The sequence below is a fragment of the Mesoplodon bidens genome (assembly GCF_964165515.1).
Source record: "Mesoplodon bidens genome assembly, chromosome: 4".
NCBI lineage: Eukaryota > Metazoa > Chordata > Mammalia > Artiodactyla > Ziphiidae > Mesoplodon > Mesoplodon bidens.
In genome coordinates, this window is record NC_138160.1 from 172,838,064 (window position 1) to 172,908,945 (window position 70,882).

The window sequence follows — 70,882 nt, forward strand, 5'->3', positions numbered from 1 at the left end:
CCTGATGCCTACATAGCCTCTCTGCTCTAACCTCTGGAGGAGGTCAGTAGGGGTGGGAGGGAGGCCCCACTTGGGGATATGTAAGACAGGCTGCAGCGCAGGGGGCCAGCAGAGATGTCTGCGCTGGAATTTGAGGGGCAGGAGGACCCCCAGTGACTCAGGGGCTTTCCCTGGTGGTTCCTGCAGTGTGGCCAGGGAGGGGCTGGAGGCCAGGGAGCCAGCAGGAGGAGGCCACCAGGACCAGGCTGACCAGGGTGTGGAGCCACAGCACCCAGCAAGGTGGTGGGTAGGGGAGGGAGGAAGGGTGGGGCCCTCATGGGTCTGGGGGTGGGGAGACACAGATTGTGAGGGGGCATGCAACACTAGTCTCCACCTGGACCCGTTCTCTTGGGACTCACCCCTAGGTTTGAGGGGGCTGGTGTCTGTGCCTCTCTCTGGGGGCCCTTCTCCCCTTTCAATCCCCGGACAGAGGACAGCAGAAGGGAGGGACCCCACCTGGCCTGGGAGGCATCTAATGAATTCAGGGTTCCAAAAACCCTGGGAAAGGGAAAAGTTGGTCCCCGCCCATTCTGCGGTCTGGTGACAAGTTCCACAAGTTCCACAAACCTTAGTGGCTTAAACTGACTGTCCTTATATATGCCATCTTCTTGGGGGTTAGGACCTAGCGGCATCTTGGTGACATGTACTGGCATGAAGTCTTGCATGAGGTGCAGCCAGACAGCGGCAGTGCCTGGGTTTACACCACAGGCTTTGCAGGGGGTTAGAATTGCAACCCCCAAAATCACACCCATCCAGAATCTCCAAATGGGATCTTGTCTGGAAATGGTATCTTTGCAGTTGTAATTAGTTGAGAATCTTGAGATGAGATGACCCTGCATTAGGGTGGGCCCTGAGTCCAATGACAAGTGTCTTTATAAGGAGATTTGAGACACAGACAAGGGGAGATGGCCACGTGACAACAGAGGCAGAGATTAGGGTGATGCAGCCATAAGCCAAGAGATGCCTGGGGCATCAGGAGCTGGAAGAAGCAGGAAGGATCTGCCCCTAGAGCCTCTAGAGGGTGCACACTCTACCTACACATTGATCTCAGAGTTCTGGCCTCCAAACCTGGGAGAGAATAAATTTCTGTTTTTAGCCACCACGTTTGTGGAAATTTGTCATGGCCTCCCCAGGGCCTCATGTGGGCTGGTTCCTGGGGCTGAAAGGATGGGGGCCCCTTGGACACCCCTCTTTCCTTTCACCTGCCTGTCCGGGTGGTATCTGCACACATCAGCCTGAGGGTGGCCAACTTCTAGCAAGTGGCCACCTAACCTGCCCAGCTGGGTATGTGTCCCCCACTGGGCATGTGTCCTCTGCTGTGACCGCCACACCTTGAAGTGGTTCTGGGTCTTGGGGTCAGACCAGTCCCTTCCCAGGTGCCCCCTGTCCTGCAGCCCTCAGCAGGACTAGGGGAAGGACCGGAGGCAGTCCGTGCTGATACTGAAAGACACTCCCTCACCCTGCTTCCTTCACTCATCGCTCCCAAAGCCCCGTGTCTGGAGGAAGCCAGGTGTGGAGAATGTCAGCCCTGTAGCTGCAGTTATTGCAAAACTGCCCTGAAGAAAGATGGGCAGCTGTGGGGGCGGACTCATGTGCCTGCCTGCCACCGCCTCCCCCAGCCAGCTCCAGGCCCAGGCCCAGGCCCAGGTGTGGATTATCCTCAGAAGAAGGTGTCAGGATTCACAGAATCTCTCTAGGACTCATGAGTATCTTGCTTGCCATCCCATCGAGCAAGGCTAGGGAGCCTGGACAACAAGCAGATTGGGGTCTGGGTTATGGAGGGCTCAGGCACCCTGGTTCCTGGCACCTAGAAAGTGGCCCTGCTCAGAAGCTGCATGTGGTCCCTGTCCCCCTGAGTGAAGCTGAAAGCCCCCCATGCCCACGGCCTTCTGCCATCTGGCCCCTTCTCGTTCTAATTTGCAGGTATCAGGCAGCTCAGCTGTGCCCAGGGTCCTGTCCCGGGGCCTTTGCACTGACTGGTCCCTTCCAGGTGAGCTCGCTCCCTCCTTTCTCCCTCCTTCCGAGGAAGGAGGTGCTCCTCTGGACCCCCTGTCCTTGAAGCAGCACCCCCTGCTTCTCTCAGCCCTTCACTCCACTCTCCTCCATCGCACACGAACATACTTAATACATTTGTTTCATTGATTTTGTCTATCCTCCACCACCCAGCAGGGCCCTTGCAATGGACGCACCGTAGATGCTCAAAGATGGGAAGGAGAGCAGGGGGGCAGCCAGCAGGGGACAGTGGCTCAGAGAGGAGCTGCCTGATCTTGGGCCACACAGACTGGATAAGAGGTCACAGGCTCTGCAGGCACCATGCTGAGTCCCGCCTGGCCAAGGGCAGGCAGTGCTCTCTCCTGCCACCCGAGGTGTGCCATCATCCTCTGGAGCAAGATTGGAGCAAAGGCGGCCGGGTGGGGGCGCTCCTGCCTAGGCAACTGCTACCCTGGCTGGGAACCTTCTGTGCTTTAATTAAAACTCATCTCTCTGCCTGACCCCACTCTGCCATCACATTCTCCATTTAATTGGGGCCCTTCAGAGTGGCCAAGGTTAATTAAAAAGCCCAGCCAAAGGCATCACGGTGTCCCAGCATCTGCTGCCAGGGTCTGCCCGCGTGCACCCTGCCTCATACCCCAGAGGGCTGGCCTCACACCTGTCACCCCACCTTGGGGTGCAGCTCCATGATCCCCACTCTGGTCTCTCCAAGAGCGTGAAAACCCCTCAGGGATCCTGAGGCTCTGAAGTGGCTTGCTGTCCCCACCAAGTGAGGGCAGCCTGGCTCTGGGGACACCAGCCTGTTTGTGCCAGGTCCTGATTCCAGCCTGGGGGGCTGGGTGCTGCCTCTGGCTCCCAGGTCATGGTGGGCCGGCCCTGCCCTTTTCAGCACCCCATCTCTACCTGCAAGCCCAGCTGGGCACCTGCCCTGGAGAGCCCCCTTCTTGGGAGGGTGTCTCAAGCCTTTTCCTGCACAGGCTGCTACCTCCTACCACCCCTTGTTAGGACTCTCTGTGAAGGACAGTCCAGAGTCGCTCTGGAAGGCACCTGGCTCCCCAGGTGTGCTCAAGGGGGTGGGTGCCCTGTGAGGGAGGCCAGTGGGCAGTCGGAGACCTGCCAGATGAGAAGCCAGGGACATCAGGATCTGGGATCTGATCCTTCAAAGGCCTGGCTCTAGAGAGGGAGACATGGATAGGCCGAGGAAGGCGAGACCCTGACAAGAGCAGGCCTTGTTCTGCCATAGACGGGAATAAGGAAGGCCTGAGTGTCTCACCACTGCCCAGAGCCTGAACATCAGGGCAACAGACAGAGTCCAGGCCCAGAGGCCCAGCAGAGCTAGGTTGAGGGCTGGGGGAGCCTGAGCAGGTGGGCCAGGTGGTGTCAGGACGCCCAGCATTGCTTCTGGGCCTGGAGAGAAATTATTCCTCATAACTGAACAAGGAAAATATAAAAAGAACACCTGACACTGGGACAGACCCAGAGCTGGAGACTGCTGGTGGGCTTCCTGGTGGGCTTCCAGGGCAGGGGTGACCCAGTGTATGTCCTGCCTGTCCTCAATGTGCCATTGACTCTGAGAGGCTGGGACAAGGCCTGCCTCTTTCCCGGCCTCAGTTTCCCTGTTTGCAATGTGACCTGAGACCTGGAACACCTTTCCTCATGGCCACCTCCTGGAGACGCCGATATGGGAGCTGGGGTGAGGCTCCATGGTGGGCATGTGCACAGGGACCCCCCCCCCCCCCCCGGTATCGCTGCAGACACAGCTGATACTGATGCCACATGTTGTAAGGGTGGCCCATTGCAGGTGTCCCAACCACTCCCAAATGTCCTCCCAGATAAGGGGCATTCCCCTCAGGCATTCTGATAATCTGGCTTACTCAGACTGGCCTGCGTGAGGGCTGGAGCTGGGGAGGGTGGATCTGTTGGGAGCTGGGTCTAGAGCTGGGGAGATAGCTGAGCCCTAGGAGCTGGTCAGGGACCCTGCAGAGGCCTGTAGCCCTGGGGGTGGGCCAGCTTGGCATCAGATCCCCCCACCACCAACCCCCACATGCAACACATACACAGCTTCTCCTCTGCCTTGCATGGGCCCCTGAGGTGTGGCTGGCACTGACCTTCCATGTCCCCAGGGGACAGTGGTACAGGAACCACGAAGGTTATGGCAGTGAGGTGGTGAGAAGGCTGCCGCAGAGGCCAGGGGATGCTTGAGACTGGAGGGATGGAGACAAGGGCGAAGGAAGGTGAGAGTGAACTGTAGGTGGGACCAGAAGGTATGATATGAGGTCTCAGTTTTCCTTAAGGCTCTGTCCTGACTAACGTGCTGAATGCCCTTGGGCGAGTCATGTCTTGCCCAGGTCAGTTTCTCCATCCAGGGATTAGAGGTCTCCCTTTAGCTCAGAGTGGAACCCGTTTGTGATGGGTGCAGGCTGAGGCACTCCAAGTCCAACTCATGGGCACTGGGGAGCCATGGAAGTTTCTTGAGAAGAGGAGGGGGCTGGCTTGGGGATGTGCAACCCTTGTCCTCTGTTCCTGAGGTTCCTGTTCTCTGGCCCAGACCCGGAAGCTGAAAGCACACTCAGGGAAGAAGCACATGTGATCTATGGGGCTCCTTCCAAACTCCAAACATCGAACAGCCTTCCCCAGGGCTCCCGGCTTTGCCTCTCAGTAGGTTGCAGGCTGACAGGCTGGGCAAGCCAGTTGAGGTGAAATGAACCCCTGTAACCTATAGGCAGCACAGGGAGCTAAGGAGCCGGGGAGGGCTGTTGAGCCCTGCTGGAGATTCTGCATGGGCCTGCCTGCCTGCTTCTCTGCAGTCTGGTTGTTAGGCAAGGGGCAGACAGGATGGGAAGTTCCCCTTCTCTCCCAAGACCTTCCCATTGCTGTCCTGGAATTCCACCATTCAACCTCTTGCGTTAAGGCCTGGGCCTCCCCACATTCCTGTCTTTAGTTCTGCAGGTGGCCTCTGGGGTTGGGAGGGTGTGTGTGTGTACAGGGTCCTGACATCTGCCATAGGGACTTGGAGAAAGTTGAAGGAGATGGAAGCCTGAGAGGAGCTTGGACAGGAGCTGTGATTGGACACAGAGCCCTGGGGAATCTGAGGGAGCTGGTGAACCTTTGGAGCTCCCCTTGGAGGGTCCTCTCTTTCACAGAAACTCACCTCCTCCTAGAAGCCCTCCTGGATTAATGGCCATTCCTCAAGTGTTGGCCACCTCCAACCACACAAGTGCCCAGCTGGCAGGATTCTGGCCAGTGCTGGCCCACTGCCAGTAGGTGAACTAGCTGGCTCCTCACCTCAGGCCGGGATGCAGCATCAGGGGTTGCTGGAAGCAGGCCTGCCTCCTCCTTTAAGAGTGGAGGGAAGGCCCTCCCAGCGCTGGGCCTCCATGGGCAGGAGGGCGTGCCATCCCTACCAGCCCAGCACCTCCCTCCCAGCCTGCCGTGTTTGGGTGGACGACTCTTGGTCCTTATACCATAAACACCAATTTGCAGGGCCCTGAGAGCCAAATGACTGTTTACTGTGTGCTCCAGAGACTCAAATAAAAAAAGAGAGAGGGAGAGAGAAAGAGAAAGACGTGATTGAGGAGCCAGCCTGGATCTAAACATCAATTAGCACCTTCTGACTAGCTTCTGTCCCAGCTGCCAGGCCAGGCGGTGGTGGCTCCCAGGCTGGGGCCCTCCCCAGGGCTTCCCCAGTGCCCTGGGCACCCCCCCCCCACCTTGTCCTGGCATCTGTAGGGACGGACTTCTCAGTAGTATAGGATGCCTAAGGGGCCCAGACTGAGGATGTCAGAGCCATAGAAACAGCACCACATGCTCGCCTCCTCTTGGGAGCCCTCCCAGATGACCCAGAAGATATCGAAGGGGCCATCACCCAAATCTCTGGGTCCAAGGTGAGGGGTTAAGGGGGGGTGAGGGGTGTAGCAGGTGGGAGTGCCCTCTGTTAGCTGCTCCCTGTCCCCCTACTTTATGGTGGGAGAGGGAGGGAGAAAATGGGGTAGTTTTGCCTTCATAAACTCACACTGGGGAGAGAGACCTCACCCAGTAGGTCTCAGTTTACCTGTCAGTGCCTATGAACAGAAGGGCTGGCAGCACTCCCACCCCTGCAGGGATGCTCTCTCATTCCTCCAAGCCTCGGGCATCACCCCGGGAGGTTGTCCACAGGGACAACTTCAAGCCTCAAGTCCAGCTTCAGGCTGTTCAGTCCAGACTGAAGCTGGGCTTGAGGCTGGAGGCTGGAGGGCAGTGTGGGCGGGTAAGGTGTCCTGTTCCTGCTCAGGCCAGGAGGCCAAGGGGCTGCTGGAGAGGAAGCTGCTGACTGCCAGGATTCCTTGTCCTTTGGTGTCCCAACCAGAGGGTTTCACGAAGGGACACAGGTTTCTAACAGGGAAATGAGTCACAGGCAAGAGGGCCAAAGAGCTTGGGGAGGGACAGGGGGCTGGAGTGGGGGTAGGCCCCTGAAGGGGAGAGCTGAGGGACTGAGGCAACCCCAGGCCATCAGGCCAGACCCCAGGATGGGCTGTGTCATGTCCCTCAGACCAGACCCTCAGGACAGGGGCAAAGGCCTGGCCAGCAGGACCTTAAAGCCCATCCAGCCCAGGCTCTGCTGTAGGCAGTGTGGGCCATCACTGTGTGGGACCAGGGAACCTGGCCAGGGGTCCTCAGCCCTCTGTACCAGGCTTGGTGACCCAGAGCTGGCCCTGCACCTGTTGCTCTGGGGGTCCCAGCCCTGGATGTTCTGGCCCAGCATAGGGGTGGGGGGATGGGGTGCTTCAGAGCATTCTTGAAGTGTGTGGAAACTGAGGTCCTAGGACCCAGAAAGTGGGAGTATGGGGAGGAGGGGGGAGGGGAGGGCCTGTGGGGGCCCCAGGAGGAGGGGGCTGGCCACACACCCTCCAGGACTTCAAAGCTGCTGCCCTGGGGGTGTGAGGTTTGCAGGGGGCTGGGCCAAGGGGGGCCCTGGTGGGGTGAGGCCGTACTACCTCCGGGCCTTTAATATGGTTATTCCTCTCCTATCTCAACTACCTGTGAACAGGCCCACCAGGCCCATTTCCTCCTTCTTCAGGGCTGGCGGGAGGGGCTGTAAACTCCCTGGAGAGGTGCTTCTGAGGCCCAGGCAGGCTGCCCTGTGTTCTGCCCTCCCTCTGAGTTGAGGGTAAAGGGCAGGGGCTGAGGGGCTGGGCCAGGGTTCATGGGGACATGCTGATCTTGGCAGGTGAGGGGGGCCCGCTGGGCTCAAGAGGGGGCTCCGGATAGAACATCCCACGTCAGCAAAAGGCAGGAGCAGAGAGGCCCTGGGGAGCCCCCCTCATCCCACTTCCTCTGGCACTGGAGGGAAACTGAGGCCCCGGGTGGGGCTTGCTCCTGGCCAGCAGAGAGTTGAGGGTTTTGCCTCCTCATTCACACAGGCCCTTGTTAGCTCCCCTCGCCCATTTCCTGGGGCCTGTCCTGTGGATCTATGGGCCTCTTCTGGTGGGGTTCTGCCCCTCTCTGCCCTGGAGCTGTGGCGATGGGGAGTGGGAGCCTGGTGCCTCACCTGGTAGAGAGCTGAGACCAGGTAGGCAGAACCTACCTCTGCATCAGCCCCCGAGGTGGCTCCTTTCTTGTTTCTGGGTATCTGGGCTCTGTTCCCTTAGGAGGCCCGGCTCTGTCCCTGCTTCCTCTCTTGGCATCTCACCCTTGTGACCTTGTGGCTATGCCTCCACCCCCTGCCCAACCTGTTTCCCCTGCCCTTTCATCTGAGGAGCCCCTGGCGCCTGGTTCCCAACAGGTACCAATTAGGGCAACTCCTGCCCGTACCCTAACTTAGAGGTGCTGCACCATTTGTATTGTCTGTGCACTGTGGATGTGGCCCATAGGCAGCTTGAGTGGGGCACCTGTCATCCCCCACCTCCAGGGCCGAACCCCCGTGTGGAGTGTCTGACCTGGCTCTGTTGCCTGGTGGGCTGTGAGGGCTTGGGGGTCCTCCCTGCTGGTGACTCACACCCGTGGGTGAGATTGGCCACCTGCACTCCAGTCTCGGACACTGTCCTGTGCGCTTAATCACCGTCTCCCTCTTTATAGAGTGTCTGCCTGCAGTCTGTCTGGACCTAGCCAACCCCTTGGGGCCCCATTTGGGAATTGCTAGTGATCAGCTACAGTCCCAGAACAGTGGGTGACCTGGCCTGAAATGGGCCTGGTGGTGAGGGAGCAGTGAACCCCGAGCCAACAAAGCCGTGGGCTTGGGGTGGGACGTTGGTGTGCCAGCCCGGGAAGCTGATGCGTGATTTGGAGTGTGAAAGCAGGGGCTTTGGGGGTCCAGAGCCCTGTGTCTGTCTCTAGTCCCTTAGCCTCACTGGGCCTCTTCTGGCCCTGTCTTCAGTGGCTTGGAGCCTCCAGCAAAGACCACTGTGGCCAGTAAGGTGGTGGGGTTGGTGTTCCCTGAGTCCTGTCTTGAGGGATGAAGCCATGTTTCCTTCTCTCCTCCCTCCCTCCCTTGATGGGTTCCCACTCCATCCACCAGGCAGCTCCCCATACCTTACCACAGCTCTCTCCCAGTGCAGGGCTCTGTGTGGAGTGGACATTCTTGCCCACAATGGGTCTGCACAGCCCTGTCCAGGACTCCTGCCCAGCCAGCCATGACTCTCTGTTGGCAGAGGGTGGCCCTTCATTCCCTGCTCTCAGGAACACCATGTGGCCCTGATGTCTAGCCACGGAGCCAGCCGAATTGGACTTCCCTCCCTCTGCTCTCAGCAGGCACGGGCCTCCCAATTACGAGGCTTCTGTCTGTCCCCAGCCCCCTCCCTTCCAGCATATGGCTCATGCAGGGTGGCTATGCTGGGCCTGACCTTTGAGAGGGTGGGGCTAGGCCTCCTCCCCTCAGCTCCAGCATCGTCTCCCCCCGGCCCCACCCTGTCCTAGCCTGTCCCTCCACCCGTGCCTCCTCAGCTTTCTCCCTCCTTGTGGGTCTGGCTGGGTACCAGGGCAGGGTTCAGAAGTGGTGGTAGTGGTGGGGAAGGGGGCATGGAAGGACGCAGAGAGAAGCAAGGACCCTGCTCCGGGCCTGGAGAGATGAAGGTGTGGCCTTGAGAAAGCCACTCCTTCACCCCCTGGTTCCTGCAGCCTAAGTGTTCAGAGGCCCACCCAGCTCTGCATACCCCGAATACCCTGGATGGATGGATGCAGGCAATAGCCATGGAGGGACAACGTGAGGCTTCTGCCAACAGAATGCCTTGCTTGTCCTTGAGGCTCTCCCTGTCTGCCTTGGAAAGATCCCCACCCCACGGTTCTGAGCATTATGCCAGGATTTGGCCAACCATACATTGAGAGACTGCTAACCCCTGCCAAGACTTGCACTCCTGAGCTATTCCCTGTGGTGGAGGGGAGGCCAGGGGTCCAGTATCAGCTCTAGCCTCTGGCCTGAGGATGGACAGAAGCAGGAGGGAGCCCCTGGGAGTTCTTGGGTTCATGCAGCACCTCTCTGCCAGCGAGGGATGTCCCTCATGACCTCCCAACTGGATTCCAGCTGCATGAGCTGGACGTCTAAAGTGGCCTTTGCAGGAGGTAGAAGGAGACCAGGCCCAGAGAGAAGCGGCTGCCTGACTTCCAGGCTTCAGGCTGGTGAGCCTCAAACCGAGGGAACATGTTTGGCCTCCCAAATAGACTGGGCTCCTAGAATGCCCCCTGGTGAGCTGAGAAGGGGACCCCACACAGGGGCCATGTCCCCAAGCCCAGGGAGCATGGCCACGTAGCTGGTGCTCAAATGTCAACTGAATGAAGCATGTTGTGGATGTCTGGAGAAGTGGCTTTCAGCTGACTTGGTGGACGTCCTGCTGCACCACTGACTTGCATGGGGTCTCCCCCCTGGGGCTGCCATGGTCCCCTGCTCACTGCACTGTACACCCCCGGCAACAGGCAGGCCTCCTTTTCCCTTTCTCTGCACTTCCACTGGGGTCTTCTGCCCTGGTCTCTAGTCTACTCCGCCCCAGACTTCAAGACCACTGGCTGTTTCCTCCTTTCTTTGGAGTGGCCATCCTTCTTCCTGCCCCTGGAATTCTGGCTCTGGAGGCCATCGCAGAGGCCCCAAGAGTCTCTGAGCTAAGCATGCCCACCCCACCTCCCATCGTGGCCCCTCCCAGAGGGTCACGACCAATCCAGGCCCCATGCCTTGCTGACCCACCACCAAAAATCCAGCACAATCCACAGGTTTGTTTGGTTGTTTCTTCTTTTCGTTTTTGTTTTTTGTTTGTTTGTTTTTACTTTCCCCATAGTTTGAAACTCACAAGCTATGACTAAAATAATTTCTTTCATAGAAAGAAAAAGAAAACAACAATAACACATCTGTTTGTCTAGTTCCTATGTATGGTGGATATAGCAGCATTGAAATAAAATTAAAACCAAAAATGCAAAATTCAAGGCAGAGGAAGGTCATATCCCTAGCGAGCCGTGCAGCTTGTCCTCCCCACCCCCCACCCCAACTGTCTCTTCCCCCTGCCTGGAGGGTAGGGCCTCGGGGGGCTGGGCGACATTTCACAGTGGCAGAGGCTGAGGAGGAGAGGTCTTGGCATGTCAGCACCTGGCAGGAAGTCCCTGTGGGCATTGGTTGAGAGGTCCATCAGTCTCGCTCATTCCCAGACAGGATGGATGAGTCCGACGTGAGAAGGGCCAAGTCAAGCGGCCAACCAGAGGCTCCACAACAGTGGCCAGTGGCAGGTAGGTCTGGTGTACCATAGCCACAGCTATGGTCCGTCCTGGCTACGAGGGGCTGGGAAGGAGATCAGTCCTCTGGGGTCTTTGGGTCCTCTGTCTGCAGCACCAGTGTGGGATCATGCCTCGACTCCAAACCTCCCAAACAATCCAACCCAAAGTGAGCCTCTAAGGCAGGGTATGGAGCTGACTATGACCTGGACAGCAGTGCAGGCCAGTGGCTCCCTTCTTGCCTTCCCCTTACAAGGGGCTGTGAACGAGGGAGGTGGACAGAGGTGCTAGGCCAAGAGGGAGGCAACGGCAAGACTGGAACAGGAGGTTTTGCTCCTCTTCTGTGGATGCGATGGGGTGCAAGTGGGAATGTGAAGACACGGAGGAGGGAGAGCCAGGCACAGGAGCTTCTGTCTGCCGCACAGTAGAAGGCACAGCAGACCAGGCTGAGTGGCACCTTGCCGGGGCCTGGGTGACAGTAAGACGCCACTGGAAAGAAGGCCTGGGTGTCTGATGCTCAGCACAGGGCAGCCAGGCCAGAGCCAGGCCTCGTGTTCCAGGCCTTTTCTCAGCCTACGGCCGTCAGGCCCTGTCTCCTTCACCCAAGCCCAGGTGGTTCTTGCGGTTCTGCAGAGCAAAGGCTCTCCCTGATAGGGTTCCTGGTTGAGAGCGTTGGTAGGTATCAGACTGAGGGAGGAGGGCCACAGGCCTCCAGGCACCTGAATCGTGGTAGGATGGGCCTCAGACCTTAGCGGGAGGGGTAAGGGGACAAGATGCCCCCCGCAGGTTCTCCACAGCTCGTTCTGCCAGGAGATACTGCTCTACACGACGAGGTCAGGTGGAGGGAAACATGTGGTCTTCGGAGGAAGGTAATGGCAGGCTAAATCCCCACCCCTGGAGCCCCGCCCCCAGAGAGGACCCCGCCACCCTCCAGGAGCTCCATCCCAGAGCCCCGCCCCATCCATGGAGCAGTCCCCCCGCCGCCGCCGGGAGGACCCCCAGCCCGGTGCGGCGCTCGCTACTTGCAGGTGTGCACGTCGTAGATGCGCGCGCACTCCTGGCAGCTCACGTAGCAGCACCAGTGGAAAACGCAGTGGCACTTCTCCCGGCGCCGCTCGGTGCGCGCGTTGTGGCCGCGACCGCAGCACAGCAGGTCGCAGCCGTCTATGCCGTGCGAGCTCACGTTGCAGGTGCGGTCGCGCGTGCCGAAGGATCCCGTCTCGGGGTTGGGCTCACAGAAGTTGGGCGAGGCCTCGTAGTAGACCAGGTCGCGCTCTGTGGGCACCTTGAAGTAGGTGTAGCGTGGCCGCAGGGTCTCCACCCAGCCGCGCGACTCGCGGTGCTTCTCCACCACCATCTCCGAGGCGCTGTCATACTTGTCCTTGAGGAAGTCACCAATGGCACGGAAGTCGGGCTGCGACCACCAGCAGGTCTTCACCTCACAGCTGCCCGAGAGCCCATGGCACTTGCACTTGAGGTGCATGTGGCTGGCGATGGCCTGCAGGAGCGCACGAGCAGGGGCGTCAGGGCAGGCCCTCAGTCTCCCCACCTCCCCGTAGGGTGGCTGTACTCCTTGCCTGTAGTCCCCCTCCACTCACCTGGCAAACCCAGTCCCCCCACGTGCTCCATAAAGCTCCGGGGCTCCCAGGTGGAGCAGATGCCCCCTCCCAGCACCACCCTTCCGTGTGGTGCTGCAGTTTCTTGTGCCATGTGGCTCCCCTGGTAGACCCAAGATCCCCGGAGGGCAGGGCCTGGGAGGCCCCCTCCTGGGCTGGGTCCACTTCTAGGCCATCTATGTTGAGTGAAGGAAAGAAGGGACTGTAACGTGTGATACGTAAGTGCCGGGGTGTAGGAGGGAAGTCGTTCATTCTGACTGGGGAAACCCAAGACCTCCGTCTAGAGGAGATGTACATGGGCTGGGTGGCAAGGCTAGGGGCTGACCTGAGCACGGATAATGGTAGTGGCTTGAGCAGGGTACCTTCAGGGCTCAGGAAGCTGGTTTTATCGGATTGTAGGGGAGTTGCTGAGGATTGTGTGTGTTTCTCCTGTGGGCATCCCAACGTCAGGTTGTCTTCCCTTCTGTCTTTGGGGGAAGGAGTGGGGCTGGGGGTGAAAGGTCCTGTGGCATAATCAGAACTAAGGCTGAACTGGCCACTCTGATGGGCACTGGCCACATGTGACGTCCTGAGATGCGGCTGGTGGTCCAAATTGAGAAGTGCTGTTAAGTGCAAACCACGTGCTGGGTCATACTAAGTCCCCAGACTTCGTAAAGGAAGAGGATGTAAAATATCTCATTCAAAATTTTCCTATTGATTTTTGCATTATTGCAATAACATGTTGGCTATATTGGGTTAAATAAAATTCATTATTAAAACAGATTTCACCTGTTTCCTTTTAAAATGTGTCTACTAGAAATTGATAAATCTAAGGCTTCATGTGGGCTCTGTGTCCAGGTGCTGCCTCTACCCTGTCCCCCTCTGCCTGCTCTTTCTTCAACCCTTCCCTCTCACACTGGCACTTTTTTAGGAGCATCTGTAAATAACATTCCCCCACCGCAGTCCAGTTCTGTCTAATCGCCATTCTCTTCTCTTTTGTGACCAAGCTTTTCCAGAGAGGAGCTGCCACTTCCCATCTCTGCCTCCTCAGTCTCTTGTTTTAGTTTTACTTTTGATCAAAGTTATATATGCACATACTTTGAAAAGTCCAAGAGTTCCTAAGACCTATTCAGAAAAACAGGAGTTCGGTCCCCACACTCTCATTCACAGCACTTTCCTGACCACTTGAGGCAGCACCTTGTACCTCGACACCTCTGATAAGATGCTTGTCTTGCTACTTCTTGATCTTTCAGTGTTTGGCATTGTCGATGGGCCTCTCACCAGGGAGGTCCCATGGGACCTCACTCCACAACTCTGATGCACACTTTTCCCACCCCCCTTCCTACACTAAAATCTATAGCATAATTCCAGTTAGATCAAAATTTAGTGCTGACAGTATTGGGGCTGTGGTAAATGTCATACTTAGTTGAGCCACGTGCCATGATAGCTTTTCCTTTTCTACAAAACGTTTTGTTGTTGCTGTTTTTAATGTACTTATCACAGGTTCAGTCTCACTAACTCCTTTCGTTGTCTAAATATTCTCTTCAAGACTTTCAAACACACCAGCTGATCTATGGATTTCATCTTCTTGGAGACATCTTTTTCAAAGGCCTTCCGGTAAATTTTGTGAAATGTGTATGTCTGAAAACAAATCTTTTCTACTTAAAGTTGAAAAGATGATTTAGCTGGGTATAAAAGTCTTGGCTTAAAATATTTCCCCCTCTCAGGATTCTGAAAGCATTACTCTATTTTATTCTAGCTATCACTGTTGTTCTTAAAAACTCTGATGACATTTTGATTGCTAATCCTTTGCATGAAACCAAAGCGTTTTCTGGGAAGCTTGGAAGGCTTTTCTGTGTCATAGGCTGTGAATTTCACAGCGAATTTTGATGTGGGTCTTCCCTTTTCTTGTGCTAATCACTTATGGGACCTGTTTTGTCTGAACTTCTGCTCTTCAGCCCTGGGAACCTTCTTGTCTTATTTCTTTACCAAATTCCTCATCTTCATGTTCATCATTGTCTTTCTTGGACAGATCCTCCATATGTTCTATTCTTTCCTATTTTCCACCTCCTTGTCTTTTTTTCTCTACTTTGTGGGAAGGGTGTCTCAACTATCTTCTAACCTTTCTGTTGAGAGTTTTGTTTTTGCTGTCCTATTTTTAATCTCTAAGAGCTTCTTTTTTCCCCTGAATGTTCTTTTAAATTAACATCCTGTTCCAGTTTTATGGATTCAGCGTTTTATCTCTCTGGGGATACTGATGGTTTTTTGAAGTTTTCATCTCTCTTTATAATGTCTCTTTCCCATAAGTTTGGGTTTTTTTTTCTTTATTTTTGTCTTTACCTTTGTGGTTGCTGGAGGCCTTCCTCAGATGTTCAGTGATCCTTGGCTGCCTGCTCATATTTGAAAGTGGGGTGCCAAAAATCTTGTTGGAACCTCCTGTACATGGGAGGGACTCATCTACTTGGGCCCTCACTGTAGAGTTATCTGGCCACATTGCTTTTGGGGGAACCCCCACCTCAATATCTTCAAGTTTCTTCTCTTGGGTTGGTCTGATTCTCAGGGGAGGATCTTCCATTTTCCTGCCTAGAGCATAATCAAGCTTCACTGTGGCACTAGGATATTAGGAAGACAAATGTGTATGTAGACAGACTACTTTCACTTGGGTAGCCTCACCCTCAGCAGTCCAGACACCTTCTGCTTTACCCTTTTAAGGGAATAAGCCTCCAGACTTCTGCCATGGTGGTGGAGGGGTGCTGTCTGGATGCAAGAGGTTGGATAGAAGAGCTGGTATGTTAAAAAGTGCTTTTAAAATAGACTTTAAAATGAAAATGCAGCTCAGCATACACACTTTTTCCCCAGACCAGCAAATGACCAGTCTTTCTGTTTTCAGCTCCATATCTATCTCTACTTCTCAAGATATCTGATACTAGAAATTCCTTGGTTGATTCTCAGAGTTCTCTACTGGCTTAAGATTCAGCTTTCTTGAGTGTACTAAGATATTGAGTATTCATCTATCTGCTTTTTGTTTTAAAAATTCTGTTGCCATTGTCACCTTTTCTGTTTTCCATGTTCTCAATAGTTTACTTATGTATCTTAAAATTAATTCGTTGTCACTTTAGTGGAGTTCTAGGAAAATGCAGAGGAAAATATTTGTATTTTGTTTGTCATCTTTAACTGGAAACTCCCATTCATTCTTCAGGTCTACAATTTCTATGGGATTCTTTCCCAAATCTTACATTTTAGCTTTGTGAACATAAGTAAGCATATTTTTTCTCATAATCTATGTCTAATAATTCCAGTATTTGAGTCCTGTTTCTGTTTTTTTTGTTGTTGTTGTTTTGTTTTGTTTTGTTTTGCTGATTATCACTCATTTAACAGGTTATCTTTGATTATGTGTTGAACATTGTGTTTGAAAAGTTTTTTGTAGAAAAAAAATTCAGCCTAGCATAAGGTTATCATCCTCCAAAGAGGATTTATCTGCTTTCTCCAGGTACATGGGGATACAAGCAATTTGGGATCGCCTTAATCCATTCAGTCTAGAGATTTTACTAGCCTGTACATGTGCATAAGGGCTTGTCTACTTCTGATTTTCCTTTACTCCTCAGGATCCCAGCCTAAACCGAGGAATTTTTTCCTAGACATAGCACCTTTGGTGGGCCCCTTTTAGCTCTGTGAGGCTGCTGGAATTGCAGCTCAGCATATGCACTTTTTTCCCAGACCAGCAAATGATCCCTGGACAAAAGCTGCCCTAGGCACCAGGTTCAGAGTCTTGTCTTCTCCTGGACTTTGGACTGCTAATTCCTCACTATATGGTTAGTTATTTGACACTTAACAATTATGTTATGGAAGTGTAATATACATGCAAAAGTTTATATATCATAAGCATGGAATATGACAAAATTTCATAAATTACCAGCCTCAGAACACCAGCTCCTCAGAAACTCCCACCATGCTCTGTTACAGTTGTTATACTCTCCCCTCTCCAGGGCATATATTCTAACAGCATCTCCTTGATGACTAATGATATTGATCACCTTTTCACATATTTATTGGACATTTCTAGATTTTCTTCTGTGAAGTGGCTTTCCATTTTTCAGCCAACTTTTCTATTGGGTTATCAGTCTTTTTGTTCTTTTTAAACTATAACTTTCATATACTTGTTGGGTATATATATTGTGAACATCTCCTCCTGTGTGGATTGCCTTTTCAGTTTCATGGTGGTGTCTTTTTATAAATTTTAATAGAGTCCACATTATTACATTTTTCTTTCATTGTGAGTGCTTTTTTGGCCTGTTTAGGAAATCTTTGCCTACTCCAAGGTCACAGAGATGTTCTTCTATGTTTTCTTCTAAACATTCTTTGTTTAATCTTTCCCATTTGGAAATGGGAAATTGATTTTTTTACATGATGTGAGGTAGGGGTCAAGATTAATTTTTTTCCACATTGTTATCCAATCGACTGAGCACCGTTTATTGAAAAGACCATTTCCCCCTCTGCTGCACTACCTTCCCTGTGATAAATCAGGTAACTTATACAGGTGAGTATTCTATACTTTTAAAGGGTACTTTTTACATTTCTTCCTACATTTGTACCTGTCTTTAGCCGGAAGATTAATGTGAGTCACCTAGTTCCCTGTTGCTGGAAGTTAAGTGTTCACTCTTCAGCTCTCTGCAGTGCCCTGGTTCCACTGGCCAAGGCCAGGGCCAACTCTGCTGAACACTTTTCAGTCCCTACACATATCACTTCCTATCAGCAGTCCCCCAGTGAACCTCTGACTAAGTTCACTAAGCCCCGTTTTCAGAAGGGCTCACAAAGTCCTGTACAGCTTGGTCTCTGCCAGCCTTTCCACCCCCCAAATCTTTTTCTTCCTCTGTTCTCCATATTCTACCTGGACTAACTCACATGCATTCTTTCACCTCTGAGCTACCCAGAGGCTCTCCTGGCTTCCCTTCACCTAGATAACTGCCAATTATTCTGCTTGTCTCCACTCACCACCTCTGCGAGAAGTCTTTTTTGAGACTCCAGTCTGGGCCTGACCTCTCCACTACGTCCAGATCACCTTGTGTGTGTGCATTTCTTCATCATAGAACTTACCACACTGTGGTGTAGCAGCCTGGCTGTCTCCCTCCCTGGATGTGCAGAAGCTCCTGCAGGGCAGGCCTTTCTCCCATCCCTCCTTCCTTGTGACCCCAGTGCACAGGTGGACCTGCCATACTGTGGGAATGCCCTAGACCTCGTGAAGCAACTGGACAGCCCTGTGTTTCAGACACCGCTGGGCAGGAGGTGAGCAGACCCCCAGCCTGGCCACCATATACATCCCTCCCAGAGCCCACCACCCTGCCTACACCATGCCACACTCCTCAAGGGACCAGGGCACATACCCTTCTCAGAAAGCTTCTATTTCCCAGGGACCCGCAGGGGTGTGGTCTCAGGGCTCTCGGGTTCACAACCCAGGATGGGGGCGGGGGCCGCGGACGTACCTGGCGCCCAGCTTCATTGTTGTGGCGGTTCATGGCGGAGCGAGCGTCTGGTCGGTTCTCCCGCGCGTCTGCGAACTCCCGAGACACCATCCCTCCGAACTCGATGTCCTCACTGCAGCCGCCCCACTTCCAGCCCTCACCGGGCGAGCCCTGGTGGCGGCTGCTGCAGCCGCAGATGGCAGCGGAGCCCTCGGCGCACGAACGTGTCACAGCGAAGGCTACGCCAGCGGAGGCGATGGCGTGCACGAAGGCGGACTCCCGGGTGGCTGCGGAAAGAGGCGACGTGGTTGGCAGGACCCGGCAGGGCTGAGGTGGAGGGACTGGCGTGGGGCCGTGGCTGTCTCTTCCCGGGCTGGGTCCTGGGTACTCACAGTGGGCGTGGGGTGCTAGACTCGCAGCCCGGGAACCGCGGTACAGTCATCGGAGTCGGGGAGGTAGGGTTGCGGTGGGACAGGAGCGCGCGTCCCCGAGGGAGGACCCAAGGAGGAGGGAGAGCTTCCCCAAAGAAAGTATACGGAGGGCTAAGGAGCCCAAGGCAAGATGCTGGACATAACTTGTCATGGAGAACAGCAATGACGGCTGAAATCAGAAAGTCAGATCATAACCAGTGCTGGTGAGGATGTGGAGAAGTCAGAACGCTGTACACTGCTGGCTGGAAGGAAACTGGTGCTGCCCCTTGGAAGTGGGTTTGGCAGCTTCTTGAAAACATACACCTACCCTATGACCTGGTCATTCACCTCTGAGGTATTTACCCTGGAGGAAACCTGTGTCCCTGCAAAGACCAGGAAGCAAATGTCACTGCAGCTTTATTTGTAATAGCCCCAAACTGGCAGCTCCAAAATGTCCATCAACAGGTGAATGGATGAAAACTTGTGGCGTAAAATAAATAAGTCGTGGGTATGTGATGTACAGATGGTGACTAGAGTTAATAATATTGTATATTGGAAAGTTAAGAGCGTAGATCTTAAAAGTTCTCATAAGAAAAAATCTTGTAACTGTGTGGGGTAATAGATGTTAGCTAAACTTATTGTGGTGATCGTTTCACAATATTTACAAACATTGAATCATTATGCTGTACACCTAAACCAATATAATGTTATATGTCAATTATATTTCAATTAAAAATTGTGGCACATCCATGAAATGGAATTCTATTTAGCATACCGGGAAAGAGAGCATGGATGAATCTCAAAGCAATCATGCGGATTGATTAAAAAGCATACAAAAAAGGGTCCTTCTAGTGTCCCACCAACCCATGGTGGAGCCCCCGTGCCCAGATGTCCTGGTTGGAAGCTTCCCACAGCCCTGCCCAGGTCATGGCTCCTGGTCCACATGCTGCCCACTTGTGCCTCTTTTTCTGCCTGCACACCCTTCCCCTCTTCCACTCCGGACACCAGGTACTGAGAGGCCCAGCTGAAGGGCTGCCTCTTCTGGAACCTTCCGAAGGTCAGTGCCTCCATTTGCACCTCGCCTCCTGCTGGCCCCACATGCTTGGGTCTGGAACTGAATGCCTGCCGGGAACCGCATCCAGGCTGCCTCTGACCTGGTATTGGAGCTGCTGCCTGCATGCAGCCTTCTCTTTCTACACATGGAGAAAACGAGTCAGGGGATGTGGCACTGGTTTTCAGAATGCCAGTGGGGGATGGCTGGAGCTTGGGAAGGAAAAGCTGGTGGGGCCGAACTGGGTGAGACAGGCATGTGAGGGAGTCAAGGGAGGCCTGCCTTGGCGAGGCCAGCTGCAGGGGGTCGCTGGGTGTGGGAGGCCTAGCCTGACCCTGGTAGACAGAAGCCTAAAGGAGCTGGTCTCAAAGGACAGGCAGGAAATCGACAAAGGAAAAGCAGGGGGCAGGGGTATTCTGCATGGGGAGGCCCACAAGGGCAGGGCCTCGGGTGGGGAGGGGTTGGGCTGGCAGGACCAGAGGGAAGTACAGGGCATGCGGGGGACAGCCTGGAATTTGCAGAGGCTGGACTTCGCAGAGGCTGGACTTCCAGCCAGGCTTCCCCAGACGGGATGAATGAATGCATCATGCCTCCTGAGTGTGTGTAAATATTTCTTCAAGGGCACCAAGCCACGATCCGCTCCAGGTGGAGGACAAGGGCCTGGGGGTGCCCTGGGTCCTGTGTGAGCTGATAGGACTCACTCCTCGACTCGCCATTCCACATATGTGTGTGGGAGTAGCTGCTGTTTGCCAAGCCCTGCTGGAGAAACATCAGGGAGCAAGATGACCTCGTGGAGCTTACCTGCTGATTAGCAGGAATTTTAAAATCCTAGGTTAAAAAAATGCTATGGGCTGTGGAGTGAGCAGGAGAGATGTAGGAACAGGACCAACTAGGACCTTCTGTGCCAGGCAAGGGGTGTGTGCCCTGCTGTGTCCCTGAGCTCCTCGTGGGCAGAGGCCCCACTGCAGGCCTGGACACTGCTAGGGCTCCAAATGGCTACAGGAGAGTTATCAAAGGGGGCTGTTGTCTCCTTACCCCACATCAGTGCCCTGGAGGCTTTTTTCCTGGGAAGGGGAGGGACAGGTGGGTTTCACCGTGGGGAGTGAGTAGAAGTTTCGGGTTGCTCCCCACACTTCCTCCAGCTGCATGGTCTCGCCTGCTCCCAGGTTTGCATCTGAGCAAGTGTGTCCCAAAGCTCAGGTGGCAGAGGCAGGAAAATGGTAAGATAGAGTTCCAGCCGGCAATGTGCACACACTCAGACTCATTCACACAGCTTCGTACACATCCACACACACCTGCCACTGAAAAGAGCACATTCACTCCTATACCAAGAACACACAGTGTGAGATGTGTCTGAGGAAGTGCCCTCTGCACGAGCCTCCCGATAGCTGTCAGGCCCCACCCTGCTTTTGGTGACTCTTTCTGTAGATTTGCCAACAGTTCGGGATGGTCCTCTGCAGGCCCCGGCCAACCTGTGTACTCCTCATGTTTTGCCCAGAGCAGGCCTGGACTCTTGCTGCTTTCTGGAAACTCCCACGTGGTAAACACCCAGCCACAAACCCAGAAAGGGACTCCCCATTTCTTCCCTGTCAGCCTCCCACTGACAGCTTGGTTGGGGACTGCCCAAGTCTGAAGGCTGCTCTGGCCTCCCGAATTGGCCCTGGCCCATCCTGCGTCTCCTGGCTCTTCACCATGAGTCCAGCCTGCAGTGTCTCCCAGTTGCACCAGAAGAGGTTCCTAGTTGGGACAGGCACCTCCAGCTTCCAGCTTCCCCCACCCATCCACACACATGTAACACACACACACACACACACTCTCACTCTCTCACCAATATATGTATGCACACACACCCACAGACACAGAGACACACACGTAGGCACACACGGTTACACAGGTATGCACGCACATGTCCATACACACACTCACACATACTGTAGGAGGAGCGCTTTGTCCAGCGCCCACCTGGCCCTGCCCAGCCCTTCTCCAGTTCTTGCCACTGTGTCCTTGCTCGGCTCACACACAGGCTGACTCTGCCCCACCTCCTGCCCTCTCAGCCCTGTCCACCGCTCCCTGGCCTCCAGCCACACTCAGCCCTCGTCCTTCCCTTGGGTTCTTCCCAACTGCTTCTCTGCTCATGTGCATCTGCCATGTCGCCATCCCTGCTCTTTGAGGCACAGGCCAGGGTCCTGACCCTACAGTCTGGGTTCGGTCCACGCCTGGCCCTGGAGCCCTTGGGCTCCCCAGGTACTTCAGGAGCACCTTCTTACATCCATTCTGCCTGAAAGCTCCCTGAGCTGGGGGCTGTGTCCTGTTCACCTTTTGTTTCTAACCTGGAGTCCCAGCCCATCCCACAGATGGTTGTTGGGGAGTGAGAGCCTGGTCAGAGGAGAGGGCCCGGGCCCTGGGCTGGGGCAGGGAGTCCAGGAGGGTCTGAGCCCACCTGGACAGGACTACCCCATGGGAGTCGGCTCTCTGCCCCTCTCTACTCAGCTTCTCCTTGAATGAATTCAAGACAGCTCCCCTCACTGTTCCCTTTCCCAAAGGTCAGCCAGGCAGCTGCCTCCTCAAAACACTTGAAGCCCCTGCCCCGTTTTCCTTTTATAATACAACTGATTAGTTACAGGCCAGCCTGGAGCCACCTTCTGCTGACTCAAAGCACCATGAATAAACAACTGCATGGGCACAGACCCCTTTCCTTCTTGTCCCTCCACTCAGAAGAGCCCCTGCCCTTATTTTGTCTTCTCAAGGACTCAGGTTGTCCCCCACCTCCAACGCCTCAGAGGGTGGGCTCAGATCCTGATTCTCACCCTTCCAGGGCCCTGGTCTGGTATCTGTCCTCCTGCCCATGCAATGACCCTGGGTTAGGGTCTGTGAGTTGGTGGCCTGGGGGTTCCTTACCACCCCTCCCAGGGCAGGGTAGAGCCAGTATGTCCTGGGCATTCCTGGAACCCACTGCACACAACCTGGTGCCTCCCCCACTGCACCCCCTCTGGTGGCCCTTCTCAAGACTCAGATTCTCCAAGCCTTGAATATGCTCCCCCAACTCCCTCTGAGTCTGCGCCCTGAGGGCCCAGGGCTGGTTCCTACAGGAGGATCTGCCTCTGCTCTAGCCCCTCCTAACTTCCCCTTCTCCAGCTTCTGAGATAAGGGGAGAGAAAACAGGCCTGGGGCTTTGCTCTGCCCTGAACAGGGCTCAGAGATCTCTGCTTATCGAGCTCAGGTAAACAGTCCAGGGCTGCCAGACACACTTGAGGGGAAGGGTGTGTGGGGGTTGGGAGGGGTGTTCCCCCTTGAACTTGGAGGAAAAAGAACTCATTCCTGCCCTGCTCTGTCACCAACTAGCTGTGTGACCCTGCACACTTCTCTTTCCTTTGGGGGCCTCAATTTCCTCTTCTGCTAAATGCAGAGAGTGCCTCCTCACAAATAAAGTCCCGAGGGCCAAGGACACCCTGGAGCCGGCCTTTAAATTGCTCATGAGAAAAAGAAGCCTTTACAAAGGCCACGAGCCAGAAAAACTTGAGGTGGTTCATTCTGGCAAAGAAAGTTTAAGTAGTTCCCCGAGATACTGATCAATCACAAAGGGAAAAACTGAAACTCTGCATTGGAGAAATCTGACAGACCCCGCCTTACCAGAGAAATTGGGGTTGCGGTCACCAGCAACTGGACAGAAGACGGATGGATGCCACGTGCCTCCTAAGACGAGGCCCCCACCAGGACATTCCACCTCCTTTGAGACATTCTAACCAAAGAATCGTAACTTGCATCTAATTATCAGGAAACATCAGACAAACCAAACCCAAAGGCCTAACCAAGCTCCTCCCAGTCTCAAGGGCATGAAGGGTAGGGCTGGGCTGGGCTTAGGGACCTGGGATGGGATCCTGGACAGATAAGGGACATTGGTGGAAAATTGGGTGAAATCTGGGGAAAGTCTGGAGTTCAGTTAGTAGTGACGGATCTTAGTTTTGATGGATCTAGCTGGGTTTGTGTGATGTCAGCACTGGGGAGGCCTAGGAAGAGATCTGGACTCCTGCAGTATTTCTGTAAGTATACAATTATTTCCAAAGAAAAAGTTAAAACACATCCTGAGACTGTGCAGAAGGAAGACCCCCTGAATGCCCAGGTGGCATCCCAGAGTGGTGGGGCTTTTAACCCAGGAATCCATGGGCAGGCTTTAGGGGGTTCTGAACCCTGCCAAAATCATGAGCTGGAATTCCAGGGCATGTCTGAAAACTCATGTGTTTTTCTGCATAGATTGCTTTTATCAGATTTCCACAGGGGTTTGAACCAAGAAGGTCATGACTGACTGGCTGGAGTAGCCTGAGTTTACAGAGGAAGGGGGACAGGGCTCCCCTAAGGTCATGGGTGGGGCAGGCACAACCAGGGCTCAGACCAGGGTCTGAAGCCCAGCAGCTGCCCCAGTTACAGCAAAGTTTTTAGCCACAGACAGCAGCCTTGTCAGAGATTATACAACACAGGCAGCTAGGGAGGGGGAGAGAGAACCATCCTGCCTGTGGGAAGAGAATTGCATCTTGAAGATGAGATTGGAAATACCTCTGTCACCAGTAAAATGTCTTCTTTTGAATGGGCTATGGCAGGTCAAGAGAGGAGGAGGGGACACGGGCTATGAGAGGGGGCTGCTTAAGGACCAGTGTTGTCAACTTACCAAGTTGCTGCGGTAGAGCCTGCATGAGCTTTTTGAGCTATCTCAGTCCTGCTCTGTTCCAGCCCAGGACTCTTAACCCACACTGAAATTAGGGCTTGGGAGAAGGAAGAAGAAAGGGAATCTTGTAACAAAGTTTTTCTGTAAGACAAGCATCTTCCATTGAGAAAACCGTCTTCCCCAGAAACTTGATGTTGTCTCATTAGCAATTATTTATTGAGTTCATGCAAAGTATCAGTGATATACCCTTCCTTTCATTCTTCTACCATCTAGCCATCCATCCATCTACAATCCACCCATCCATCCATTTATTCTTCTACCGTCCATCCATCCATCCATCCATCCACCCATCCAGGACCTGAGACCCTATAATGAGCCATACACTAGGAATATAAAATAAGTAAGATGCAAGGTGCCCATTCTCAAGAACCAAGGTAAGAAGTCTGCAAGAAAGTGGATTGCTGCTCTATCTGATGAAATGTCTAACAACCCAGGCTTTCTGAAAGGTTGAAGGAGCTACCTGTTCTTGCGGTAATCAAGCATAAACTGGATGACCCACTGTTAGGTGGAGGGAATCCCTGCACTGGGAAGGAGGAGGGTGAACCAGAGGAATCCTTGCATTCCTTTAGTGGGAGGCCCTGCTATTGCAAGTCAGGTTCCTTGCTTTGGGCTGTGCTGAGTCACCTGCCTTTGGGAGCTTACAGTTTATGATGAGGAGAGTAAGGGGAACAAGGACACACAGTAGGCTTGGCAATGTGAGCTCTGGGGCAGGCCCGGGATGGATGGGTGGCTGAATGGATGGATGGTGGATGGGTGAATGGATGAATGAATGGGTGGATGGTGGAGAGTGGGTGGGTGGGTGAGTGGATGGATGGATGTGTGGTGGTGGACAGAGGACAGTGGGTGGATGTTGGCTGGATGATGGATTGATGGAAGGGTGGATGAATTGTGGATGGATAGAAGGGTAGAGGTAGAGTCTGGGGCAGGTGAAGGAGTACTATATGGCGAGAGCTGGGAGTCTGGGGGAGGGCAGGGGGAGTCGCCTGGCAGGGCTGCATCATCACTGAGGCCAGCCCAGCCCTGGGTACGGGGGTTGAGTGTCACATGTGAGATGGGCTTTGGCAGTTACTTCACTTCCCTGGGTCTCAGAACTTTAGAACTAGAGGGATTTTAACAAATCCTGTCTCCAGATTTGGATTTCATAGGCTTGGCAAGTACTAGAAATTACTTGGGGACTGAAATAGGACTGCAAAATGTTGTTACTTTTTTGAGAGAATAAGACACATAAGAAATGACTATCATAATTTCAGAAAAGGACCTTTTAACATTAAAAAAGGATACAGTTCCAAAGTCCTATATGCTGAAGAAAGTTCAAAAAAATTATTCCAAGGGCCTCGCCTTTCACATTTCACCATGAAGCTGGTGGTTGGCAACTACTCATTGAGCACTGACCGTGCTCTAAGTGGACAAGAAGGCTGCAGCCTCTGTCACAGAGCTGATTTTCCCTCTGGGAGATTACCCAGAAGGCCCTTTTATCAGGGATTGATAGGAAAGCGCCGCCCAGAGGCCTCCCTGCCCTGGGCCCTGCACATCTTTTTATAACTGCTGAGAGGACTGGTCCAGACAGAAAGAGAGGGCTCCTCTCTGCTGAGCCACCACCATGGGCCCTGCAGGCCCTCTCAGTCCCAATGATGTGTGAAGGCTTAAAATGGGTCAGCCCCGGTCCCAGGCTGCCCAACAGTGAGTAACGAGCCCAGACAGGGGTCGCAGGAGAGGCTCCTGCACCCCACAGCAGTGGGTCCCATGATCACCAGGCTGTTTCAGTAGTTGCAGCTTTCAGGAGGTGAAGGGCCCACCTTCCCTGCTGGGCTCCATACTTCACAGCCACAGGGAGTGAGGAGAGGCCCACCTGTCCTCTCCTGGAAGGGGAAGGCTATGGAGGCCTGATACCAGATGAGAAGGAGGGGATGGCTGAGGGCTCCTGGGATAAGCCCGTTGGCCTGAGGGGGCGCTGGAGCGCTTTTCGGAGGATAGAGTGTGACTCCTGGCAGTGAAAGTTCCTGGAAGGGGACTGTGGTTCAAATTCGACCACTGACCAATGAGATCAAGCTCCTGGGTGTTCTATCTGTGGAGTTCACCCAGTGGACCCTTTGAGAAGCTCTGCAGGTAACCAGGTGCCCCAGCAGTGGTCACTGCAGACCTACCAGTAGACCCAGGCCCACTGTTCTGGGTGGGGGGTGTCTATATCTGTAAGGAGTCCTCTCGTGATTCTGATGCATCCCTGAGCTGAACTCAGGCTCCATTATGGTCTCAGATGCCTAAGCCCACTCCTCTGGAAGTTGGCCAGACCCAAGAGGTGTTTAGGAGGGAGGTCCCAGGACAGGATTCTGCAGGGAGAGGGGAGGAGTTTACTGTGGCAAGGGTGTCTCTGACACACTCCCCCCCATTAGAGGGACATGGAGGTGGCTAACACGGAGGGTCTCACATACTCTCCCTGCTCTGGGCTCCTGCAGTGGGCTGTGCATCTCTGGCCTGGCTCCTACGTGAGGTGAGGCCCTGGGTCACTGGGGCCTGGCTGCTATCATCTGGTGGCTGGGTGGGGATTCAGCCTGGGGCAGGGTGGGCTGTGACCTCCTCCTGGGGAACTGTAGGACCTGCCTGTCAAAGCCTCCTCCTGGCTGAGTTCTGGCCTGAGGGACAGCCCTCTCTCTCCTGGGCGCGCCTGCCCCGTGGTCCCTGGAGACCTGGGGCTCCACTACTTCCCTGGGCAGTGTTGACTTTTGGGTCAGACTCCCTGCCTTGGTGCTGGGGTTGGTCAGCAGAGAGGGTGCAGCCCTAAGGCAGGCTCCCTTGTCTCCATGGAGACCCCCTCTCCCCTGTCAGGACCATGGCTGCAACCATAATCACCTGCCCAGGGTGGGGAGTCCTGGACCCCAGCCCCATCACTCTACTGCCCTGCAGGGAAGCTTCTCTCTCGCCAGGTATGTGAGGAGAATCCCCCATCCTACAGGCTTGTCCCCACTCAGCTGGGGGCCCTCTGTGAGTCTTCCCTGGCATTCCAGGTGAGGAGTTCTTTGTGGCAGCTGCTGGTGCTCACAGTTGGACAGGACTACAGAGAGGCCAGGTCAGGGCAAATGGCTCCTGTGGGCCCTGAGCCTCCATGGGAGCCTCTGTGGGGGCCTCTCTCTGCTCCCACCTGCCCACAGAGCATCACTGGCAGGACACAGAGAGAACTCAGCGCTCTCACTCACGCCGCATCCTTAGCACACACTCAAGGGCAGCGACTGTGGCTCCCTCTCAGGCACCACTCAGCCTCCTTGGGCCAGGCCTGGGCCTCTGCACACCTGGCAGGTGAGAGGCTGTAGGAGGGGGAGGATGCAGAGAGGCAGGTCCAGGGATGGCCACCCTCCAAAGACAAGCAAGTCCTGCAGTGCCTGTGCAAGTGCAGAGAGGTCAGCAAATGCTCTGTGTCTGTCTCCCTGGCCCATGAAGGCCTCAAGGGCACTTTTAGAGCATTCAGAGGTTGGCACCTCTTCCCCCTACCAATGCCCCAACATGAGGGAAGGAGAGATGGGAGACTGGCCTGAGCCTCTAGCCCGGCAGTTTGCTCCCTTCCCACGCAGCCCACCTTCCTTGGTCTCAGAGCTAGCGGGGCGGCCAGGAGGGGGTGTCGCAATGGGCAATGGCATTTGGTAATCCCGTTGGCCCGTCCTGCACAAAGCATGGAGCCACCTGAGAGCGGAATGCAGCTTGCGCCCCGCTAGAGCTGCGGCCCCTGACACTGCCCGGCCGCCAGCACGGCCGGCGTCCTGATTACCTGCTGGGGCTAATGAATCTGGCTTTGTGAGCCACTGTCACGCCGCGTTAGGCCCACAATGGCTCTCGATATTTTATATGAATTTCCCCCCTCGTCGGCGATTAGGCCATAGCAAGCCAGTCATAGCAACCGGGAGGTATGCGCAGCCCAGGGGCCTGGGGCGCGAGGGGAGCTCGCTATTCACACGCTTTAACACAGCACTCCCGAGGGCGTGTGAATCGTCAGCAGCATTTTCACTTTCCTCTTGTGCTTAATCTTGTCGTCGTCGTGGGGATATTGTTTTCTGAGCCGGGCGCGGCAGGGTGTCGCCGGGGTCTCTCCTGGCCCCTTTACACACACCCCCAACTGGGGAGAGTTAATGATATACGGGGGAGGCCGCAGAGACAGCCGGAGCTCCCCAGCCACCGTGAACCGAAACACTTTCCGATGAGGGTCAGGGGTTGCAACCTGGATTCAGGGATGCCGGTTCCCTCAAGGGCCCCTTCTTCTCTCTGACCCCTCCTGAGCCCTGTGGCTTGTGCCGTCCTGGCTGTCCTGCCCCGGCCCCGTGCCTGCACGCCGGCCCTCCGCAGATCAAGCCGGGACACACAGGGAGGTGGACAGACCACCCCCTGGAGCCTGGCCAAGGGAAGGGGCTCTGCTGGGGAGGGACAGGCCGTGCTGTCCCCCCTCCTGAGCCTCCCCAGCCCAACCCCCAAGGAGAATGGGGAAGAAGGCAGGCAGACATGGGTGCTTGTCCCGGGGCTGTCCGAGGGCACGGGCGGAGGGTTGCGAGGGGGTGAGCACCGTCTGGGAAGCCAGAGAAGGCAACAGGCACCCGGAACACACTTGCGGAGACCTTGATTGACACCCACAGACCCTGCCCCTAGGTAACTAACCAGGACTCTGACATGATGTGCTTTGAGGGGGTCATCCAGGGCCCCCAACTCAGCTGCCCAATGGATGAGGTCCAGGTGCAGACCCCACAGTGAGAGTCGGCCCACTTCTACCGGCAGCAAGGCTCCCTCTGCCAATGGGGATGCCCCACCTGGAATGCAGATGTGCAGGCCCTGTGTCCTCCAGGTCCTGAGACCCCCGAAGGGAGCTTTGGAGGCACATATGCTGGAATCAGAGGCAGGGTTGAGTGGCTCCCCCAGTCTCTTCTTTAGGGAAGCCATTGTAGCCCAGGCTTGGGGGTGCCTGGGAAGGCCACTGCCAAGGGCACTATACCGAGGGCACTAAACTAGTGGATGGACACAGGCTGAGGCCCGGTTTCCAGAGGTCATTGATGATGAAGCTGGGGACCACGCCCCACCTGTTCGTGCTGACGTGCTGGGACACCAGTGGGAGAGGCATCAAGGGTCCTGCTTCCCACTGTGGATGACTCACCTCTTTATGGCCCCTTCCATTTCTGTAAGTTGCAAATGCCCCACCCAGCTGAGACCCAGGTCCCCCCAAAGTCATGTGCCTCCCACAAACCCACTGGCCTGGACCTTGGACCGGCTGCACCCACTGTGCTTCCCTAGGGGCATGGCCCTGGCTAGGCTTCCTCCAGGAGTGTCGCCAAGGCACTGAGGTCTGGGACCTGCCTTCCCTGCCTTTGGGCCTCCCCACTCCTTTACCTCACTGGGGGTCAAGAGTGGGTGTCGGGCAGCTCTCAGGGAAAGCAGGCGCTCCAGGTGTCCAGGGGCCTGCCTGGAGGGACAGATAAGCCACAATCGTGTGCCAGCCTTCATGCACTCAAAATTCTTCAAATACTTTCTGGCTAATGCAGGTTCCATGGTTCTGCTGCTGTGGAAAGTGAGGGTGGAGGGTACTTCTTCCGAGCCCTGGCTCACCTCTGTCACCCAACCCCACATTCCTCGGTGGCAGCTTCTCAGGGGTCCACCTGGCCCACCCAGCCCCCAGCTCCCAGCCCCCGGCCAGGCAGATGGTGGTTTGTGTGTGTGTGTGTGTGTGTGTGTGTGTGTGAGCTGGAAGCAGGAGGTATGAGCACACGCTCTTTCCCTCTTATCCTCACCCCACACGCACACACTCGCACACCTCCACACGGGGCTGGGGCCCTCTGCTCAGCTGACAGTGTTAAGCTTTGTTCAACTAGGCCGCCTCAGCAGGGGTGGTCAAGCACCCCACGGACCTTGCCACAAAGCCTGAGTGACCTCTGACACGATTAGGGTCGCCCTGACCCTAATCCAATCAGATTGATTACTGTGAGTGTGGCCCGGTGGCCAGGCGGGGGCCTCCACAATGGCCTCCCAGAGCTGGCCTCTCTCTGGGGCTCCTGGCAGGCTCCTTCCTCCTGGGCCATTCAGCTCTGCGCCACAATGAATCCGGCCATTTCTCAGCCCCGTGGCAAGCGATGGGGGAGAGAGGGCTTCCTCTTTCCCATTAGACCAAGTGGTGAGGGCGTACGGAAGCTGAGATGACTTTCATCCAGCTGAAAATGGAGGAGGGAGGGAGGAGCAGAGGTCAGGTTGGGGGAGGGGGGACCAGAGGGGGCAAATGGCAGAGGAAGGAGCATGGACATACAGGAGTGGACATGTAGGGGAGAACATGGGGGAGAGTGGACACGGGGGAGAGAGGACCAAAGGGGAGAGTGGACATGGGAAGGGTGGATATGGGGGCAGAGGGACTGGGACACCAAGGCCACATGAGGGTCCCAGAGGCCTGCTGGAGTCTTGGTTCCCCTTGAGAGGCTTTCAAGGAAGTGAGGGAGTGCAGAGGAAGAGGGGGAACTCCCTGGCCCCCAGCCCAGAAGCTAGTGACTTGTCTGTTCCTTGGGGCAGGCCCTGGGTACCTGCAGGGCCTGTTCTCACCTGGAGAGACCCTACAGACACCCTCCCCTCCACCACAGGCTGGCACATTCTTAGGAGTCCTGGCCCCGCCCCTTCTTTGTGCCTCAGTTTCTTTAACTTGTAACCATAGTGCTGGCTCATGAGATGGGTGCTAGGATTCAGTTTACTGCTGTGTGTAAAACACTTCACACACGGCTCCAAAATCAGTGTATACATGTTTTAAAGAAAGAGAGAAAACCCTTTAAGATCCAGCTCAGACGCCCCCCTCCCCAGGGAAACCTGCCCATGTGGGCACCCTCAGGCATATGTGCTCATCCTTCAGTCACTCGCTCAGCACATCCTTATAAAGCACCCATTCTGTGCCAGAGCAAACCTTGGTACTGCCCTATGTGCCTGCTGTGTGAACCTGCTGTGCATGGCAGGGGGCCCCACACCGGACCTGAGATCACCCTGCAGGGCTCAGCTTTTGTCCCGGGAGAGTGATGTTGAGGTTGGAGGCAGGAAACTAGGAGCTGCTCTGGAGGCCAGGAGCTGTCCCCCAGGTAGTTCCTGTGGGCTGAGAGCCAAAGATAAGAAGGATCTGGAGAGGATGAGGATTGCAAAAATGGGGCCCACAAAGACTGACCCCATTTCAGACTGTGGAGTCCAGTGAGGGGCAGGTGCAGGCAGCTCTGGACTGGCAGGGAAGGTCCATCTACAATGGCGATGTTGGAAAAGTCTCCTGGGAGGGACCATGGCTGCTGTGGCACCCTGCTGTGGGTAACCCAGAAGGGAGTATGGGCAGGGGTCAAGAGGCAGGCCTCAGGGCCTCCACAGCTGTCCTGACTAAGGTGCTTGTGTGTTTGACCATAGCTGGAAGACTGCGGGTTTGGAGCTGAGCATGACAGGATCCTATGTCTGAATGTGCAGAAAAGGGATGAAGCCTGTGGGCCTGTGAGGGTGATGCTGTGCCCCAGGGGTCTCCAAGGCAGGTTCACATATCCCTAGGGGTGCGTAGGTCAGCACGGGCGATTCCAAGGCAACCTCGCTGGCATTGTTGCTTCTTCTCCCGCCTCCCCTTCTAGGACCACCCATCTCCCACTTGACCCATGAAGAGACTCCCAGTTTTCCTGGCACACGTGCAGCCCTGGCACCATCTATAAAGACTGGGACACCAAGCTCTGTGTAAATCAGGTGTTTCCAATTTCTTGTTTCAGAATGAAAGAGGACCCAATTGAATGATGAGCTGACAAATTTTTAAAACTTTTTGATACTATATCACTGTGAGATTTTTGGCACAGGTAACTCAGAAAAAATTCAAAGAATCAAGAGACATTATATCAAAACTCTCCCCTTTTATCTGTTTATTTTTCTGAAGGATGATCCTCATGCCTAGATCTTTAAATTTTAAGAACAGAATGGGCCCCGAAAGCTGTTCCTCTAAGATCAGGAAGAAATCAGGGGCACCTGCTCTGCTCACTGCTATTCACCATTTCCTGGAGGCTCCAGCCAGGGCAACTGAGCAAGAAAAAAATAAATAAATAGTGTCCAGACAGGAGAAAACTCTCTCTATTAGCAAATGACATGAAAATTCTAAGGAATGCATGAAACATCTATTAGAATTGATAAACCTTCAGCAAGGTTATAGAGTATGAGATCAATATTTGAAAATCAACCATGTTGCTATACACTAGCAATGAACAATGCAAAAATGAGATTAAGAAAACAGTTCCATTTATAATAGCATCAAAAAGAAAAAAATGCTTAGGAATAAATAGAAGATTTGTATGCTAAAAACTGCAAAATGTCATTGAAAGACGTTAAAGACTTAAATCAATGGAAAGACATTCCATGTTTATGAATCAGAAGACTTCAAATTGTTAAGATGGCAATATTCCTCTCAGTGACCTGCAGATTCAATGCAATCTCTGAAAAACCAAGTGTTTTTTTTTTTTTTTTTTTTGCAGAAATTGATGAGCTGATCCTAAAATCCCTATTAGGAGCCCCAAAAAGCTGAAACAAGCTTGGAAAAGCAGAACATAGTTGGAGGACTCACACTTCCCTGTTTTCAAACTTACTGCAGGGCCACAGAAGTCAAGACAGTGTGGCCTGGGCATAGGACAGACATGTGAACCAATGGGGTAGAAGAGAGCCCAGAAATAAATCCACATTTCCTTCTCTGGCTTCCAGGTGGGGTCTGACCCCACCTGACACAGCCTTCCTCCACCACCAGGATGGCAGCTGTTTCAGGTGTACAGGCTTCTGCCTTTTTCCCGAAATCCCTGACGTTTCTTCTTACTTAGGAAAGTGGGAACCCTAGACACCCCCATCAGGCTCTGGAGCCAGGAACCCAGATGGCACTATGATCCTGTTTGGGCCCTCCCGGGCACGGTGAAATGGATGGGCATACCTCCCTGACCATGGCACAGCATGGGACCTTGCACCACACACACACTACACACCACACACACACGTACATAAATGCACACGTGTACTACACACAAATATGCACATGCACAAACGTGAACACATACGTGTTCAAACACACAGGTACACACTCGTACACATGCATACACACGCACACACACAACCCACAGATGACCCTACATGCACAGGCACCACACACACAATCATGCACATGTATATGCATGCACACACTCACACACACATGCCCCCACACTCAATGTGTCACATCACCCTGTGGCCCTAACTTCTCCCACACATGTCAGTGGCCATCCCCGCAGGAGCTGCTGTGTAATTACTCCAGCCAGTAGCTCTGTGAAGTTGGCCGAGTGGCAATTATTCTCCCATTTTATAGATGGGGACGCTAATGCTCCAGGAAGTGAGCTGACTTGCTGGTCAAGGCCACATGGCATGACTCTCCCCTGCCCCTTCCTGCCCCTAGAGAATACAGACCAACCTTGAGGGGCATGACCATGACTGCCTGATGTTGGAGAGTCCCGACCCCTTGAGCAAACACCACCAGGCCCCACCTGCCCTTAATGCAATGCTCAGTTGCACTCTCAGGACCTCTGCCCACAGTATGCCAGCAGTCTCAGGGCCTGGCGTGTCTTCCTCCCAGACATCTTTTGTTCTTCCTTCCTCTGCATTCTGGCTGCCAGGTCTGAGCAAGGCCATTTGTTCCTCCCATACGTACAGGCCACGTGCTGGCAAGACAGACAGGGCAGCTGGGGTGGGCCTCACAGTACTCATGGGGTGGTTGACAGATGTGATGGTAAAGAACTGAGGACAACGGGGAGCAAGATGTGATACTGGGTGATGGGGATAGAGAGGGTCAGCATGGGGGATGCTACATGACACAGGAGACAAGGTGGCATTTAGAAGGAGACTGAGAGAAATGGGCAGGGAATCACACACAAGGCAGAGAAAAGAGCAATGGCAGAGGGATATGCAAAAACAAAGGTGGAGATAGAACTGTACTCAGTGTTTGGGAGGCAGCCAAGAGGCCAGTGGGGCTGGAGAGGGGCACAGCGAGGATGAAGAGGAGGAGGGAGAAGAGGCAGCTGGGCCAGAGGATTCGAGAGAGCTGGGAGCCCTGGAGGGCCCAAGTGAAGGAGGGGTGTGGTTGACACAGCTCTTTTGGCCTCAGGGACATTGGGAATGGGACTGAGCGGTTGTATAGGAGCCACTTTGATCATGCAGGGTGTCAGGGTGGCTGGGCTTGGTGGGAAATGGTTGGATTCAGGAATGACTCTGAAGGTACTGCTGATGGGACTTGCAACGGAGAGGAATCATGGGTGACTCCAAGTAACAGAAGGATGGGGCTGCCCTTTACAACATAGGAAATCAGGTGTGTGGAAGAGGTGGTACATGGCCTTGGCTATCCTGTCACCAATGCCCCTTGGGACTACAGGGCCCCCAGCAGATCTTTGCTGATGTGACCCGCCCTACCTCTGTCCTAGTAGCCTTCCTTTGGCATCCTCTCTTCTTATGTCTTCTGTGGCCTACTCTCGCTACTGACAGCATGTTCAGCTGTGGCCCCTGGGGACCCATCTCAGCCATCAAATCTCTATTGGCCCATCCTAGATTGGATGGCAGTTCCATAGGTGGCCATACCAATGAATGTCCCATCCTTAATGCTCATTTCCCAAGGTGACCTTAACATGCTATCAAGGGTGGAGTCTGTGTCCCCTACCCTAGAATCTGGGTGGGCCTTTGTAACTGCCTTGACCAACAGAATGTGGCACTGCTCAGCCTTTAAGGCTAGGTCTCAAAAGATGGTACAAAGTGGCATCAGCAAAATGGCAGAGTGGGGGCCTTTTTCTTGTTGTTGTTGTTATCCCAGGATATTAAGGAAATCTCTGTGAAACCACTAGCTGACTCTAAGCTAAAGAAACAGACTTCAGAGAACCACACAAGACACAGAATGCAGTAATTAAAAATAGTTTAGAAAAGGCACTAAACAATCAAGCAACAACAACCCATAGTAACAACAACAACAGACCCTGAAGAGGAAGAAGAATCTAATTTCCTGAGTTACCATATTATAATATTCAAAAACTACACATTTCAGCAAAAAATTACTAGGCATGCAAAGAAACAAGAAAGTATGGCCCATCCATAGGAAAAAGAAAATTAAATTAACAGAAACTATCTCTGAGGAAGCACAAATACTGAACATACTAGAAAATGACTCTAAATCAACTGTCCTAAATGTTCTCAAAGAGATAAAGGAAACCAGGAGGAAAATGTCTCAACAAAGAGAGACTGTCAATAAAGAGCCAGAAATTATAAACAGAATCCAAATAAAATTTGTGGAGCTGAAAAGTACAATAACTGAAATGAAATGTTCACTTGAAGTTTTCAACAGAGTTGAGCAGGCAAAAGAAAGAATCAGTGAACTTGAAGATAGTTTAACTGAAATTATACAGTCTGAGGAGAAGGAAGAAAAAAGAATGAAGAAAAATGAACAGACCTGTGGGACAACATCAAATGTAGCAACAAACACATTGTGGGAGTCCCAGAAGAAGACGATAGAGAGAAAGGAGCAGAAAGAATATATTTAAAGAAATAATGGTCAAAAGTTCTAAATTTGATTTAAAAAAAGCCTCGAACACTCAAGATACTCCCAAGAAGCTCAACAAACTTCAAGTTGGATAAACATAGAGAGCTTCACACTGAGACATTTTAATCAAACTATCAAATGGTAGAGACAAAGAGAGAATCTTGAAAGCAGCAAGAAAGAAGTTATTCATCATGTAAAAAGGATCCTCAGGGCCTCCCTGGTGGCGCAGTGGTTGAGAGTCCGCCTGCCGATGCAGGGGATACGGGTTCGTGCCCCGGTCTGGGAGGATCCCATATGCCGCGGAGCGGCTGGGCCCGTGAGCCATGGCCGCTGGGCCTGCGCGTCCGGAGCCTGTGCTCCGCAACGGGAGAGGCCACAACAGTGAGAGGCCCGCATACCGCAAAAAGAAAAAAAAAAAAAAAAAAAAAAAAAAAGGATCCTCAATAAGACTACCAGTCAATTTCTCATCAGAGACCAATGAGGCCAGAAGGCAGTGGGATGAAATATTTAAAGTGATGAAAGAAAAACACTGTCAACCAAGAATTCTACATCTGGCAAAACTATCTTTCAAAAATGAAGGACTAACCTAGATGAAATGGAGAAAGTCCTAGAAATACACAAACTACCAAAACTGACTCAAGAAGAAATAGAAAATCTGAACAGACCTATAACAAGTAAAGAGATTGAATTAGAAATGAAAAACCTCCCAGCAAAGAAGAAGTTCACTGGTGAATTGTACCCTACATTTAAAGTGGAGTCAACACCAATCATTCCCAAACTGTTACAAAAAAATGGAAAAGCAGGGGACACTTCCTACCTCATTCTATGAGGTCAGCATTATCCTGATACCAAAACCAGACAAAGGCACTACAAGAAAAGAAACTACAGGCTAATATTCCTTATGAATATTGATGCAAAAGTCCTCAAAAAAATACTTGCAAACTAAATCCTCCAGCATATTAGAAGGATTATATACTATGACCAAGAGGGGTTTATCCCAAGAATGCAATGGATGAAAATCAACCAATAATAATATGCCACATTAATAGAATGAAGGTGAAACCACGTGATCATCTTAATTGATTCAGAAAAAGCAGTTGATGTAATCTAACACCCTTTTCATGATACGAACACTCAACAGATTAGTAATAGAAGGGAATTTCCTCAACCTGATAAAGGGCAGTTATGAAAATCCCACAGCTAACATCATATATTCAATGATGAGAGACTGAAAGCTTTCCCCCTGAGATCAGGAAGAAGACAAGGGGTGCCCACTCTCACCGCTCCTATTCAACATAGTACTGAAAGTGCTAGCCAGAGCAATTAGGCAAGAAAAAGAAATAAAAGGATTCCAAATTGGAAAGGAAGAAGCAAAAATGTTTCTATTCACAGATGACATGATCTCATGATGTCATCATGAGATCCTAAAGAATCCACACAAAACTCTTAGAGCTAATGAAAAACTTAAGCAAATTTGCAGAATACAGGATCAAGACACAAAAATCAATTGTACTTCTATACATAATCAGTGAAAAATGTGAAAAGGAAATTAATAAAGCAATATTTCATTTATAATAGCATCAAAAAGAATAAAAATGCTTAGGAATGCATTAACCAAAGATGTACAAGACTTGTTCACTAAAAACTACAAAATACTGCTGAAAAATTAAGGAAGATCTAAATAAGTGGAAGACATCCCATGTTCATGGATTAGAGGACTTAATACTGTTAAGATGGCAATACTTCTCAAAGATTCAATGCAATCTCCATAAAAAAGTGAGAGAGTGGTGTGGACATATATACACTACCAAATGTAAAACTGATAGCTAGTGGGAAGCAGCTGCATAGCACAGGGAGATCAGCTCAGTGCTTTGTGACCACCTAGAGGGGTGGGATAGGGAGGATGGGAGGGAGGGAGATGCAAGAGGGAAGAGATATGGGGATATATGTATATGTACAGCTGATTCACTTTGTTATAAAGCAGAAACTAACACACCATTGTAAAGCAATTATACTCCAATAAAGATGTTAAAAAACAAATTCCCACTGCCTTTTTTTCAGAAATGGAAAAAACATCCTAAAATTCATATGGAATTACAAGGGATCCCAAAAAAGCCAAAACAATCTTGTAAAACAAAAATTAAGTTGGAGGACTTACACTTCCCAACTCTAAAACATGCTACAAAACTACAGGAAACATAATAGTGTGATATTGGCAGAATGAGAGGCATATAGACAAATGGAATGGAATCGAAAGTCCAGAAATAAACCCAGACATCTATGGGCAATTGATTTTTGACAAGAGTGCCAGGACCATTCAATGGGGGAAAGACTAGTCTTTGGAACAGATGGTGCTGAAACAACTGGTTTCCCACGTGCAAAAGAATGAAGCTGGACCCTTACCTCTCACCATATACGAAAAATAACTAAAAACAGATCAAAGACCTAAGTGTAAGAAGTAAAACTGTAAAACTCTTAGAAGAAAACACAGGTGTAAGTCTTAGTAACCTTAGATTAGGCAATGCTTACTTTGATATGACACCTAAATAGGTAAATTGAATCTCACCAAAATTTATAACTTCTGTGCATCAAAGGACACTGTCACAAAACTGAAAAGACAATCTATACAAGGGAGAAAATATTTGCAAATTGTATTTCTGATAAGTATCTAGTGTCTAGAATATATAAAGAGCTCTGACAACTCAACAACAAAAAGACAAACAACCCAATTAAAAACTGGGCAAAGGACTTGCATAGACATTTCTCCAAAGAAGACATTCAGATGTCCAAGAAGCCCATGAAAAGATGCTCAACATCATTAGCCATCAGGGATGTGCAAATAAAAGTTACAATGAGACATCACTTCGCTTCCACTGGGAGGGCTAAAGGAAAAAACAGACAAAGAATAACAAACATTGCCAAAGATGTGGAGAAACTGGAACCCTCATGTGCTGCTGGTGGGGATGTAAAATGGTGTAGCTGCTGTGGAAAACAGTTTGGTAATTCCTCAAAACACAGAATTACTATATGACTGAGCAATTCACACTTCTAGGAGTATACCCAGAAGAATTGAAAACAGGTATTCAAACAGATACTTGTAAAAAGTGCTCATATCAACATTATTCACAATAACCAAAAAAGGTTGGAAACAACCCAAGTGTCCATCAACAGATGAATGGATAAACAGAAGGTGATCCATCCACACAAGAGAATATAATTCAGCCATAAAAAGGAATAAAGTGCTGAAACATGCTACAGGTGGGTAAATCTTGAAAACATTTTGCTCAGTGAAAGAAGCTTTTCTCCCTCTTTCTCTCTCTTCTTCTCTCTCCCTCCCTCTCCCCCCACTTGCTGGAGGGCCTGTCCACTATATTTAAGGGAACCCAGGTCACGTGAAGAGGCTACTTGTGGGTGTTCCTGCTGACCTCAGCATTGGCCACCAAGATATGTAAGAGAAATGAGGACCAGCAGAGGTGCAGAGACCAGCCCTGCCTACTGCATCTGCCTACATCTGCAGACGTTGGGACATATAACACATGATTATTATTGTTTAAACTACTAGGTTTTGTGAAAGTTTGCTCTTCACCATAAGTTAACCAATACCCAGTGCTCCTGATCTTCCTCTCCTTCCCAAAATAAACCCCTGGCTCCATGACCCTGAATAACTTCTGCTGTGTGCCTCTGTGATCTCCAACCCTCTCCCTTTCTGTGTTTTTTGTTTGTTTTTATATTTTCTCTCTAAGACCTGCTTGAAGTCCTGGCTCCTGCAGGAAACCTGCAATGGTTAATCTTGTCCCCGTGGAACTACGTACGTAATTGCTTTTGGGAAGGGGGAAGCAGGAGGAAACTCTGCATGATCTTATACCCTTCCCAGTGTCAGGAGCACCCTCCAGAGTGGGTGAGCGTTGGAAAGGACCCACATGGGAGATGCTTACGGTCATGAGGTCTGTGCAGCACTGCCCCCCTGCTGGAGGTGCTGTTCCCACACTTGAGCATAGGTGAGACACGAAGGCAGAGGGAAATGTAGTGGCTTGTGCCCAGCCTCACTGAGGGGGAAGCTGGCTTGGACCCTGCTGCATGCACATCCCTGGGCTGCCACCTCTGCCTGAAAAGCCATGACGGGTGCCACGTGTACCTTTGTCCAGCACAGGGCCAAAGATGGCCAGGCTGTTGTTGACAGTGGTGCAATTCCACCGGCGGCCACGGAACTGGTGTTGGCACTCCTGGATGCTGATCTTGATGCCCTCTGCCACACTGGGCATGATCTCCACGTAGTTCCGGCAGAAGCGCAGCTGCTTGGGTACCAGGCCTGGGATGCTGGCGCAGAGGATGGGCTGTGTCCCCAGGGATGAGTACTGGGGCCCGACAGCCAGGGACCTGGGGGAGGAGGACAAGGGGGCCTGGTTAGTAAGGGGGATGCACTGCTGGCCCATGAAACAGGAGCAGGAGCCAGGCTTGCCTTAGTGTGAACCTGCTTTGGAGGATGCACACAGGCCCTTTCCTTCCAAACACTTGTGCATTCCAGGGCAAGGTGTGCTTCTACCATGCAGGAAGCCTGTCCCCATCCTGTACCTGAGACTCAGCACAAAACATCACCATGGGCACATGGACTGACAGAAAGTAAATCAAGGAAGTGGTGGAGGCCTGCCTGCTTCTCTGCGCAACTGCAGGCGTCCCCCGTTCTGTTGGGGTGGAGACAGTAGCGCCCTGAAACTGTTCAGGAGCTCAGAGGGCAGAACTCGGGGACACAGTGTGATGCTGGGTCAGCACAGGGAGGAGCGGCTGGGTCTGTGGTGGGAGGGAGGAGGACCACTTCCGGAGCAGCGGTGAGACGGGGTACAGCCGTGGCTAAATCATATGCGTGAAAATCACCGCTGAACTCATACCGACCATGCCAGCCGGCTTTTGGCTATTTACCCAACAGATATAAAAGCATATGTCCACAATAAGATGTGCTCAAGAATATTCGCAGGGCTGTGATCATCAGAGAAAAACTTGGAAACCACCCAAATAGGCGTCCATAGAAGCGTGGATGAACACACAGTGTTTACTCTTGCAGTGGCATTCTCCTTGGAAACAGAGAGGAGTGGACTACTGATGCAAAGGGCAGGGATCTCCCTGGCAGGTTGCTGAAGAGAGGCCTGACACAGTGTGGGTGACCACGATTCCTCTGATGGAGACCAAGGCCAGACAACACTGTGGATGGGGACAGAAATCAGGGTAGTTTCCGCATTCATAGGGAAGACTGGCCTGACCTGAAGGCAGCGAGAGAGAATGTTTCTCAGTCTGTGCTTTGCAAAATTGTCCCCACGCACCACACATGCCTATGTAACTTAAATGAAGCAAAATGACAATAAATGAGAGAAAAATTTGGTTTCTCGGTCACACCAGCTACACATGGCCTGTGGCTACCACATTGGATGGTTAGATATTTCAGTCACTGTGGAAAGTTCTACTGGACCGTACTGGTCTAGGGTGAAGGAAGCGCTCTGTGTTTGATGGAGGTGTTGGTTACACATGTGTTTATGTGTCAAAACTGATTGAAATGGGGTCATTTTACTATACGTGATTACACCTTGATTTAAGAGGAAGAACCACCAGGTCCTTTTTGGGGCAGAGGGGAAAGAGCTTCTCCAATCCCATGGCGACATGTTGTTATATCTGCCCATCCCAACGGAGGACCCACAGTCCTGTCACCTGTGGATGCATCTGTCTTTATAGTGGGTTGATGGGCTCTTGCTGGCAGAGCTCTGCTTGATTCCTCTGCGTCTCAGTGCTTCCTTCACCCCTGGGTGGATGTTCCATGTGAATGACTGTGCGGCCAGTGCTACTCTTCAGGGCGGGCTGTGGAAGCCTGCCCCCCATCAACCGCTGATATCACAAAGGCTCTTCAGCTCTTGGAAGGGGCTATGAAGACCCGTAGGGTGATAGGAGAAGACCAAAGCATGGGAGGCTCCACGGACCTAGGAGGGCGACTGGGAGTGGGGTGGTTCCAGGGAAACAGCATTCTGTGCCTTCTTACCTAGTCCCCAGAGATCTGTGGACTCTCTGGGAACAGAGAGGTGCAGATGCTGCCCATGCTCACCCGGGTCTTTGGCCTCTGTGCTCTCTCCTCCTCCTCAGGGAGCCGTGTCTCCTCCTCCCTATGGGGTGTCTGGTATGGTGTGTCCCAGGCCCAGAGTGGCCCCTCTGCCTGGCAGGATGCTTCCTGCTTATCTGGTAGCTTTCTCTGGTGGGATCCAGGTGGAAATGTCTGTTTCCCCTTCCTTTGTTTGGTGGGGAAACCAAGGCAATGGCAGCTTTATAAACGTTTCAGCTGCCCCCCCAGAGGTTCCTCTTGTTTGGCACCTCCTCTCCCCTGGGAGGGCTAAGCACCCCTGAGAAGGTGAGACAAAGGTTTCTGTGTCCCTCAGCAAGCCACACACCTGCACTATGATGCTGACTTTCAGTAAGTCCTACTCTGAGTCTAACCCAGTTCCATTCAGCTGTGGTGAGAATGGCAGGAAACAGGATCACTGTCTCTCAGAGAAACAAACCTACCCTCTGGAAATACACATCATATCCTAACATCTTCCCCTCTTCGTCTTCAAAATCTTCAGAGGCTGCCTTGCCTTAAGGCACAAAACCCACGCCCTTCAGTACCTGGAGATGCCTCATTGGATGACCCAGAGAGAACATTTCCTCACTGCACAGTCCTGTTAGAATCTGGATCTGTCCAGCTCGCTCCTCTCACACCCTGTGAGCTCCCTGCTCCTGTCACACCAGCGTCCCCGCACACTTCCTGTCTCCACCCATCTCTCAGCTGACGTGGGGATTCGTCCCGTGCATCTCCATGGCCACAGGGAGTCCCTGGTATCCCCCACAGTCCCCCTGCCCTTCTGTGTGAGGGCCACCCTCTACGGCTCGCCTCGGCAGCATTTAAGTAGTTCTGTATTCAGTTAGCTGGTTGGGAGAGGGCAACTTCTCCTTGAAGTCCTGAACACAGGGTTTCCATGTATGGTATCCTCTCATCCCGTGCCCTCCTGCCCACCATTTCTGGGCAACCATGCAGCCCTCGTCCTCTGCTTGCTCTCCGTTCCTGATCAAGTGCATCTCTCAAGAATTAAAACCTGTCTTTCCCCAGGGACTGTCCATGACATCTTGAAGTCAGGTGTTCAAGTGGAGGTGAGCCTTCTTTTAATGGGTGGCCAGCCCTAGAGTCCCCGTTCCTGGGGAAGGCCCAAAGCCTCCAGACTAGAGAGTCCTGGCCTCCTGGGTCCCTCCCACATCCATGCTCCAATATCTGACCCCTCTCCCTGGCACACTCCCCATCCTGTCCATCCTCATGACTTGATGAGCCAAAAACCAGCCATGACCTCATGCCAGATATCACGGACGTCCCCATGCCGCTGCCTGAGTCTGTATTCCCGAGTGGCATTCAACTGTGGGGCTGGCTCATTCCCTTGCTTGTTCCTCCACTACCTGCAGAGCCTCTTGGGTGCTGGGTGCCCGGCCAGGCCTGACCCTCCCCAGCTCTCTCTCACACCCACCCCACAGTCTGGGACCCCAAGGTTTTCAGAAAGGCCAGCCCTCTGCTTTCACCCAGCTGTGAGGTCTTTCCTCTCTAGGAAGTATTTTGTGATCTGAGCCTTGCTCTCCTGCACCCTGTCCTGCACAGATGGCTCTGAGTGGAGACCACAGGGGCTGCTCTGCTGCTTCTCCGGGACCCCTGGGCTGGCCTAGGTGCTTAGCTTCCTGATGGACCAGCACAGGCTGAATGCACGGATGGGAGGATGGGAGGATGGGAGGGAAGCTGGCCCTTGGACCGAGTGGTGGCATGCAGGCCAAGGTCAGCAGTCTGCTCTTGGAGGCACCCAGTGGGCAGGGTGAGGATTTCAGGGTGGAGAAGACGGGCCAGCTCTGCCCACTCCAGTCTGAGGTCAGATGTCCAGGTCGGGTTGGTGGTGGGCAGCGGGGGAGGTAGGCTGTGTCTAACTTGTGTGCCCGCTGCCACTCTCAGCCCATACTTTTGTGGAGAACCTCCCACCTGTAAATCAGGCAAAACTCCCTGGGCCCCAGTCCCCCTTCAGAAAGCATCACCTCCACTTCCTACCCAACTTACTCCAGCCAGTTTCTACACCCCTCCACCCACTGAGACATCCCATCCCGGCCCCAGTGACCACTCTGCCTATATCGGCACATGTGGCTGGCCTCCGACTGCCCTTGGCTGAGGTCAGCTATCTGTTTCCACCATGTGGTACCCCTCACAGTGACCCTGAATTTCCCCACCTCCCACCTTTGCCCAGCATTATTCCCTCACTCCCCTCGGCACTGACAGGATGTAACGTGGAACTGGCAGCAAAAGAGTTTGGGATGACCTCTTCTGTAAAGAGTGGAGAGGCTCATGGGGAAGGGTCATGGGAACTGAGTAGCCTTGTGAAGACAGCAGGTGGAACACAGGGCAGGAGCTGGATTGGGGGAGAATCAGGACTCTGGCTCAGGATCCTTCAGCAGCTTCTATGGCACCTCCCATAGCTCAGAGTCCATCTCTGGCTAGCCTGGTTGGTCACTCACCAGGCTCCTTCTGCCTCAGGCAAGCCTCAGGCAAGCCAAGGGCTGCTGTGGCCAGTCCTGGAGGCCTCGACGGAGTGTCAGGCCAGAGACATGACTGTGGAGGCCAGGCTAGTGGTTTTCAACCTATGTTCCCTGGAGCACACAGGAGCCCCAGCAGAGGTGCCTCAGAGGCTGGCAGGTGAGGTGGGGCTGGGACCAACTGTCCCAGTTTGCCTGCCACTAGGCGTTTCCATTTGGAAGCAGGGATGAGCTGTCACTCCAGGCGAGGCTGCCCTGACAGACTGTGGCTCTTCCATTCCATGAGCCAGGGTACTTCACATCTATCTGTGCCATATTTTGATGCTCCACGTGGGATGTGATTTGTAAACACATGTTGAACTCTAGTTAACGATGAGCCAGCCGAAGTGTTCAGGGAAAGAGTGGATTGAGGGCACATAAAACATGAGATGAATAAGTGGGTGGACAGAGGCATGCTTAGGTATGGAATCCACGGGGTCAGGTAAAATGGGAGCTGTGGGTACACAGATGTTCTCTGTTGACGTCCTGCATCTTTTCTGGATGTTTGAACATTTCCTGATGGAACATTAGGGTAAGGTTTGACCTTCATGGCTCTGGTCATGGAGCCTTTCTGAAGAGGCTGGCTCCTGAGGTTCATGGGGGTTCCCTCCTTCTCTTCTGTTGCCGGCAGCCTGGCTCGAACTGGAGAAGGGACGAAGAGGGTCCGTCAGAAGGCAAATCCACTCAGTTGATGTCTTTATACTGGCTGAAGGTACTCCGAGACTCAGAACAAGTGGAAAACGAAGGGGTCACTCAATTCAGACAGAAAGAGAAAGAAGACTCAGTCTCTCTCGGTCCGCACCAGTCCCGAGGTGCTGGTACCCCTGCCAGACGCCAGAGGCCAGGACCCATTCTGAGTGGGGGTTGAGTTGCCCATCGCCAGAACCCCACCACCACCCACAGAAAGCATAGAGCCTGCTCCCACCTCGGCCCCTCCCCACCTCTCTTCACGCCGCCGCGCCGCAGCTCCAGGGAAAGCAGAGTGGGACTCTCAAGTTCACAGCTTCTCCCCAGGCTCATTCCAAGGTTGGGGTGCTGAGTCAGCTCCCCTACCCCTGTCCCCTCCCAGACCTCCTCCCAGTCAGGCCCCGTATGACCACCTCTGCGAGCAAGGCCAGAGTATTGGCAGCCGGCTCCCAGCCCAGATGCCACTCCAGCTGGTCTGGCCTCCACCAAGCCTGACTGGATCCCTCTCCCACCCCCTCTGGACCTGATGGCCCCTTTAGTTCCTTGAATTATTTCCAGAAAGTTTCCTCTGTTCCAGAGCTGGGCAACGAAGAGGACCTGGGTGATGCAGACCCTGCCCAAGGAGGGCAGAAAGTTGTGTGGGGGGGTGTCCTGTCAGACACAGGAGGGCCCAGCGTGTGGGAGAAAGTGGGCAGGGAAAGGTCAAGGGGGCCCAACTCAGGTCACTGAATCTTGCTGGGCCTTGAAGGACAAATTGGTTGATAAAAAGTTCATATTAAAGATCCGAATTGTGTTCACTAACCTTATTGTGGTAATCATTTTGCAACACATACATCACTATTACATGTAAATACATCAAATAATTACATTGTACACCTTAACCTTACACGATGTTCTATGTCAATTATATCTCCATAAAGCTGGAAAAAATTCCAAACTGGACATATGGTATCTCTTTACCACCCCCAGCATTCAAATTTCTAATCTGAGAAGAAGGTAGTTGCCCCCAGGCAATTAATACTTGGAAAACCAAGATCTGTAACTCCTTCCTCCCATGCCCTTCCAGGAGGAAGTGGAGGGTACACTGGCTTGGGGCTGGGGGCTGGACAGGATGGTGGGGAGCAGCATCCACCAGGACTCTGGGCCCCAGACCCCAGGGATAACCACGTACTGTCCTGTCTAAGGGTCTCGCCAGAGACAGCTTAGTGGGAGAGGAATGTTGTAAACGGGAAAGTGCTGCGACTACAGGGCACCACCATCTTGGTGTTCTATGCCTCTCCAAGTTCTCAGAGCGCATAAAATGCAATGACACCAAATGCGACCTGGGCTCCCGAGTCAGATCCTGGAACAGAGAAAGGGCATCCATGGAGAGACTGGTGAAGTCAGCCTGTGTTTGGCTGTGCACGAGCGTGGTCTCCATCCTGATAATTATGTAAGACGTGACCACTAGGGGAAGCAGGTTTGGCTGACACAAACTCTGCACTACCGTCCAGTCATCATCCCAGACCAAGTGGAGAAGAAAGAAACAGTTACAAGAAAACAAGCAGACCGACATAGGGTTACAACAGGGAACAAGCTGGTGGTTCAGGGCTGTGTGTTTCTTTACTGAGCCTACGTGATGGGCTGAGAGCTCAATGGCATTTTGTAATCTCTGAACAAACTGTCACCTGAGACGAAAGTATCTGCTTTCTCCTGGTGATAGCATCTCAGAAGCCACAAATGCTGCTGCAGTTTGTCACCTTTCAATCCATTCATAATTGAAGGTGAGTTCAACTGCTGTCGGTGGTGGGTACAAATAAAGATGTCATTTTCTTGTCCCAGGGGCCTGGCATCCAGAGGGGGACATCTAAGGAGCATTTGGGAGGGAATGTGGTTTGAGGGGATGGGACCGAGGGCGGCTATGCACCCCTGGAAGGAGGTGGCTGCTCTCCTGCTCTCCCACCCACCAAGCCCAGATGCTGATGTGGCATCGAGAGTGCCCACCTTCCTGTCCAGAGCTCTTCATATAGACAGATCACACTTGCTATGTGTGCAGGACCTGCAGTGGACAGCAGACATACATCAGGGCCGCCAAGCTGAGTTAATCTATCCACACGCATGCTTTCAAAGCAGAGCCTCCAGCTGGTAGCAGAAGTTGGAGACATCAGCAGCGTCTGAAGCTGGTGCTGGCTCTGAGATGAAGGCGCTGCGTTCTAGGACCAGAAAGTGGCCTCGAGGAGCTGAGAACCACCCTTGGGAGAGAGCCGCAAGTACATGCGGACTGCAAGGACCAGAATTTGGCAGCTGGGTGAGGTTGGGAGCACATTCTTCCCCAGACTGGTCAACACTTTGATTTTGGCCTCTAGAGACCCTGAACAGGGAACCCAGACAAGCTGCGCAGACTTCTGACCCGCAGAGCTGTGAACTCTGTGAATGCACAGGTAATGTTTGAAGCCATAACTCTGGTCATTTGTCATGCAGCGAAGACTGAATATTCCCCATCTCCCTCCTCTGCTCATGCTGCCTCTTTTCTCTCACCCTCCAAGCTGCTCGGGCCAGAAGGAACTGAACCTTGCAAGGAGGTGGCCCCTCCATGTGTAGCCCAAGGGTCTGCCACCTTCAAGGGCTGGTTACCGCAGCCTTTAGACAGCTCTTCCCTCCCTCCCCCTCCTCTGCTTGTGTCCCCAGCACCACCCCTCCTCAGGGACCAGTGCCTCTCTCTTGGAGGCTGGTTACTTCCTCCTTCAAAGCCCCTGACATCACTTCTGCCACCACCTGCCATTAGCCACTGCCTAGCTACTTAACTGGCCTACCTGCTCCATCACCATCACCTGTGTGGTCCTGGCTCTGGCCTTGCCCACTATATGACTCTCTCCAACCTACACAACCTGGTAGGTGGAACCCTGGGGAATCTCTTGGACCAAGAAGTTGGGGCTAGAGGAAGACACCTGACCAACGTCAACGAGTTAACATGGAAGGATGGGGTTTTGGCAGGTTGGCTTCCCAAGGCTCCCCCTTTCTAATATGCTATTATGCTCTTAAAATGTATTAAATACCAGTACATACAAGATAACATTTATGAACAATTATCTTGGTCAGTGTGGGCCACCACAGCAAAGAGTACAGATAGGATGGCTGAAACAACACACATTCATTTCTCACGGCCCTGGAGGCTGGAAGTCTGAGATGAGGGTGCAGGCATGGTGGGGTTCTGGCGAAGGGTTCCTGGTTCACAGATGGCCTCCTTGTCTCTGTGTCCTCACATGGCAGAGAACTCTAATGTCTTCTCCTCTTCTTTTTTTTTTTTTTTTTTTTTTTTTGCGGTACACGGGCCTCTCACTGTTGTGGCCTCTCTCATTGCAGAGCACAGGCTCCGGACATGCAGGCCCAGTGGCCATGGCTCACGGGCCCAGCCGCTCTGCGGCATGTGGGATCTTCCTGGACCAGGGCACGAACCCACGTCCCCTGCATCGGCAGGCGGACACTCAACCACCGCGCCACCAGGGAAGCCCTTCTCCTCTTCTGTTAAGGACACTATTTCCATCCTGGGGGCTCCACCTTCATGACCTCATCTGACCCTAATCCCCTCCCAAAGGCCCCACCTCCTAACACCATCACATTGGGTGTCAGGGGTTCAACATATAAATCTGGGGGAACATGAACATGCAATCCATGACAGAGAGTAAGATAAACATCATATTAATAAACAAATCGCACACAGACACCACTAAACCCAAAGACACAGAACACTATTGGTCTCCCTGATTCAATATGACCCTGTTTCCAACACAGAACTATCACTGAAGGGCGATGTGTGTGGTGGCCCCAATCTGTCCCCTGGCTGGTCAGCTTTGCCTGTTGCTTTGGCCCCTTAGCACCTTGGTTTCCCCAGCTATCATACCAGGTAGCTGGGTGAGAGGTGGGTCGTCTTAAGGTGGCCCCTGGGCAGGCAACAGGTGCACCACAGAACCTGTCAGAAAGGCAAGTTCCAAGGCGGTGCCCCCCGAGACCTGCTGAATCAGAAACTCGGGGCTAGTGCCCTGTTTTGACAGGCCCTTCAGGGGGTTCTGATGCTTGTTGGTGTTTGAAAACCACCAATTCTGGGATCACTGAAGGTAAGCCAAGCTTTGAGTCCTGGGACTTTGAGTCCAGGGAGCCTCCCAAGGCTTCAAGTCCAAACCCTTTGGTCTGGCAGTCAAGGTTTTCCTTTGGTTTCTGCTTCTGAATCCCAAGGTTTCCAGAAACTTCCAGTGCTGCTCTCTGAGAACACGCAGTCCATTATAGAGGCAGGGGAGAGCGTGCTCAGCCAGGCTCAGGAGTGGGGCCAGGACGTGAGCCCCCGCCCTCCACAGCCCCATCTGTCTGCATGGGGCTGGCCACTTGCTTCCCTCCAGCCCAGTGTCCCAGAGCCAGCAATAAGCAGGGGCCGGACCCCACATCTCTCTTCCGGAGGTGGTGAAGATCCTAAAAAGAGCAAGGTGGTGACAGACGAAGGAAGCAGCAATAGTGAACATTCCAGAAGTGTTGTGGTGGGAAGGGGGCTGTTGAGGCAGGGCATGGACCGCCCGTTTCCAAACCCTGAGGAGGCAAACGCATGGTCTTCTGTCCAGTGTTGCTGAGAGGGGTTCTCCGGAGGGGGTAACAAGCGTGGACCAGGCCTCATTAACCTCCCAGGAACCCACTCTGAGCTCTCACCTGGGTGTCTGGGGCTTCAGGTTAATTTTCCAGTCTCCCCCTCAGCCTCTCACATGCTTGACAAGTGTGCAAACTGGGGACCAGATGGAGATGGGCCTGACTTAGGGCCACTCACAGGAGGGATGGTGGTGTTCAGGTGAGCGCTGGGTGTGGGAACCCCATCATCAGTCACCCCTCCTTTACCCTCGGGCCCATGTACTAGGTCATCATGAGGTCCTGACCTTGCCTCGCGATCACCATGCATCTCCTCCTCCTCACGGCCATCGCCAATGCAGGATGTTCTACCAACAATGACCTCAGGGGTCGCTGGCCCTGCCCTAATGGGCAAAAGCTGTGTCCTGTGGCCTCAGGGAAAGCCAGGCAGGAGGGGGGTGTCCTGCCCTTGCCTTGGGGCGGTGGTCCTGGGGGCCTGGGAGCCACAGGGGCATGAAGGCCCTGCCCAGCCTGCGGGCAGAGGCCAAAAGGCCAGCCTGCCCTCACTGGACCCATTTCCTTCACCCCGCACTTGGCCACCGCAATTCACCCTACGAGGAATTTGTTCCATTTCCCTTGTTGCTGCCAACCCTGAAGTGCAGGATGGCAGCCCAAGAAACACCCCCACCCCCACCCTCAGCAGCCCCCGGGCTGGGAGCTAGAATTTTAAATGCTCAAGTGGATGTCACATCCGATGTCCCGAAGGCCCCTAAAAACCAGATCGTCCCAAACTGAATGCACACTTCCCTGCGCAGATATGGGAGGACCCCCCTCTGAGCCCTGAGCCTTTACCCCAAATTCCAACTCTGGAGAGATCCTCCTTGCAGGGCCATCCATACAGCAGAAAGGGCCAATGGTCAGGCAAGCAGATGACAGACAGTACACTCACACCACAGGCCTGAGTAACTGCGAGCACCATCGCCGAGAAGGTCCCACAAATGCGAAATGTTTAACAGGAGACGGTATACCTTAAAAAACAGACCACGACCTTCTCTGCGCACTGTTATTATGATTATGAAAAATGTGTGAATGAAATAAGAACCTAAAGTGAGGAAAATGTCTGTATTAAGTTGGTAAGATGATGAACTTTTTTTCCCCCAGGTTTTTGTGAATTCTATTGTTGGTTAATTTTTTGGTAATACTTTTTTTCTGGGTGGGGGTATCATTTTCAACCCAAAGCAACCACATGTGCAGTTTGCAAAGTGGCTCCTAGACTCCGGTTCCAGCCTGTGGCTGGGGCCACGTGAGCCACGCCTGCCTCCTGAAAGCACTAATGGTTTTTCTCCCTCCTCCCTCGTTCGCTCCTGTTGAGGACTGCACTGTTGCACTGTTGAAAGGCCAGGCGCCTTGCCAGACAGTCTTACTCAAGATAGAGCAAAGGCGCTGGCTGTGACATGCAGGGGAAGGAGGCCACTCAGGACCCAGCCTGGGCCAGCTTTGCCCCAACCTGAGCTGATGGCCTTCACTCAAGCGGGTTTTACCGTAAATGTGCCGCTAAACCAGAGGACAGAAGCCTCTTCTCGTGGACAGAGGCTGGGGGCAAAGGCAGGACTTGGAGCAGGCCCCCTCTCTGCCCGCCCCTGCCTGGCTCCTCTGGGGGTGGATCCTCAATCGGAGAGGCTAAGTGCCTGTGCACCGTTACCTGGCAGATCTCAACGGAGTCATAGGCTCTTAGTTTTCCTGAGTCCTGGTTTGATTTCTTTTTGCAAGACCGGCAAACACAGGGTGCCCGTGCACTGTGGGCACAGCTCTGCCCTTTGCCTATGGCTGTGCGCATCTTGGAGGGAGAGCTGGGACTTCACAGCAATTCTCAAAGAGAGAGGGGTTCTGGGGAGAGGACAGCTTGGCTGGGCCTGGAGGGCAGGGTGTGGTCACCAGCTGTATTATTCACTGAATTAACTGTTTTTGCCCTTTCCTTCCTGGGCCTCAGTTTCTCCATCTGTCCAAGGAGGTGGTGGACCACATTCTATCGGAGGCTCCTGGAGGGGAAGTGAGCAATGGGGAGGGCAGGTTCCTTCACACCTTGGCGGGGCTGGGGCACCTTCTGTCCATACGTCATCCGGGGCCACCTCTCCAGGAAGTGCTCTGTGTTCCCAGCCCCGCTAGCCACCCTCTCTGGACCCTGCCACTCCTCATGCACAGCCTCCCATGTCTGGGCCATGAGGGGCCACTCCCAGAGAGCAAGGCCACATCTTCTCTTGTCCTTCGAAGGCACAGATCTCTGCTCAGTCCTCATCTGGGGGCCCCTGTTCTGCACTCTACCTGCAGGGCCTCTGCTGAGGAGGACCCTGGTTGGTCTCATGGGTCTTCCCCTTGGTGACACATGAGGATTCCAGAGTGCCTGTCCTGTCCCAAATTGCTGTTTTCTAAGGTCAGGGCCTCTCCACAGCTGGACCAAGTTGCCGTCCTGAGACCAGAGGCCTTGAGTGCGGCTGGTTGCCCGGCGGGTTGATGGCTGCCCAGCTTGATGGGCAGGCTCTGTCCTTTCTGGCTGGAGCTGTCCAGGAGGCTTACAGGACCCAGACTCCCCCAAGGGTGCTCACCTGCCCCAAAGCCCTCCGGGTTCTGCCTTCTCTTTCTACCCACTATGGCGTCTCTGAGAAAAGCCCACATGCCTCCATGCTCTCTCGCTCTCCGGCCTGGAAGACCCCTCCCCAGGAGCTGGAGCACCTTTGGCGATGGGAGGGCCCATGGGGAGGGGTCCCAAGACCTGGGTCCCTGGTGTTGGGAGCCACCTCTTCCCAGGCCCTGGGCTGCATGGCCCTGCCTGCAGCCCTCCCAGCACCTCCTCCTGCCCCAGCGGGCCGAGCTGGGATTACTGACACATACTTTGCGCAAGTCCCAGCAGGCGGGCAGAGGCTCCCGTGCCCGCGGCCATGCATTTGCCCGCTTCCCTGGGCGGCAGCGGCACGTTTTGTCGGGGATGGAATGTGGAAGCACCAAAGTGTGAGACACCTCCAGGGTGTCACCTGGAGAGAGGCTGGGAGGGAGACCGAGGCAGACCTGCTCTGGTGCATGGTGGGGACCCAGCCCCAGAGCCGGGGTTCAGTCAGGGGGACTGTAAAAACAGTCAGCTGTGTCCTCACGTCCCCACGCACAGGCCACCTGAGAGTTTCTGTTTTTCACAGGAAAGATTCCATCTATTCATTCCTTCATTCATGTTTTCAACCAAATCTTATCTAGGAGCTACAAGGGGTGAAGGGTCAAGAGGGGAGGAAGGAGAACAAATACCCCATGGGCTTTCACAGCCTGGTGATATAGGGGCCGTCCTTGTGACAATTCTACAAAGGGAAGGACAGGTTCCCCTGGGATCAGGCAGCCTGGCCGGAGTCAAAGCCTTATTCTCCATCTCTTCATGTCACCCCACAGCGTCCAGCCCAGCCAGGTGAGGAGTGAGAGGTGGGTATAGTCAGATCCAGGACCAGCTGAGCGAGGCTAGGGGCAAGTGTGACGTGATGCAGGTGCACTAGGTGGGGAGGGCATGCTGCTGGGGGGTGGCGGGTAAAGGGGTCATCAATTGCTGTGTAACTGTGAACCAAACTACCCCAACTGTGCCTGGTGGAGTCTAGGGGACTTACCAGGAAGACTATTAGCTGCAGTGCTGACCACGGTGGGGGTGGGGGGAGGATGTGGGCCTTGTAAACCTCGGATTCCCAGCCGCTGATGTGTCCATGGGAACCCTCCACCCAAAGCAGGCTGCTCCTTCCTCAGCCTCTGTTTCTACCCCTCCAGGGATGGGCAGCTCACCACCACCACTCTCAGACCCAGGAAGCCTGTCCTATACTGAGCCAAAATCTCCTCTTGGTCACCTGTAGCCTCTGCTTCCAGCCTTTGCTGGAGCCACACAGAAGTCCAGTCCTCTGTCCCCAAGAGCCTCTCACACACTGAACAGCAGTAGGGTGGGGTGGGGGGGTCTTCCCCTGACACTTCTCAACAATGGGTGGCTCCAGTCCTTCAACTACACTTCAAATTAAGGGGCAAATACAAACTCTGGCATTTGGTTCCAAAGAGCAAATGGCAAGTGCTAGGTGGCAAAGCCTTGAGGGGATGTGGTCCACATGGATGATCCCAGACTTGGGCATAGCAGGGGTTGCCTACCGTGGGGGGCTTTGGCTTCTCAAAGTAGCTAGAGAGCTTGGTTTGGGTTTTTTTTTTAAATTTCTAACCCATTCTTATAGATTATATTAAAATGCTGCACAAAATAATACATAAGACATTTAAAAAACCACCATGACTGTTCCCAAACACCTATTTTCAACTTCCGTTCTTATTTCTTCATGGACAGCCATTCATGGATGGGCTCTGGTCTGTGGACTACATTTTGAGTATAACTGATACTTTCATGGGCAGGTGGTACATCCAAGCCCTGCTTTCCCTGTCCTGGGCCACACCTGCGGGATGGTGGCAGAGCCCCTCTGGAACAAGGCAATTCCTATTCCTGCAGGCTGGAGATTTGTAATTGGGACCCACCGTGGAAAGTGTGGTTTTACAACCCCTCCAGACTGTATTCCTCCTCAACAGTATTTATTCACCCTCTTCCCCGTCACAAAGAATTCCAGCAAGCTTGTGCAAATAAAACAAAATCATTTTTTAAAAAAATGACAAGAAGCCCAGTAAAATGCAGGGTTAGCCAGCTTGGGAGAAGCTGCCACACCTGAGCCCCAGACAGAGTCCCAAGTGTTTAGGTGGCCAAGTCAGAGAGAGCTGGATGTGAGAGGTGAGTGATGCTTTTGTGCTCTGGAAGGAGCGTGTGCCGTGGTGGGCTGTCAAGGAATCAAGATGATGGGTATGGAACTTGGTGGTAGAAAACAAGTTACCTGACCACATATATTTTACTTATGGTTGTTTCTACCATTGCTCCTCAAGAAAAGGATGTGCATTGGTGGTTCTGTGGAGGAACATCGTTCCCAGCACCCTGAGATCCCACAACGCTGGGGGTGTCGAACTGGTGTCTGGATTTCTCTAGTTTCATAAGCTAGCCACTACCATCACTAGCCTCAGAGCTGCAGAGAGAAGCAGAGAGAGATAGAGACAGAGACACAGAGAGACAGAGATAGAGAGGCATAAATACAGACAGAGAGACAGAGACAGACAGGGACAGACAGACACACAGAGAGACAGAGAGATAGACAGAGACAGAGAGGTAGAGAGACAGAGAGAGAGAGAGAGACAGAGAGAGAGAGGGATAGACAGACAGGGCAGAGTGAGAAGGAAGGACTGGACGGAGGGACAGGGCTGCCCTGGGGAGGGACTCGCAGTGGTGCGGGCTCACAGACGCAGGGCAGCTCAGGAAGTCTCGCGTGCTTGGGCCCTGCCTGCCTGAGAAGCCTCAGAGCCTTGCTCAGCCCTACCAGGTCCTGTGTCATCCGACACAGGCAACCTCTCACCTTGTGTGGCTGCTCGTCCCTCCTCCTCCTCAGCCCCCACCTCACCCACCCTTTGAAGCTGTGGGACCTGGGCAGTGCCTCCAGAGCCCTTGTTCACTCTCCCTGAACTCCTCGTGCACCTTCAACCCCAAATAGTGGGTCCCACTGAGGGAAGCCTATGTCCCACCGGGACTGAGAAGACCCCTGGGCCTGAAGAACCAGTGGGGCTGGCGCCAGGGAAGGCTGTGCAGAGAGGAGGTTCTAGAAGGTGGGGGGCAGGTGACAGCTGAGCTGGCCTTCCTTGGGGTCTGGACACATTCTCAGAGCAGGGTGTCTGCGTGCACATGAGTGTGGGGTGCCGGGGGCTAGGGAGGAGGGTGAAGAGGCAGTGAAAGGGGGGAGAACCAGAGAATGCTGCCCTGGGAGCATGTCTCAGGCTACTGAGCTGGCCCAGGGGTGGGAGAAGATGGGACGTGAACATGGGAACTTCCCGGGCCAGCTGGGGTGATGTCCACTCCAGGTGCCACTCAGTGCTGGGGAAACGTGAGGAGCTGGGTGGCAGGAAGGGGGTCCTGATAGGGAAAGGGGGGCCGGGCTCTCTGGGCAGGTAAAAGCACTGCTGCTGGAGCTCGGGGGGCAGTGAGGGTATGGGGTTAGAGTGGAGGGTGGGAGGGCAGTGAGAACAGAGGCAGAAGATGGTGGGAATGGAGCACTGCAACCTGGTGGGGGAAAGGAAGGGGCCTGGCCCCAGGGTGAGGGGGCAGGGGAGAAAACAGGCTGAACTCCAGGGCCCTGGCTAGGCCACAGGGGGATCACAAGATGCCATCAGCCCAGACACGGGAAGTAGGAGGCAGGTGCCCAAAGCACATCATGGAGCACAGGTGCACACTGGGTATTGCTCTTCAAGGGTTCCACATGTTCCTCTTGACCATGATGCCTGTTCTGTGTTCACGTGGATCCTTCTGATCAATTCTCATTAAACAAGAATTCAGTCTGGACAAGGGGAGTGAGGGGGAGGGGGCTAGGACCTCCCTGTAGCTTTGCAGTACATGGCCCTGTGAGGAGCTGGCATCTGGCCATGCTATGCCTCTGGGGTCAGGTGCCCAGGCCTCTGTCCTGTCACCTCCCAGGTCTCTTCTCTGGATCCCACCCCCCATCCCGTTGTCCGTCACACAAGGAGCACAGACCTCTTGGAGGTCTCTGTAGCTTTCAACATTCTGGTCTTAGGGCTGTCTCTCTGTGCCTCTGTTGGGACCTGCCTTTGGACCTTGAGCATCTAGGGTGAAGGACACTTCCGAGATGGTCCTGGGGAGGCAGTTGGCTCTTTAAATTCCCACAGGATGCAGCACCACCTCCTCCTCTCCTTCCACCCTCCCACCAAGACCACACCAACTTCAAAGCCTAATTACTCCCAATTTGGGCTGTTTCCTTATTTCTCCAGGTGAGGAAGTCCCTGTCACTTTCACTTTCATATGCGAGGAGCTGGGGGTGGGGTGGAGAGAAGTGATGAGAACAGTGGCTTTATTTTGGGGAGGGAAGGTGAGACAGAATACCAATTAGGGAGGCTGAGTGTGAAGGTGAGAAGTTACAAAGAGAGGGTCTCCCTCCAAGGCCTCACTTGGGGAAGGGAGGGAAGTGGGAGAGGGGGTTGGTAAGAGAAAGAAGGAGCCACCTGTGGGAAACTGCATCAGGTAGGGTATGAAGATAGAAAGCCTTCCGCCTGCTATGAAACTCCATTTCTTTCTCTGTGAGCCCTCCCTGTCATTATGCTCATGTTCGCTGTGGAGACACCACGTCCTTCCTGCGTCCAGCTTGGGGGCAGAGGGGAGGAGGAGAGGAAACTGCTGGTCCCCAGTAAGCCCTGGGGTTGTGGCCACCGAAGATGCTTCTTCCCAGGAAACAAGAGAATCACTGAATGTGAGAATCCTATGGAGACCGAAGTGGGGGGTTCCATGGCGCCGTCTTCCCTCTGGGGCCAAAAGGTTGCTCTAGACTCTTGATTGGGTGGGTCACTGACCGGGAGGCGGTGGGGAGAGGACGCCCCTCCCCACGGATCTGGAGAGTGCCGGATGCACCAAGCATGTCCCAGGATCCTTTCAGATGGAACACATACGGCCCAGGTGGAAAGGGTGACATACGTGTGTTGAGGGGAACAAGGCCAGGGACACTCAGGGCCAAAAGGACAGAGATTCCACCGCGTAGGATGGCCAGAGGCTGGTGACAGGGCCCTTGTTTATGGAAGAAGCGCAGGGGCGAAGGCGCTTCCACTAGCGCCCAGGAATGCGGCGGCGGCGGCGGGTTCTAATTAGAAGCCTGCGCGGGAGCGGGCGGCCGCGGGGCTCTCTCAGACGCGCACCCTTGGTTCCCCCGGCGTCAGTGTCCCCGCGTCGGGAGACACGCCCGCTGCATCCTGTGCTCCAGAAGACGACTGGGCGCTGCAGGTGCCGCGCGGGTGCGGGACGCCCGGGGGTCCCCGAAGCAAGTCCCCGCCGCCCCGCCACCTCTCCCAGGCCCTCGTACGCGCCGGTGCCTCCTTCTTGCCCCGCCCCGTCCCGCCAGGCTGCGCCTGGACCCGCGCCCCACACCTAGGGCGCCCCCGCTCCTGAACAATCTCGAAGAGAAAAATTATTATCGGATTAGATGTACTTCGGCTCACTCAGTCTCCCCCCGCCCCAGCTTCCCCTCGGCGTAATTATTATAATTCCAGGCAAGCCGTCGGAGAGAGTTCCTGGCTGTGTGTGTGTGTGTGTGTGTGTGCGCGCGCGCGCGCATGTGTGTGTGAAGGCTTGTCTCCGATCTGGGTCTCCTCCAGCGGCGCGCCCAGGCCGCTCGGCTCCCGCATTCCCCCAAGTTGTGTTCGTCAAATGTTGGGCATCTCAAAGCGCCCCTCCCCTCTCCACTGAGGAGCTGGGGTGGCCCTTGCCTGTGGGGGCTCAACCAAATTCGCTTCCCTCCTCCCCTCATGATATGTGCTGTAGACCCTCAGGACCCTTCCCTTGGTTTATCTGCACTTCCATCGCCAGATTTAGGAGGGTCTCACGGGAATGTGTCTTGTCTGGGGTGGAAGACGGAACGCCCCAGCCCTCTCAGATGTGGGTTCGCGGAGCCTCTCACTAAGGAGGCTTCAAACGCGATACTTTCTCCCTCTTTACCTCTCCAGAAGCCCCTCCTTAGCATCGCGGTCGGGACAGCGGCAGGAAGGCGCAGGAGGGCCGGGTGCTGGCCCCAATGCGCCCGCCACTCCCGGCCGGGTCCCCGCAGTCTTTACGTAACTGCGCTGCTCCGAGCTGTTCGGTCTTGTCTCACTGACTTTGTTTTAAGGTGTGTGTGTGTAAGACATGTCCTTAAGGAAAGTCTCAGGCGGATCTCCCTCTCCCAGCTCGCCCTCCTGGCTTCTCTTGGCCTCTGGCTGCCCGAGCTTTCATGCCATCTGTGCTGTCCCACTTCCTGCCTCTCCCCAGCTCACTGCTCGCCCCGTCCGACGCCGGGAGCCCCTCTATGCCCGAGGGATCAATGTCCGCGGAAACTCCGCCACCCGCGTCCCAGCCCCGGCCCGAACAGGTCGAAAGTGGCCGCCAAGGAAAACAAACCACCCTCGGAACAGGAGGGCTGGGCAGAGCGCGGGCTCTGGGCCACCGCGGGGCCCTGCCCGAGGGGACGGCGGCTGGGGAACGCACAGAGGCCGGGGAGAACGGGAGGAAGGCTCACTCACCACCAGATCGGGTAGTTGCCCAGCGCTTGCTTCAGGCCGTAAAGGAATATGAAATATCCGAGCGGGGCCATCGCCGGGCGGGAGATCTCGGAGGGCCAGGAGTCCGCCCCGAGAGCGCGGGCGCCGGAGCGGGCCGGGCCCTAGGAGCTCGCGGGCGGCGGCGCTGGGCCCTCCTGCGGCCGCGGGGTGCGCGGGGTGCGCGGGTGTGCGCGGGTGTGCGCGGGTGCGCGGGCTCCGAGGGCGGCGCTGCGCCAGGTGGGACGGCGGCCGGGCGGCGGGCCGGGGCCCGGGGCGGCGCGGGACGGCGGGGGCGGGGCAGCGCCGCGGGGGGCGCCCGCCGGGGCCTGGGCCGGGGCGGGGCAGGCAGGGGGCGGGCGGGGCCCTGGGAGCTAGCTCGGTGACGGCTGCAGAGCGGGCCCCTCCCGTGGCCGCGGGGTGCGCGGGGGTGCGCGGGTGCGCCGGCTCCAAGCTTTGCACTGTGCCAGATGGGCAGCTGGCCTGGCGGCCGGCCGGCACCCGGAACTGCATGGTCCGCAGGTATCCCCTCCGAGCTCCCGGGCCGCGCCCCCTCGGGGCTCATGGGCGGCTCCTTAGGTGTGGAGCCCCGCGCGCCCTGCGCTCACCGTGCGACGCGCTGTCCAGCTCTCGCTCCTGCCCCTGCTCTGTCGCGCGCTCTGTCCCTTGCCCTCTAGGTGGTCGGACTGCGCCTCCCTTTAGTCCATCTCCTTGCTGGGGGTCCGTTCGTCCGAGGCTTGTCTCCTCGAACGGCTCCTTTCTGGTCCGCTGGGAGCTGGGCCGATGGCGAGCGACCAGAATGGGGGCGGCCTGTCTGGGGACAGCTGCTGGGTGGGCATCTAGGGTGCAGCCACGTTTCTGAAAGTCACTATTGGGAAACAGTCCAGCTCTGTTTAGGGCCCAGGTGTTAACAGCTCCTCTTTCTCCCCCACACCCCACCAGGGAAGGGAACGGCAGTCCTGGTGCTTCCGGTCCCCAAGGACAGTGTAGCTGGTTAGCGCCCTGGCTCTGGGACCACTGACCGCCGAGTCTGCCCAGGGCTGCTGGCCTCTTCAGCCAGAAGGGATTTCTGACAACTTAGGTAAGCCTTATGATTTTTGCTGATGGGGAAAGGGAAGACCAGAGAGGGAAAGTGACTTATCCAAGATCACAAAGAGTGGCTAGCCAGTTCTCCAGCTCCCAGTCCAACGCAAAGCTCTGTTTGCATATTCACCTGCAGCCCAGGGAGAAAGGAGCCAGGGTTATTTGGGGAGAGGAAGATCCAAGTCGAGATGTCTTCCCAACTTCCCTTCCCTCCCCAACCTTGTGCATTAGCAGGAGACCCAGTCAGTCTCAGTGATTGTGAAGAAAGGGTAGCAGGAATCCACGTCACCGTTTCGCAACTGAGGGGAGGAGAACCGTGAATAAAAATCCCAACTCCAGGCTCTTCTATGATGTCTCTTTTCCAGTGGACATCTGCTCCTCCACAGCGCCTGAGCCTTGCCTTACCATGTGACCTGCAGAATGTGGGGGCCCGATGGAGAGACCACTGGTCGGCATGTGGCTGCTTCTCGGGGCAGGGAGTGACTCAGCAACCCTCCAGGTTTAGCAGTGGCTGGAGAACAAGAGGCAGGCCGTACCCCACGGCATGCTGCCCCCATCCATCTTGGTTTTCCCATCTGTAAAGGGAGCCTGTGGGGTCCTGTGGACTCTGGACCAGGGGTCACCTCGGTGACTGCATCAGGGGCTCCTTCCCAGATGTGGAGCGAAAGCCACTCTCCTTCAAGGAATGTTCCCTTTTTCTCTGCACTGCCAGTGGGATGCAGTTGAGTCTACACATGCCTGCTCCTTCTACCCGTCCTCTGAGTCACTCACTGTGCCCCCTCACCCGAAGAGGGAAGGACGGAAGAATTCTGGAATGAGGCGGGGTGGGTAGTTAGCTCGTCTTCCTCTGGACTTCCCCTCTCTCTCAGTGAAAATCCCACCCAATTATCGCATTACTGGGGACCTGGGCTGTGGGAGTGGGGTGGGGGCCAATCCCAGTGCAGCAGGCTCCCAACTGTGGGGCCCTGGGATTAGAGCTGTTATGAGGAGCCCCCGAGAGGCTGCTGGCTCCTCACACACAAAGGGGGGTGGCTGTGCCCTACTGAAGGACCAAAGGCCCGGCTGTCCCGCTGTGATGGGCTCTGCAGAGAATGGAGCAGGTGGGCGCTGCCTCCCCAGTCCTGCCTCCTGCCACCTCACTTGCCAGGCCCCTTCTTTCTTCTTTTTGCTTCTCCCTCATTTGGTCCCTGCCCTCTGCCTACACTAGGTGGTAGGGAGGGAGAGTAAGCTGGGCACCCTGAGCTTGGGGGAGCCTCCCATGGTGCAGGGAGAGAGAGGGAGAGCTGAGAACTGCCCCGATCCCCCTCCCACGTGAAGACTCCCAGTTCTTTAGAGTTCCTTGAAAAATGTGCATCACAGCGTTCCTTTGGGAGAGCTGCAACCAGGGCAAGCTGCATGATGGCACTGGTCTGGAAGCTTCCAGTGCTGGCCCTTTCCACATGGTGATCTTGCAGGGCGCTCTTCCTTTGCCCCCATCCTGTGGACTTTTTGAAAGCTTTGACCTCAAACAACCCATGAGAGTGCACAGAAGAGGGGGAGCAGGGATTCCAGACAGGTGGCGGCACCTCGGAGAGAAGGCTGGAGAGTGCTGCCACCTGAGTCTGGATGGCAGGGGCCTCCAGCCCTCCACAGACCCTGTGAGACTTACATAGAGGTTACGGCATGGGGGAACGGGGGTCCCAACCCATTTTCTGGGCATAACAGAAGCTCCCTAAGTCTGTTTCCCAGAAGCCCAGGAGCATGGGGATGGAGGCCATCCCCAGGTTGGGGTAGAGAGAATGCAGGTGCAGGGGGGGGATGTTTCTATCATAACGTGAGTGAGTGGGATTCTTTCCTGCTCCCTGATGTTCAGCTGGAAATTCTGCAACCTGACTTCAGGATAGAGCCAACCTTGTGGTGTGGCATGCCTTTGCTCCACGCAGCGGCTCACCCTGGCCGTGGAGTCTGGGCTCCCTCCCTGGAGGTGACGGGGAGGGTGCCTTCCTGGCAGCGCCCTCTGCCGTCACACAGAGGGAGCTTCCATGACGGACCCACGGTCACAGGTCTAATTCAACATTCTGAAGAATTTATGGATGCCCCTGGAGAAAAGATCTTTTTTTTTTTTTGCCTCACCATAGGTCTTCCAGAGGCCCCTTTGGGGCTGTGTTCCTTCCAGAATAGTCCTGGAGGGGAAGGAAGGTATGGTCCCAGGAGCTTTGGAGGCCCCTGCTGGGAGGTGGGGGAGGGAGGGCAAGGACCTGGTGTGGAAGGGCAAGGCCAGATGAGAGGGCACTTTGCTTTCCGAGGTAGTGAACTATCATCTGTGGTAGCATTTGAATCCCTGCCTTGTAAGTATTAGGTAGTGGTCCTTGCTGTACTGGAGAGAAGGGAGCCAGACTTTCAGACACTAACTGCCTAATTATTCATTCACTTCCTTCTTTTCTAAAAAGTTGAGGGGAGGCGGGAAAGGCTCTGGGTAGCCAGTGGCTGGTAGCCGAGGAGCCCTGCAGTTGTCACCTCAGAGGGGCCACAAGCAGACAGGATGAAGGTCTAGGGTCAGAAGAGCAGGTGCTCTTCTTACCTCCAGGCCCATTTGGTTCTAAGCCCCTTCTGGAAGCTTCCCTGACCTGCCTTGGGGGCTGTCATTCCTGGAACACCTGTTCTTCAGGGGTGGGGTGCTTGTACTCAGAGGCAGACTTTCTGCCCATGCTCTGTCATTTTTTTCACAGTGCCCCAGGCCAAAAGAAATGCCTAATAGTTTTGTTTAGCAAATAATTAGGTCCAAATAATGTATTAACTAGTAGCTCCTGGGAAAACAAATTCTTCTAAGTTAAAAGAAAAAATACTATCTTTGTTTCATTCTCACATAACTGCAGTTACTTACCAATGGGAAGTGTGTGCCTGCAGCCCCAGGGAGGACAGCTTACTTTCTGTTCTTCAGCGGTTTTCACTTGGTACTTGTTTCCCCCCTGCCCTGGTACGCGGGCCTCTCACTGTTGTGGCCTCTCCCACTGCGGAGCACAGGCTCCAGACGCGCAGGCTCAGCGACCATGGCTCACGGGCCCAGCCGCTCTGCGGCATGTGGGATCTTCCCAGACCCGGGCACGAACCCGTGTGCCCTGCATCGGCAGGCGGACTCTCAACCACTACGCCACCAGGGAAGCCCGGTACTTGTTTTTTAATCACAGCAAAAGCCAGAAACTCAGCTTCACAAAGGAATGTGCCACTGTCCAAGCTGAAACAGAACTGCCTGGAGCCAGTAGGTGTCTGTCCTACAGAGAGGACCATATCACCATGTGTTCCTTGAACACTTAAAATATCTTGCAGTACCCTGGGAATTTGCTGTGGCACCCCAGGGTGCCTTGGCACAAAGTTTGGGAACCATGATTCTTGGGTGAGCCTGAGATGCCTGGGTCATCTTGGCTTTTCTGCCTCCCCCATCCCTTTCTTTGCTGCAGGTGCACCTCTTCATGTGTCCTACCTGTGTCTAATCCTACTGTGTGTTCATTGGCTCTTACTATTGTCCACATCTTTCCATCTTAGTCTGTAGTTTTCTTAGTGTTCTAAGAGCCTCTCCTCTCGAGTTCAGATCCCTGGTGAAATTTTCGCCTCCTCTTGTCTCTCTGGAAGGTTCTCTTTGTAAAGACAGGCTGTTGGATCAGATGACTTCCCCAGTGCTCTTTGAGATGGTGACAACACCACATGCTCTGGGTGCCCAGGGCTCTGCCCAGTGCTGTGGGGCCATGGGGCCAGCACCCCCTAGAAGCATCTGTCTCTGTACTCTCGGCAAAGAGGCTCAGTGAGGGCTGTGATACAACTCTCCCTGGGTTCCCAGAGGGAGTCAAGGCAGGATTGGGATCTCAGTCTTTCTGAGACTTGTGTATCTGGAGATAATGTATTCCTCACAAGAGTAAGTCCCTCCAAGATTTGAATACTGGTGTCGGGACTCATAATTATGAGGGCTGTGTGACAGGAGCCTGAAAAGGTTATGGCTGGGATGGAGAGGGCATGCAGGGAGGCGTGTGTCCACAGGAGAGCAAGCTTGGTCTGTGTCTGCTTATCTTTCTGAGCTGACTCCTGTGGATAAAGGGTGAGGTACCTGGTGGGCTGGGTTACCTGCCCTCTGGAGTCCCTGGAGAGAGCATCTGTAGAGTTTTGGGGAAGTCCCTTTGAGAACAAATCCATCTGTCTCAAGATACCATCCCATAGCTGGCTCTCCCCTCACATGGCTACCTCTTCTAAGTTCCCCTGAGAGTTCCATTTTGATTTTGATGAGAGGGTCTGATTTATGGAAATGACTGGAACCTTAGGCCAGCCCCCTCTTTGCACAGAGAAAGTAGGCTCAGGGTGAGCAGCAGAGAGTGAGGATGAATGCACCCTGGTTTCTAGATCTCATACCCCAGGGATTCTTCACGCCTTTCAGGAATCTGCTCCTGGATCACCAAGCACCCAGCCTCTGGATGTCATATGGGAAGCTATCATCAAAGGCTTGTGGGGCAAACATCCCCCATAATCCAGTCTCCAGTGTGCAGCCCTACCTCATGTGTCTTTCTGTGTTAGCACCCTAACATTCCATCCCCTCCACTTAGGAATTAGAGCACAAGAGACATGGCTGGCCCTATTCTGGTTTCAGGTTGCATTATTCTTTTGGGGTTTTTTTTGGCCACACCATGCAGCTTGTGAGATCTAAGTTCCCCCACCAGGGATTGAACCTGAGCCACTTCAGTGAAAGTGTCGAGTCCTAACCATTGGACCGCCAGGGAATTCCCAGGCTGCATGATTCTTGAGCCTGCTCTCCTCAGATGGACAGAGGTGGCCTGATGTTGTGGGAATTGTGGATCTCTGTGTGGGGAGCGAAGGAATCCAAGAGCCATGGAAGTAGGACTACTGAGTTTTCTAACTTCCTAAGTAGCCACGTGGTGAATTCTGCTTAAAGGAATGAATAAACTCTCTAAATGCTGGCACCACTCAGTCATAGAATCATGGGGCCCAGAGCAGCTGAATAAGTAGAGTTGTTGGATCTTGGCATCATTTGATTCTCAAAGCAGGAAGCCACAGATAGAGTCTTAGAACCATAAGAAAAAAGAATTTTAAAATCAACATTGTGGAATTAGGATCTGTAGATTAATTGTCCCAGAATCTTGGCTTCCTGTGGGGCCTAGAATCCTGACTCTGAGGCCTCGCTCACCTGTAAAATGAAGGTGTTATATTATCCCAGCCATTCTTTTTGTTTTTTTAATTTATTTTTATTTTTATATTTATTTTTGGCTGCGTTGGATCTCCTTTGCTGTGCGAGGGCTTTCTCTAGCTGCGTAGAATGGGGGCTATTCTTCGTTGCAGTGCGCGGGCTTCTCATTGTAGTGGCTTCTTTTGTTGTGGAGCACGGACTCTAGGGCGTGTGGGCTTCAGTAGTTGTGGCTCGCAGGCTCTAGAGTTCAGGCTCAGTAGTTGTGGCACATGGGCTTAGTTGCTCTGTGGAATGTGGGATCTTCCCGGACCAGGAAGATTGCATTGGCAGGTGGATTCTTAACCACTGCGCCACCAGGGAAGTCCTATCCCCGCCATTCTAACGTGCTACGTTTTGTTGTGACAGCCTCCCCCGTGGTGCCATTAGTGTTTGAGGGGCCACCTGCCAAAATTCCGTTTCTAGGACAATACTGCCACCATGTGGAGATGTTGAATGAGGTGGCACGGATGGGACACCTGGGGCCACTCCTAGGTCCCTCACCTGCAGTCAGTGCCCAGCTGGGCTCAGCTGTGGGTGGAACAAGCCTCAGCACCTCCCCAGCTTTTTTGGCCTTCCCAAGTCTTGAGTGCAGATAATCCTCCTCCTGGTAATGGCAGTGACCACAGTCCCGGCTGGTCTGCATCAGGCAAGCTGGGTGATCACTTGGTCCCAGAACCACTTGAGAAGCGGTGTTACCATCCTCAGGACATGAGTCAGAGCTGAGGCCTGGAGGAGTTGAGCACAAGATCCACGGGGCTGGCATTCAGAGGGTTAGGGTTAGGGACTGGGTACCTCCTATGCAGCATCCTTCCTGCCTCCCTGTCGCCCAGGCCCACAGTCTGCAGCTCCCTCTGCACTCGATTGCCCTCTCCTTTGGTGCACTGAACCCTCAGTATAACCTTCGGTGCCTCCATCAGTAATGGTGGGGGAAGAATACGCACCATCGGCTGCCATCTCCCTGGGCTGAGCGAGGCTGGGGTGTTACCTTGCCACACCTCCAGGTCGTGGTCAGTGGGTCAGGAAAGGTGAGGCATGATCATGGGAGGGAGGGGCAGGGGGTCTGAGGCTGTCCAAGGTCTTCTCTGACCACTCCCTTCCCCTCTTGCTGTTCTCTGGCTCCAATGAGCCTTGACAATGTGTTTCCTATGAGGCCATCAGCCTCTTGGTGGGCCTTTTCCCTACCTCCCTGTTTTGCAGAGCCTTTCTACCTAGCATCCCCACCTCCCCCTACCAGTGCAGCTCCTTCTGCCTGCTCTCAATAGGTATCCCTCCTCTCTCATGTTGTCCAGAGGGTTGTACTGGGAAATCGAGAACATCAGCATTCCCCATATGACCTGCTGTGGGGCTTCCATCTCTGCTGCCTCAGAGGATGAAATTTCCACCAGGCCAGTTCGTCCAGAAGATTCAGCAGACATTTGTTCTCGTTGTCTTCAGGCTCTTCTCTCTCTTAAATCCCCCACCTGCCCTCTAGACCAGCTCTTTCCTCTTAGTCTAGGAGATAGATGCTATTTTAAATGATATTGTTTCTTTCAATTTCTATTTCCATTATTTGCTGCTAGTACATAGAAATACCATTGGTTTGAGTACATTGATCTTGTACCCTTCCTAAACTCACTTGTTAGTTCTAGTGTGTTTTTTTTTCGTAGATTCTGTAGGATTTTCTCCATAGACGATGGTGTTGTTTGTGAATAAAGACATTTTTACTTTTTCCTTTCAATTCCGGATACTTTTCAGCTCTTGCTTGCCTTGTTGCCTTGGCTAGAAACTCTAAGACAATTTTGAATAAAAGTGGTGAGAGTAGATATCCTTGCTTTGTTCTCGATAATGGGGAACAGGCCCACAGTGTTTCATTTAAGTATGATGTTAATGGTAGGTTTTTCATAGATGCCCTTTATCAGGTTGCGGAAGTTCCCTTGTGTTCCTACTTTGCTGAAAGTTTTTATCCAAATGTCAGAATTTGTCAATTGATTTTTCTGCTTCTATTGAGACAATTATATGGTTTTTATTTTTCAGTCTGTTATTTTACTGAGTTATATTAATTGATGTTCAAATGTCAAACCAATCTTGCATTTCTGGGATAAATCTCACTTGGTCATGATGTATTGTCCTCTTTACATATTGTTCAACTGGATATGCTAAAACTTAATTAAGAATTTTTGCATTTATGTACATGAGGGATATTGGTCTGACATTTTCTTTTTTTATAATATCTTCTTCTGATTTTGCCATCAGGATAATGCTGGCCTCATAGACTACTCATGAGTGTTCCCAAATCTAATTATCTAGAAGAATTTGTGGAATATTGCTATTATTTCTTTCTTGAATGTTTGGTAGAATTCACCAATGAAGCCTTCTGTGCCTAAAGTGTTCTCAGGAAGAAAAGTTTTCTATAGGAAGGTTTGTAACTATCCATTTAATTTCTATAATAAATGTAGGGCCATTTTGGTTATTTATTTCTTGTTGAGTGAGCTTTGATAGTCTGTCTTTTAAGGAATTTGTTCATTTCATAGAACTTGTTAAATTTATTGGCGTATAGACGTTAATATTTTTTATTTTTAATGTCTGTAGTATCTGTAGAGATGTAACCTTTCTAATTCTTGGTATTATTAATTTCTCTCTCTTTTTCCTTATAAGTCTGGCTAGAGTGATCTTTTCAAAGAGCCCATGGTTTGAACCTACCTGTGATCTCTTCCTAAATTTCTGTGGGTTTTGGATTTGTTTCGCCTCCTCAAATGTATAAGGCAATTCTAATAATAAATAATAAATAAATCTGTGTCCTAACTTCAGGGACTCCAATTATACAATTATTAGGCTGCCTGAAGTTCTCCCATGACTCACTGATTCACTGTTCGTATTTTCAGCCTTTTCTTCTATGCTGTGTCTTCTAGTTCACGAATACTCTTTTCTGCCATGTCTGATCTGCCATCAGTCCCATCCAGTGTATGTGTCATCTCAAATATTGTAGTCTTCAACTTTAGAAGTGTGATTACCTTCCTATGTTCCTTGTCTCTACATAACCTGTTCAGTTCTTCCTCTACCTTCACAAATATGTGAAATCCCTACAGTCATTGTGTTGATGTGCTTGTCTACAGTTTTTCTCATCTGTCTCATCTGTGTCTATTTCTATTGCTTGATTGCTTTTTCTCTTCATTATGGGTCACTTTTCTGCTTACTTGCAGGTTTGGTAATTTCCAATTGAGAGTCAGACATTGTGAATTGTAGCTTATTTCGCTGAATACTTTTGTATTATTATAAAAATTCTTCAGCTTTATTCTGAATACAGTTAAGTTACTTGAAAACTTCTTCTGAGGCTTTCTTTAAAGTATTGTTTGTCAGGACCTGAGCGGGATTTAGTCTAGGGCTAACTTTTCCCTAGCACTGAGGCAGTGTACTTCTGATGACTCTATTTGATGTCCTCTGAATTATGAGGCTTTTCCAGTCTGGCTGCTGGGAACATAAACTGTTGCTGACCTGTGTGAGCTATGGAGATTATTTCTCTGATTCTTTCAGGTGGTTCCTTCTCTGGCTTTGAGTAGTTTCATCACATGTATGTGCTGATCAGCAGTCATGGATGACTTGAGGGAGCCCCCTGCAACTCTCAAGAACACTCTCCATGCAGCTCTCTCCTCTCCAGTGCTCTGTGTGGTGAACTCCATCCAGTCTGGATTCTTAGACTCCCGACTCTGTATCCTCAGCTCAGGAAGACCCCAGGCTCCTTCTGGGTCCTTCTCCCTACCTCAACGTGGACTCTCCCCAGACAGTCAACTGAGCAATTGTAGAGCTGACCTTGCTTGCTTTCCCTCTTTTAGGGATCACTGTCCAGCACTGTTTTCACACTCACTCACTGTCTGTTGTTTTATGTATTTTGACCATTTCTTTTCTTTTTTATTCTTTATTGCTGTTGTTTTAGATAGGAAGGTAAATCCATTCCCTGTTACTCCATGGAAGCAAAAATCCTGATGTTATTCATTCATTTAAATTTTTGTTCTGCTAGTGGGTGTGAATTGGTAGCTCACTGTGGTTTTACTTCGCATTTTTCTAATAACATTTGTATATCTTCTTACTTTGAAGTATCTGTTTGAGTGTTTAACACACTGTTTTATTATGTTGTCTTTTTTTAAAATGGTAATTATATGACCATTTCGCTTTTTCTTTTTTAATTAATTAATTTATTTTTGGTGTGTTGGGTCTTCGCTTCTGTGCGAGGGCTTTCTCTAGTTGTGGCAAGCGGGGGCCACTCTTCATCACGGTGCGCAGTCCTCTCACCATCGTGGCCTCTCTTGTTGCGGATCACAGGCTCCAGACGCGCAGGCTCAGTAGTTGTGGCTCACGGGACTAGTTGCTCCGCGGCATGTGGGATCCTCCAAGACCAGGGCTCGAACCCATGTCCCCTGCATTAACAGGCAGATTCTCAACTGCTGCGCCACCAGGGAAGCCCCTATTATGTTGCCTTTTTACTTTTGATTTGTAGGTGTTCTTTATACAGCCTGGATGCAAGACCTTTGTCACATATGTATATTGTGAACATTTTTTCTCTCAGTCTGATACTTTGCCTTTTTACTATCTCAACATTGTCTTTAGATGAACAAAAGTTTTTATTTTTTTAAATTAATTTTTATTGGAGTGTAGTTGCTTTACAATGTTGTGTTTGTTTCTTCTGTACAGCAAAGTGACATATATATATATATAAATAAATAAATAAATATATGTCTCCACTCTTTTTTAGGTTCCCTTCCCATTTAGGTCACCACAGAGCATTGAGTAGAATTCCCTGTGCTATACAGTAGGTAATCATTAGGTATCTATTTTATATATAGTAATGTATATATGTCAATCCCAATCTCCCAATTTATCCCACCCCCTTCCCCCCTTGCTAACCATAACTTTGTTTTCTACCTCTGTGACTCCATTTCTGGTTTGCAAATAAGTTCATCTGTACCATTTTTCTAGATTCCACATATAAGCGATATTATATGATATTTGTTTTTTTCTTTCTAACTTATTTCACTCTGTACATCAATCTCTAGATCCATCCGTATTGCTGCAAATGGCATTATTTCTTTCCTTTTTATTGCTGAGTATACGTGTACTACATCTTCCTTATCCATTCCTCTGTTGATGGACATTTAGGTTGTTTCCATGTCCTGGCTATTGTAAAGAGTGCTGCAGTAAACATTGGGATCCGTGCATCCTTTTGAATTATGGTTTTCTCCAGATATATGCCCAGGAGTGGAATTGCTGGATCATATGGTAGCTCTATTTTTAGCTTTTTACGGAAAGTCCATACTGTTCTCCATAGTGGCTGTACCAATTTACATTCCCATGAACAGTGTAGGAGGGTACACTTTTCTCCACATCCTCTCCAATATTTGTTGTTTGTAGATTTTTTGAAGATGGCCGTTCTGAGCAGTGTGAGGTGATACCTCATTGTAGTTTTGATTTACATTTCTTTAATAGTTAGTGATGTTGAGAATCTTTGCATGTGTTTGATGGCCATCTGTATGTCTTCTTTGGAGAAATGTCTATTTAGGTCTTCCACCCATTTTTCAATTGGGTTGTTCGTTGTTTTTTGATATCGAGCTGCATGGGCTGTTTGTATAATTTGGAGATTAATCCTTTGTCAGTTGCTTCGTTTGCAAATATTTTTTCCCATTCTGAGCGTTGTCTTTTTGTCTTGTTTATGGTTTCCTTTGCTGTGCAAATGCTTTTAAGTTTAATTAGGTCCCATTTGTTTATTTTTGTTTTTATTTTCTTTACTCTAGGAGGTGGATTGAAAAAGATATTGCTGCAATTTATGTCAAAGAGTGTTCTGCTTATGTTTTCTTTAAGAGTTTTACAGTATCTGGCCTTACACGTAGGTCTTTAATCCATTTTGAGTTTATTTTTTTGTATGGTGTTAGGGAGTGTTCTAATTTCATTCTTTTACATGTAGCTGTCCAGTTTTCCCAGCACTGCTTATCGAAGAGACTGACTTTTCTCCATTGTATATTCTTGCCTCCTTTGTCATAGATTAGGTGGCCATATGTGCATAGGCTTATCTCTGGGCTTCCTATCCTGTTCCTTTGGTCTATATTTCTGTTTTTGTGC

At 52.7% G+C, this 70,882-nt stretch overlaps 1 protein-coding gene across 1 annotated transcript; it reads right to left on the reverse strand.

Moving 5' to 3' along the window:
• Positions 1-11,716: 11,716 nt before the first annotated feature.
• On the reverse strand, positions 11,717-58,723 carry WNT3A (Wnt family member 3A; the record flags this gene model as incomplete). The annotated part of the gene is made up of 4 exons (XM_081230867.1): positions 58,492-58,723; positions 39,605-39,846; positions 17,774-18,039; positions 11,717-12,196 (listed from the first exon to the last, which is right to left on the reverse strand). Exons 1-4 carry the CDS (start codon positions 58,560-58,562, stop codon positions 11,717-11,719), a joined length of 1,059 nt encoding a protein of 352 aa, XP_081086993.1. The 5' UTR covers positions 58,563-58,723.
• Between the last annotated feature and the right edge of the window lie 12,159 nt (positions 58,724-70,882).